At 41.6% G+C, this 72,089-nt stretch overlaps 3 protein-coding genes across 4 annotated transcripts; 2 read left to right on the top strand and 1 right to left on the bottom strand.

Moving 5' to 3' along the window:
- The first annotated feature begins 13,960 nt into the window (after positions 1 to 13,960).
- si:ch211-213d14.1 (uncharacterized protein C11orf53 homolog) lies at positions 13,961 to 32,116 on the top strand. Of its 2 annotated transcripts, XM_030403198.1 has the most exons (5): positions 13,961 to 14,098; positions 15,150 to 15,250; positions 29,661 to 29,700; positions 29,922 to 30,226; positions 31,093 to 32,116. In XM_030403198.1, the coding sequence occupies exons 1-5, from the start codon at positions 14,089 to 14,091 to the stop codon at positions 31,525 to 31,527; spliced, it is 891 nt and encodes a 296-aa protein (XP_030259058.1). In that variant the 5' UTR covers positions 13,961 to 14,088; the 3' UTR covers positions 31,528 to 32,116. The 2 variants fall into 2 exon arrangements, with proteins under 2 accessions (XP_030259058.1, XP_030259065.1); XM_030403205.1 differs by lacking the exons at positions 13,961 to 14,098; positions 15,150 to 15,250 and adding an exon at positions 15,949 to 16,049.
- A 4,863-nt stretch (positions 32,117 to 36,979) lies between these two features.
- On the top strand, positions 36,980 to 41,655 carry linc.pou2af1 (lnc RNA pou2af1). Its single transcript, XM_030440608.1, has 5 exons — positions 36,980 to 37,001; positions 38,843 to 38,943; positions 39,262 to 39,313; positions 40,102 to 40,409; positions 41,061 to 41,655. Exons 1-5 carry the CDS (start codon positions 36,995 to 36,997, stop codon positions 41,409 to 41,411), a joined length of 819 nt encoding a protein of 272 aa, XP_030296468.1. The 5' UTR covers positions 36,980 to 36,994; the 3' UTR covers positions 41,412 to 41,655.
- A 10,788-nt stretch (positions 41,656 to 52,443) lies between these two features.
- Positions 52,444 to 69,671, bottom strand: pou2af1 (POU class 2 homeobox associating factor 1). The gene is made up of 5 exons (XM_030439786.1): positions 69,628 to 69,671; positions 62,783 to 62,910; positions 58,696 to 58,735; positions 58,311 to 58,603; positions 52,444 to 58,095 (listed from the first exon to the last, which is right to left on the bottom strand). The coding sequence occupies exons 1-5, from the start codon at positions 69,641 to 69,643 to the stop codon at positions 57,661 to 57,663; spliced, it is 912 nt and encodes a 303-aa protein (XP_030295646.1). The 5' UTR covers positions 69,644 to 69,671; the 3' UTR covers positions 52,444 to 57,660.
- Between the last annotated feature and the right edge of the window lie 2,418 nt (positions 69,672 to 72,089).

The following is a 72,089-nucleotide window of genomic DNA, read 5'->3' as shown; positions in this document are numbered from 1 at the left end:
TTTGATGAGTTGCGTTGCTTTTGGTATTTTCTTGCGATGGCAGAGTCCGGGAACATGGCAGCAACACATTTATTGAAGTCATCACAGAAGCTAAAAGCTACATTGTTTTTAGCACAGAGCATTGCCATCTTCACCTCCGCATTTAAAGGGGCATGTTCCTGGGCTTCTAGAGCACATTTGTGCCTCAGAGAGTTGTCGTGCTGTCTCACGTCGTGTCGTCCGCCGTGAGCGGCACTAAAATCTGCATTACATACCTTGCAAAGAGCATAGCTCTGTCCAATCCTGCTTTTTTTTTCTTTTCTTTTTTTTTTTAAAAGGGAAGTCAGTCTCCCATTTGTCAAGGTATTTGCACATAGTTTTGAGTTTTTTGGGAGGTGGTGATCTGTTTCCGTCTTCGGCCATTTTAACTTCGCGATTGCGGTTTTTTGAATCTCCCGACTCAAATCCCGAATCTCTGGAATCTTCATGCGTACTTGGGGCGCTACAACTACTGTACTGCCACCTGCTGGGCCAGAGGGGAAACACGGAAGATTTAAGGGAACATATGTAAACGGGAAGACGGCGGGACAGATGATTAAAATAATGGAATTTCCCGGGGAAAACAGGAGGCTTGACAGGTATGATTTAAGTGCAAGTCCCTGTTGAAGATCTGACTGTTAGACAGCTAAATTTCTACATTGTCTTTGTTGCAGGGCTCGACTCCACAGCACTGTCAGTGCAGTAGAAAGGTCATAATTTTCCTTTGGGAACAAAAAAAAGGCTTCTCTTTCAATCAGTTAGGGTGATGATAAGCTCAGGATGCACTGATGGTGTTTCTGCAGAATAGTTTTGGCGGAACTTGTTTTGCACATGGGGAGGGGAGCTCTGGCATTTAAATGGGTAAATCCCTGCAAATAAAAAAGGTATGAGTTGCGTGCTTGTTTAGGCCCGTACCATGAGCGACCAGGTTAGTGCTAGAGTAACTGGCCATTCATCAGCATGTAAGCTCCTAGCTTAGAGGTTTTTGTTCCGCTTAGAAATGCGGAATTTAAAAGCAGTAACAAGCAGATGGCGCAGGGAGATGAAAAGGGCTGACTGAAATATTCAGCAGTGGCAGACTTCTACGAATGCTGTCTATCCAGTGAATCAGAATAGTGCTGGGCAGTTAGTGAACAGGTTTTCACCTGAAAACAAACACCTGGTGCGTCTGAAATTTATGACAGCAAGTCTTTCCATTACAGGCCGCAAAACCAAAACAAAGTGCTAAAAGGCACTAAAAGGCTTCATAGAACTGAGGAAAACTCAGATGGGTGATGTGCTGTAGCATGCACAAGCTTACACCAGGACCTTTTACTATTTCTCTACAAATACAGCAGAGTCATTTTAAAGGTATAATCACTTAAAAATGTTTTACATAGAGGCTTCAAATGGACAAAAAATACATAGAGCTGTCACAGAACTATGGAGCACTCCAGTCCAACAAAGACCTTGTGATCAGCTCATTAGTGAGGCCTCTTCTCTTTTATTCCATGTCTTCTCCGTCTGAGTGGACATTAGTGCAGGTTAACAGATCACGCTTGTCTTTGTGTTCAGGATCCACTCATACACTGGACACTGGGTGGTCTGACAGATAAATGCACACACTATTCATACTACAGTCAGACCTCACGGCACTGTGTGTGTGTGTGTGTGTGTGTGTGTGTGTGCATCAGAACTTCAAAGCTCTACGCCAAGGGTGTGTGATTCCATTCAAGGAGGCTGAAGCTGTCAAAGCTGCTTTGCCACAGAAACTAGGTGAAAGAGGCACACATTCACACATCAAGTGAAAAGGCAATTTATGGTGTGTGAGCGAACAGCGTTACAGCCCTTCTGCCCCTCCGTCTCCCTCCCGCCCTTGTCCTCTTTCTTACACACACACACACACACACACACACCCAACACAATACACACAACCTCTCGCCCTTTAACACATTCCTACAGTACTTATACTCATTCTGCTTGTGTCTTTTTTGCTGGACCTGCAGCGTCTGCTGACGTCTAGCCACACCACATGCCGACCTCTGGGCACGGCAGCACAGTGGCCTGTCTGTGAACTGAGGGCAGCTTCTGTCTGTGAGCTGGTGCCCGGCTGGTACAGTAGAGTGTGATCCAGACTGGAGGAGTCACGGGTTGAATGTAAATGTTTGCATCTGCTCTTAGTCCCCTAATTAGGCCAAATTGGGTGTAGGAAAATGTGATGATCTTGACAGACTACAGGAATCTTCATGAGATGAGCGAAGTGTTCTGACACACATGAGAAATGTATCAAGGGAGGACATGTTCACAATGCTGGTGTTCATGTGTAGAGACCCTGGTGATACTACCAGCAAAGTTTCATGTTGTGTCGAGACTTCTTACTGTTTTAAAAATAGAGATTTGATGCTACTGAAAAAGTGCCCGTAGCACTCCCATTGAAAATGAGTTTGACCCGAAAACCAAACTACAGTAAATCTTAAAAGTGCCTCTTTCGTCGTAATTATGCTTTTATACGAAGGTTCAACTCATATACATTCACAAAAAAAGCCTAGGTTTGCATTTTGGTGAGAGTTTTGCTTTAATAGGCTGAAGTCGAGCCAGATTAGAGGTAAAGGGGCTGCTGCATCTAAAAGCTGCATTTACCGTTGTCAGTTTTGGTCACTAGGGGCAGAAAAACAAGATGACAGACTGACTTATTATAACCTTATCGTGTTGTTATGAGTCGAGAGATGGCACCAAATAAACTAGTCCTTCAAAGCAGCATCATTATCCTATGCAGTTTTGTTTCTCTCCACCTGACAAATGTCAGTCAACTCTCTCACACGTTCACTCTCTTTTTAGCGTTGGCCTCTACCACCGCCTGAGAAAACTATCTGGCTCTTTAGCTGCTAAATGCTCCACTGTGTTAAACCAGCTAGTCACTAACTGTGTTTATCTGCTGCGAGTTGCTGTGCAGGTATTGAACAGTCGGCTTGTCTGAGCTTGTTTACTACCCGAGTAGATTTTTTATTAGGGGTTGGTGACGGCAGTAAGGTCTCACCAACTCCCCTTATACAACCACTGCTCAGGCTCAACCAGTCAGTCGATGTGCAGACCAGAGCCAGAACAGTAGCTGAGAGGCTACAAGTTTCTAGAACTGTTGAGTTGGGCAGAAGCCCTCAGTGGGTGTCACTTTGCCTGTTCATTTCATTCAGTATTATTTAAAAGATACTGTTGACTGAAGCAGTAAAGTTACTTCTTGTCTGCAGAGTTCATAACCAAGTTGAACTATATTCATACTGGCAATGTTAGATCTTACTCCGGAGGGAGAGTACGTGCACACAGCACTCCACTTGCAGAGGTCGTGCATCTGACCAGTGAAGTGGGTGTGACTGTTAGTTTTCAGAACCCTAAGCTGAGGTCAGACTGCTCTTGTTAGCCTGAAGTAACTCCCAACATGGCTGCCAGGACTTGCATAAAAGGACTCTGATTTAATTCAAGACCGACCAGGGCAAATGCTCCAAACCAAAAACTAGAAGAAATTAAATTTGCATAAATCTAGTTTAAAAAGCCATTTTAGTCCAAAATGATACTTAGGAAGTATCATTTTTGGAGTGCAGTTGGCAGTTGGGAAGGGAAGCAGTTGTGCCTTCTGATAAAACTTCTCTTTATCAGACGTGCATTTGCTGAACGAACCGCTCCTCATCCTTGATACCCTCTCTCTAAAACCTTGGTGTTGAAATTTTCAAGGAATGCTGTTAATAAAGCATGAATTATAACCTTGTGTCCCACGTCCAAGTTTGTGTTTGAGTGTGGAATTTTCTCAATGTTGCCACAGGAGGCAATATTAATAACTGCAACTGCAGCGCTCTCCAGCTACAGCAGTAAGTGTTTTCTGCTCTCCAGCCACAGGGGATGATGGGCGTTTATGTCCCATGTGTGGTTAGAGGTTTTGATTTTTGCATGTGAATATAGTGTTTTCAGGTATTTAAAAGGATTTTTTCAGTTTTCAGTGTCAGTTTGGTTAGGGATAAGGGAACAAAACTACCATATTGGGTTTAGGAAAGGACTAAGTTTCGATTAAATAATTACATGGTTTTGAGGATGAAGAATAATTGGTTTGTTTGGTAAAAGTCTTATTAACTTTCCCACCTCCAGTGAAGATGGCTTCCTTTGACTTCCTACAGGATGAATACAGGACCAGCCTTAGCCTTCCACAAAGGTGCGTCCTTTCAGACTGAATGACGTGCATGTTGTCTATGTCATGCTCCAGACTCTTTCTCTTGACGTCTGAAAGTATTGTGCAATGTTTTTGTTATTTCTTGCTTGACCGATGCAGGTGCACTTGGACAGCAGAAGGTTCGAACACACCGGACTTGCGTTTCCTGTCCCGGGTAGCTGCTATGCTTTTGTGATTAAATCGCTTCAGAGTTCAAATCCTTTTCCATGAAATGTTGACAATACTATGCCTCCACATATTGTCACCACAAAGGCTTTCATGGAGGAAATAAAGTATAAACAGGCCGTAGCTCAAAGCAGGGGTGGATGATATCTGCACGTCATACTCGTCTCCAGCATGTAATCTCACCAAATGTAATGGCATGGTGCAGCATTATGAGTATTAGCTCAGCAGGTTGATAAGGAGCATCTGGTCTACCTCATATTTCCATCTCCTGCCTAATGTGTCCTGCTCACTCTCACTCCTGCATTTTAAAAGAGAAATTGTTTATAAAGTGCTGAAGAGAAGGATTAGATTCCCTTCAACCTAATATGTTTCCATGTGCTTGTCCAAGAGCTTGGTACTGTAATATATCAGTACTTTTATGTAAGAGTACACCATCTGTCTTTGGTAGCTGCAGTTCATTGTTTTTTCTTTCATGAGTACATTTCCATTTTACTGTAATGTGACAGGATGTGTTATTGGTTGAGAAGTGCGACTTTAGCTAATCGGGGCTTGCTGACTCGTGTCTGTGGAGTCGGATCAGTGGCTCAATATGTCTGCACTTTTGATAAGACTGACTGGTGGATTCTTCCCCATATTTGGTGAAATCGGCCCTGTAGCTAGAGACGAGTTTAAATAAAAAACGCACGGGTGGAGTATGACGTAGATCTTCATATTCTCCCCAAATGATCGAGCGTGGAAATAATAACACACGCTAAGATCAAGTATTTCTCCAGGGGACGGATTCATGGGAGTTGTCCTCCTTGTGCCAAAGTGATGTGAATATCTGTGCAGGCAGGGCTTGAATAAACATTTATATTACCCCACTCAGCAAAACACATCTTCCAGACTCTCTGAAGAATTTAGAGTATTTCTCTCAAGTGTGACGAGGCACTATAATTTCCAAGAAAGAGCAAGTGGCCAGGGCTCAGAGACATACCAAAAATTTACAAGCTGGAATTTAGGTTTATGAGAATAATCCCTATATGTGCATGATACGCACAGGAACCCAGGAAGAATCCTCTCCAATACAGCTTCCTCCTCTGTCCGAGACAGAATACTCCGTCGTCTGGAAAATTCCCCTCAGCAGTCCAAGAGCATGTCCAGTGATAAGAAACATGTTATTCGTGATGGTGACAGAGAGAAAAACAGTTTGGGATTTGTCTTAAGAGGCTGGAAATCCAAAATGACTTATAAAGTTTACTCACAGTCATGGATATTTCTAATGTGGTTCAGCTTTTCAGGTCCAGACTCTGGACAGACACACATTGAATTGACAGACGCCCTCTGGTCAGGTTCCAGTCCAGACTGTTACCTTCATAGGTGGTCAAGGATTATTGTTATTTTTTTTTTTCTGATAGCATAATAGGAAAAGTAATATTTTTCAATTTGTCAGAAAGAAGTCAGACTTTTGAAGACAGACAGCAGGACTGTTGCTCTTTAACTTAACAACTCATTCTTATGTAACACGTAGCAGTGGAAAAAGAGGGAGGACACTCGTGAAGCATCTCTTTCTAACACGGGACTTGAGAATGTAGACAGTCTTATTCATATGATATGTATTTGTGAAGGTGATATTAATATATCTGAAAAAACCTTATCAGTCCTATCAGTGTTCTTATTCCATTGGAGGACAATGTGCTGAGACTCTTGGTTCATCTAAAAGCAATGTAAAAATGCCCAGTTACAAGTAGAATTTTTCTCAAAGCAGATAATATCAATATTTTCTATTGGTCTCCCTCAGTTACAGCGCGCAGGAGTATTTTAGCTCCTTTCAGCTCATTGTTTTAGTTGTCCTGCCTGAGGGAGTGGTTGTGTGGACAATGAGAGGGCTGGAGCTTGAGAGTGTGTTGGGAGGTCATGTTATCATACAGAGCAAAAGCACAAGTTCACGTGTGTTATTATTGAGCTATTAACGCTGCAATATGTAAGAACTGGCAAGCTGTCAAATTCTCAGAACTCTCAGAACGAATAGGGGGCAGCATATCACCAGAGTAACCACAAACTGCTACTTACTGTTGCTGCCATTAGCTATATAGCTCTGTTAGCCATGCAGCTAGCGGTCTGGACTGGGACTTAGGAGAACTGGTGAAGTGTTGGGGTTTACAACACTGGCACATAAGATGTGGACCCGAGCTTGTTAGCATGTTGACCTCACAATACATCCAACACAATACATAGACGTATTTAATGTTGCAGCATGTCATTGTGGAGCTGGCAGCCTGATTTTCTTACCTTTGGACAGAGCCAGGCTAGTCATGTCCCCCTGTTAATGCTAAGCTAGCTCCAGCTGCACATTTTGTGCACAGGCCGGATATGCAGGGTATGGAGTGTTATCAAAATGGACATTTGATAACTATATTTGCTTCGCAATATCAACTAACTTGTCCTGTCAGTGTTGTGTTGTCTTGTGTCAGCACTGGAGAAAGGCCTGGCTGCATTAGTATTCTGCTATAGGGGGAAAAGAGCTCTGACTTGTTTGTATTTTTATCACAAACATGTCGGGTGGTGCATTGCCAATGCAGTAATCATGACCCTACAATGAAGTGCTGGGGGGATGGGGGACATGTTCTGGTGGAAGATTTGCATGTGTGGAGGTGAGTCCTGCATTGAAATGGCTAAATCCCCACAAAAGAAAAGGTAACAGCTTCTAGATTGTTTGGTTTGCACTGTTAGCGGCCAAGTTAATGTCAGGTCAGGATAACTTGGCATTTTAGGGTGTAGGATGCTAGCTCGGTGGTTGTTGCTGTTGTTGATCTGCCTGAAATAGGCAACGAGGGGCAGGCTTAGACCCAAAATCTAGATCTGGTGTGCAACTTCTGCTGCCCCCAAGTGGCAATGATTGCTGCTACAGCTACTATTGTTGTGTTATCACCAAGTGTGGACCATCATTAGACATATAAATGGTCATACTTGGTGTTTTTATTAGCATCAGAGGCAGTAGGAATATGATAATAATAACACAAGCAGCACAAGCAGCAGCAGCAGCTCCAGTCGTGGCAGCGGTTGTATGAGTAGACGGAGACTGGCTGATGTCCAATTTCCAATAAAAAGCTGAGCCTGATATATCATCCTGACCTGTGCACAGTGTGTTCTTTGTTGACGGTGGAGACTAACAGCAGCACAGGAGATGTGAGATCAGACCCAGCCTGTGATAAATCATGACTCAGCAGTGTAGCACGATAAGCAAAAGCTGTTGGGACAAGCCCAGATGACAGAGAGATGAGAGAAACTGTATTTCTGCTCCTCCTACTTGTCTTCATGTCTATCTATGGAGTGTCCCCGCTAATGTCTTCCATTCCCCTGACAGTCATCTTATTGATTTTATGTTATTGTCCTATGTCTGTGTGTATTTTCAGTCCACGGTTCACCTGCATGTTGCTGCAGTTTCAGACTGTTTACTGTTGTTAGTTGTCTCTTACTGCCCTCTAGTGGATCAACTGCAGAGTGCTTCAGCTGTTATGTCTGAAGGAAACCACTGGAGGTCAGCTTAGACACACACAAGACTACCATTGCCACTCACACATGCTGTGCATTCAGTCCTTACTTTACACTGAAATATATATATATATAACTCTCAACTGTGAATCAAAATGGAAGACTTCCTGTTGGACTGAGGGTATAAGTCCAAGAGGGATTATTGTGCGTCTGGTCATGTTACATATGCATACAGAATGTCGTGCATGTGTGGGGGGGGGCTTCAAGCTTGAAATCGCAGATATCAGTGTTCGTGACTCGTGATGATGCAAACTTTGGTGTGTGTAGGATTTTGTCTCCTACACACGCCAATTAGGGGGTGCGACTGAGCTGTTGTGGTATGAAATTAAAGTACTCATGAGTTTGAACCTACCTGCCAAATTTGGTGAGTCTGTGAACATCCTAAATTCCTCTAAACAGTGAGGGCAAATTCAAATCAGTGCTCACCATTTAAGATGGCCAACTTCCTGTTGGGGCAAAAAAAATCCTCAAAATGAATCCCCGGCTATATTAATGAGAGCTATGGGTCCTGCAGATTTCATGAAGATCAAACAAGGTTTTGGGTCACATGGGGCGCCAAGGAGTCCTCTGGCCACAACCACACCCAATCATGTTGAACCATGAACATTTCACCAGATGTGACGTGTGTGCAGAGTTTGGTGAGTTTTGGGGGGATTGTTTAGGCTGCCAAACATGCGCTTCTTTTCTTTTCTTTTCTTTTCTTTGCTGCTATTCAGGAGTCTTGTTTCCCGGAACTGGAGGATGCAGTGAGCAGGGTTTGTGGAGCGACAGTGGTACCGTTGTCTTCCGGGCCTTGCTGTAGGCCGTAAAGGAGGTCCACGTTGGAGCAATCCGTGGGTGAGTCCAAGTTTTTAGTGACTTGAGACTGCAATGTGGTTTTCTTACGAGCGATAAGGTTCTTTGTTCCATGCATGAGAAACGAGAACAGACAGGCATGATGCGGTGAGGTTTATATAAGCACATGACAGGAAGGGGAGTGAATGAAAACTTGATCTCCATTGATGGCATGTTTGTGCAACATAAAACTACATGGTCTGTGAGGTCAGCACTTTTAAGTGACAGACAGACTAATCAATTGATCATGTCTCTGATCAGCCTATCACCTTCAATCATTAATTTGAAAATGTTAGTGTTGCTCTGTCAATGAAAGGTATTATGAATGTGTGCAGTTGCTGATCTTTGGGAGCCACCGACCACAAAAGGGCGCCGCAGTTGTGGTTAGCATTTAACTCGTGATACACTGTACGGCTTGCTGTCATTTGCCACGAATGTGTGTTGAAATTCAAGATTCTTGTGCTCGTGTTAAGCAAGTTAATCAATCATGTCAACGTGTTGTCTTTCAGCAGCACCAACTGGTGCAAGCAGTCACACTGCGGTGCCGGTTTGTCCACCTGAAGTTTCCTAGGTGACACAACATCAAAACTGTGTCCCCATTAGCAAAACATCAAAATGCTGTGTGCTCTTCATACAATGCTCCAAGTCACACACTGCTGTGTTAAAAAATTAAATACAAAAACTCAGTTCACTTGATTCCAATACCCAGAACTGAACATGAAATCTGAATATTTCATTTTGCTGCTTCAAATCTTTCCCCTGATTTCCGGTTCTCTCAGGTCAGACACCAGCATGACTACAGCGATGAGTCCAGAGTTATATCTCAGTGTGTGCGACCTGGACATGACATCATGGCTGTTTTTTCTGCTCCTCACTTCCTTTTGTTTATTTTTTAAAATCAAACACTAGGTAACCATCCCGTGTCTCTACTTCCCACAGTACAGTCAGCCTTTGTGTTGCCCAGGGTACCAAAGTGTATACAGAAGGCAAATCACCATATGTCAACGGAGGAATTTCCCTGGAAAAAGATGATATAGAGAATGAACCACATATATGATATCATATGGACAAGCTTGACGCTCAGTCACCAGTGTGTCCCATTAACTGGTTTTATTTGAAACAGCAGAGGTTTCACTGACAGAATGACACAGTGTTCAGTGCAGCTCAGTCTGATCTTGTCCTTCCTCTTCTGTCCCAGGTGTCCGTTAAAGAGGAGACCTGTGCGTCCCTCTTATCTCTGAGTCATTAACTGATAAAAACTCCACACAGCTCTCAGCACACATAACATCACCAGGTTACACAAGAACAGGGAGCCACAATACTGCTATTGACCAGGAAGTCAGCTCTCCTAGTCCAGTTCACGGTAAACACAGGCGGGACTCAAAGGTGCCCTGTTGAGTTAGGAACACTGCGGTGGAAGGAAAGAGCCGACAGCCCCGCTGGCTGTTCCAGTGAAATCCCCTTTATTTTCCCTCTAATATGAAAATGAAGTTCGTCTTAATTCACCACAACACAATTCTGAAAAATACATTTTTCTCAAATATTTTGCATTGTATACTTTTAATATACACTTCTCACAATTAGTCAGGGATATTTTAGTGTTTCACATGTTTGTTTATTCTGTAAAATATCAGAATTTTTATTTTGTGTTTTGTGAATATTTTTGGTCCCTAAAAATAATGTTTAGACAATTCATTAGACTTGTATTGCATATCCATACACATGAATATCTGCCCCCATATTCTAATATCCCTGACTAATTATGAGGACAGTATTTTGTTTATTTCTCACAAGATCATACATCATTCTCAGGGATTTGCCTTTTCCTTTAATCGTTTGTGTAGCATTGTGTTTGGAAAGGTGTTAGACAGCCTGATTTATCTCATATTTGTGCATCCATCCATCTCATTCCCCGACCAGCTGAGAAATGTAATCCCTAAAGCGAGTTTTGGCTCAGCCCGAGGGTCTCCTCCCAGTTGGACGTTCCCAGAAAAACCTGCAAAGTGAGTCACCCAGGAAGCGTTGTATTCAGTTGCCCCAAACCACATCAGCTGGATCTCTTTGACATCAAGGAGCAGTGGCTCTACTCCAAGATCCTGAACTCCTGATTATCACCAGGGAAGAATTGCCACCAGTGTGTTGGAGGGGGCTGTGTGATCCTGGGAACTCCTGGCACACTGTGAAATCTGACAAAGTGACTTTACAACTGTGATACAAACAAATGTAATAGTTTAGTTTACTTTGTAATCATGGGGTTAAATCTTGAAATAGGCAACAATCTTAAAGTAAAGTCAGCTTTTGACTGAAGGGTGACCCCATTTGAATCGGCAACAAAAGCGAGGGAGCACCTCACTCGAAACTGGGACACCAGGGTCCCCTCCAGAGTCAGACCTGAGACGGTGGCTAGAGCCTGGTGTTAATCAATGGGGCTCACAAGCCAACATTATGGAGCCTCCTCCCTGTAGGTTTGGCTGTAATGAATGCTGGGTGGAGGGCAAAGTCGGGGACCCGGACATCCTGCCCTCTGGCACCGCAGTTGTGCATCTTGTAGTTGAATCTGAAAATGTGCATGGAAATGATATTGCAGCAGGGTAAACACTACCATTGATATGATGGAGAATTGAAAATGTCCCACTGACTCACTCCAAACTGACATACAGGCTTCACATTTACAGGCTCGTCAACACGTTATTAATGATGCATCCTGGTTCAGATACTGTCGTTCATTCTGTCTGTCCTCAGGATACTCGTACTTTCTCTCGGCAGAGCATTTAATTGTATATCTTTGCCCCAACACTATAATGAGGAGGAGACCCAGGGTTCTGTTTTCAGAAGAAGGCCACATAAAGATACCATTGTGAACACCAGTAGCTCTGGGGAGGGGCCTGCCTTTGGACAGGCTCCAGAGTTTTGTGCTACACCACTGGCGCCATGGTCCCAGTGTTGGGAGTGAAGCAAACATTTGGTAATTCTGTGGCCAGGCTCCCTTGGCTACAGGGTGGGATGAGATGAAAAACAACAGATTTTCATATGTGTGGCTGTGAAAATCATGGCCAATCACAAAAAACACAAACTGTCATCAAATGTTTTTTGCATACTGTTTCCAAACTTATTTTGAAAGTTTGATTCACCAAATATTATATAACCTAAATGAAACAGGAGGAATTCAGATGCTTCCACACATTTGCTCTGTAAGGTACACTAAGGAAATCATCAACATGTATATATCAGGAGCGGAGGATCCTGAGGGAGTTTTAAATCACCAACACTTTTTCATGGGACTGTGGGAACTGCTTTCAACACGCCTGTTGATTTACTGAAGAAGCTGTCCAGAATAATTAACAACATGTTAACACATATAACATATTGTATATTATCTTACAACAGTCTGCTGTTTTTTTGTACAAAATTTAACCAGCAGATCTGCTGCTGCAACATTGCTCCAGTTAGAGAATACAGAATAAAGGCTGTCAGTACAGTTATAGAACTGGTCTCCCGTCTTAGTGTAGATGACAGATCTTCATCTTTATAGTTTGCACCATCAGCACCGAATGTGTTGGTAAGTGAAGCTAGGCTAGACTGGGGGTGAATTCAAACACTGCCCCTTGCATACAGAACTATGATGTTCATAAAACTATACTGTCCTCTCTTGTATTGAAACCATATTGCTTTATTGACCTGTTTTATTCCAAGTCAGACAGGTGCAAGACACCACTATCAGTACTTCCTGTTCGGTAAACCATCAGCTGAGCATGTGGAGGCTCTAAATTCATGGCCACAGATGTAAACATGTAAACAGTCTCTCACAGGTGCTGATGTCCTGAAACCTGTTCTTCAATCAGTCGATGTATTTAAACCTGACAACAGAACAAAATACTTTTTCGGTGCTTCACCTCTGGAGTCCCCGTCACTTGGTCAAATACAAAAGACTGGCAGCTAGCCATATTAAAGATTGTTCAGTCTCGTTTATCGTGAACACTGCCACATATGCACAGCAGCAATGCATTTTCTTTGTCAATCATTAAGTGATTCTAGCCTCTGATGCTCTCAGTGTATTTTCTGCAGAGAAACGAGTCGTATGCATCAGTGGTTCCTGCTCTGCACCTCCAGTCTGTGGCTGCGTTGTGTGACTCTTTAACCTGTATCTGCACGTGGTCATGTTAAAGGTCGCATCATGATGTCAGTGGGCTTTTAAATGGGAGTGTGTTAAACATGCTTTAACATTTAGGCTCTTTGTAAGTATCACACCAAACTGCATGCAAATCCAAGTGGGCATAAACTGTGCCACTGTAATGTTTAGCTAGTTTATCATACTGCTATCACTGCCATTATGAAGTCATATGTGTCAAAAGTATAACCAGGTGCAATCTTTGTAATGTCACTGTCACACTCGGAAACGTATGTAAATGTTCATTGACATTCGTCACATTTAATGAACAAGAGTCACGATCTGAAGACAGAACACTGTGAGGTTCAGCCAGGAAACAATTAAAAAGTCGGATGGGAGCGTCGTGTTAACGCCAGACACAAATTGTTTAGCAGAGCATGCCTCCAGCTATTCTTCCTCTCCTTTAAACACGAGGCTGAGATGACTCATTTGTTTGTAGTTCGCTCAAAGTCTTTTATACAAATTTCAGCACATCAATTTGAGTAGAATATTGCACAATAATGTCCTTTCATGCAAAAATGTCTCTTTTTTTTAAAAAAAAAACCTAAAATAATAGTTTTTTGGCAGGAGGCATCAAAGTCTCTCCTCGACTGTCTGATTCTAGATGCCAACAGTCAAACACAGAGGCAGGAGGATGCTTTGGTGCACTCTGAGGCTGTGCTGCTCGGTAAACGTTTTATTTATTCCAGAGAAGCTGAGGCTCAAACTGAAACAAAAACAGACTCCATCCCACAAACCAGCTTAAAGAAAACTCCTGCAGCTACAAATCAAAATTTGGAAACAGTACATCCTTTTGAATTTGGATGATGAGTGGGGGCTCAGGGAGGAGTGACATGCTGCCTCCCGGCTGCTGTGCCATGCTCCCCATGCCTCCAACCCCTAATCTTGACTGCAGATGCAAATAGTCTCAAAAACGTCCCGACCTAACATTTGCATTTAAACAAATAGATAAAGGTCATTTTGAAAAGCAGCCTCCTCATGACTGCAGTGTGAGGTGGCATGTTCCATGTGTCCCTGCCCTCCTGACAGCATAGTTAAAGCTCCCACCGTGGCACGTCACTCCAGTATGGTGCAGCACACTGGGATCCAGCTACTGTAGGCAAATACAGCAGAGGGAGAACAGAGAGGCCTCTCTGTGCGTGTGAGTGTGCGTGTCAGACAGCTCAGCAGCATCATGGACACAGGTAAGACACAGTCATTCATATACAGGCTGACAGCTGCTCCTGCTCTCTGTATTGTTACTGTCTCTGTTTTCATATCGAATAGAGTTCTCGCTGCAAACATCTCATAAAGGTACAGCTTATTTCTTTGAGGTTGGGCCTGCTTTTAGAGCAATATGCATGGAGCTATATTTAGTGGGATTTTTCTAGTCTGGCTATTTTTTGATGACATGTCTGCCAGTAGAATCAATGTTTTCTTTTGTGGATATTGATTTCTCAAAGGAAATAGTGTGATTTAGTAAAAATATATGAAACAACTGAATAATAAGAAATATATCAACAAGGGCAAAGTAAGATGTCCTCATGTTACTCACACAAATCAGTGTTTAATATCTGAAAGATGCTTTTAATATCCAGTACTCGTCGGTTGACTCATGTTCATTTTTAAGATTCATATTTTAATGCATATTTAATATGGAATTATGCCTGATGATGATGATTTTCTATTGCTGGAGAAGGATCGCATTTTTGAAAAATGTTTTAATCTAATCCAAAGAACATTTCATATTTTCAAGAATCCCATGGGCAGAGCAAAGCAGGGGCTTATCTAAAATATCCATTCAAAAAGCTGAGATCTTTTACATAAAGTTTTTTGCATGCAATTTCCGTTTGCATAATAAAGTTTGCATTTTCATTGAGTTTATGCCTCTGCTTCCCAGGAATGTCCCCAAATCACACCTGCACACATTTGAGATTTGTGAAAAACCGATTCCTCAGAAACATGAGCTTCTTTTGCATGAATTTTCTAATTTGTTTCTAACGGTACGATTCTTAATATGAGCTCCTCCAGCCTTCCTTCACTGCGAGTGTTTGTAGTAAATTGCCTCTTTTTAGCCGTCCATTTGCATTGACCAAACCAAAGGCGATTTCCATGACATTTACACAGCGATCCCAAAGAGTATATGAATGAAACTGTGAAACATTCAAATGAACACACATTTGTGGGGACGGATTAAAATTTGTATGAAGTCAAACTGTTTTCTGGATTCACACACTGTTCGTCTGCTCCGTCTAGAATATTCCAAAAGAGTGTACCAGGGCGTCCGAGTCAAGCACACAGTGAAAGACCTGCTGGCGGAGAAGCGATCCCGACAGACAAATGGACCCAGATACAGTGTAAGCACAATCTCCTCTAAACCGCTCTGCTTTTGTCCCGTCCTGTCTCTCCCCACTTCATTTTTCTCTCAAACCAAACAGCGCAGCCACAGTTGACATTCTGTTGGTGGCACAATTAAGAGGTCGCCTTTCAGAAATCTCCTCTCCTTGTTTACATTTTGACTTGTTTTGTGGACCAACGATCCATGGTTGATCCATTGACCACCTGTACCTCCCCCCCTCTGTCTCCGCTCCCCTCGAGCGCTCGCAAAGCCAATCTGTAAATAGCTGAGCACGGTGTGTGTGGACAGAGGCACAAAGCTGACCTCACAAAAGAACCCTGACAACAATACTCGCAATGGCGTCGGCCATGATCTCCAGAAAAACTCCCCTAGGGTGGAGGTGGGGTGGGAAGGCTGAGGTGGACAGGTAGCATAGAGACAGAAAAAGGGCCAGTGAAGGAGGCTGCCTATGCAAAGTTTGATCCACGCACACCTGCCAGCCGACATTGTCCTCTGCCGTGTACAGGCCACAGACAAGCCTCCCATTGTTGTCTCAGAAACACACACGCCAACACTCTCACACAGTCAGAGAAATCAGGCTCTGCTTTAGACGCCTGCATGCACGAGCAAGACTGGCCTTTCATTTCCCACAAACCGCCTGTCAAAAGCCTTTTACAGGACACCATTCACTGTTTGTTCTCTGTTTAGCATCGGCATGGCCACTCTATAGATATGCAGGCTGCTAACGACTCGCGCAATGACGGGATTGTGTGAGAGACAAAAGAGAAGATATCAGCAGATGCCACAAAGAGAGACAGGTAAAAAAAAAAAACTTTCAACTTGGACCTTTATTCCGAGTTGAATAATTGTAGTGCGTGTGGCAAAGAGCTCACAGCCGCTGGGGGGAGTTCAGAGTGGAAGGACACAGAGAACGGGAACCCTCGGCTGGTCACAGGGTTTTATTTCAACACATTTTGCAGAGGCAGAGCTCCTCTGAAAGATGAAATATACATGCGGTTTAGTTTAGCCAAACAAACAGTCTCAGGGTGCATTTCTATTTTCGTATTTGGAGATCAGGCACAGCTTTTACACCTCCCAGCTGAAAATCGCACTCTTCAGGTACAAAGTGGTGTTAGAGAACAGGTCAGGTCAGAGATAGCTTGGACATCGACCGGCAGGACATAGACATCTTTGACATGTCAACACTGTTATTGCTTCACATTCTGTAGATGATGTTAGTTCATTTATCGAACATTTTAAATTCTGGCAACACGAGTCACCCCTTTAATGGATAAGAGAGGACATGTGCTGTGCCACAGAGCTCTATTGTTCTCCAGAAACTAGAGCTACATGAATTTCTCCTGTACAACGACCAAAACGGTTTCAACTTTGGCAGATAACCTGTTCATAGAGAACCCCGTCTCTTGTACAACCCAATCACCAGAAACAAATGTTAGCCAGGTGAGTTTAAACCGCAGACACGTTCAAACTGAACATTTCTTTGTGTTGGAACTTTATGTTTGTTTAGGTAGAATTTTCTATTTCGCTGATCTGCTTAGGTTTAGGCACAAAACCCACTTGGTTGGGTTAGGCAAACATCAGGGTTCGGCTTCCTTTAACAAGCATGGTTTTTGACACCACAAGAATGGATTTAAACGTCTCCAGGTGACTTAAAAATATCAAGGGGCGTGACTCGACCTCTGATCATCCATTTGGCAGCCTCCTAGGTGACTAATAAGAATAAATGGCTATGTTGATATGACACGTTTGGTACAAACGTCAACCTTGGATGTATCTATAGTTTGCAGATGTGTAACTGCTAACATTATATCCTGCAGAGTGAGTTGCACTTGTACTTGAACTGAAAATGGTTTTCGTGGTAATTTATTTTAACTCAAGCAAAAACAGGGTCTTAACTATATCGTCTAGGTTGTCCTTAACTATAACTTTGCATGGCACTGAAACGAAAGGGCAAAAATGAACGTGTCCACCCAGCTGTCATGTTACCATCACAGCTGACTGGAGCTAGAGCCGATCAATAACTGTCAACCCTTTCCCACTGAACATGAAAGACAGATGTCAGTGGGTGTTTGTGGGTTCCTTGTCCAGTGTGAATGGGGTATGAGGCAAAAATTGATCAACACAAGCTGTGTTCTTTAAATCAGCCTCCACAACAGATCTGTTTCTGGAAAATATGATGTATTATCACAATTTGCATTGTTTGACTGGGGCTTGGGTAGACACTGATGTTGTAAAAACAGAATGCATTGTCCACACCAGACTATAAACCATGACCTCCAACACGTGGAGGCAGCAGTATGTGGAAGAAGGAAGCTGTCTCCTTCTCCTCCATAACAAGCTTTCTACCTGCTGAAGCAAATGTTTTAAAAGTATGGTTCACTTTTATTTGATCAGCCCCTCTTATAGATACAAAATTTAAATTTTAAAATGTAATTTGCAACTACAATGTTAACATTTATATTCTATATTGCCTCAAAATTAGGACTTACTTAGAACAAAACGAGGAATCCAGCATTAAAGCATAACTATGTAACTATGTAAAGAAATATCCCGTTCATACATGCATTACAAATTCAAAGTTGAATGCATTAGTTATAATAGACCCCTTTGCTCACTTCAATACACAGTCACATTTGGTCTGGTGTGACCATCAGCCTATTGTGGCTAATGTCAGTAAATCTGACTCCACTGAGTCAGTTCACTGACTTTATGAGCGATGATGATCCTCTTATGAAGACTGGCCCACTATGTTTTAGCATTAACCATTCTCCTGCCACAGTTTGGCAAAAGTGACAAAGGTCTCACTTTAAGGCAATTTAACTGCTGTGGCTTCCATGACAAATGAATACACATTATAAAAATCATCGCTGATTAATTGTATTATAGGTAGTTAAATTTAGTTAAAAACATTTTATCGTGTGTTAACAGTGAAATAACTATAAACTTCATTTTAATTAACTACAAATGAACCATATATTAATGTGGTTAATGTTGTTACCTACATTTTGAAGTAAATACGTAAGGTACTAGTAAGTATATAATATAATATAATATAATAATTATTATTATTTTCCTATTTCCAGTGGAAGCCATACCTCCATCACACTGGGTTACATGTGGAGGTATCTGTCCTGCAGTTCAGCACCTTTTCAATGCGAGGGTTCCTTGTGTGTCTATAAATGACGCATGAGGTTCTCTAATGAAGCATAAGAGACACACAGTAACTAAAGCCATGCAGGCTATTATGTTAGCTAGTGCCGCCTTTTATCTGTGGGAATAAAAGGCCTTTGATAGTGAAGAGCAAACTCTGACCACAGAGTCGACCTGCTCATGTTGGAACACGGACAGCCGCGGAGAAAATATAAAGATCTTCCATCATCTTCTCCTCTTTTCTCACAACATTTCTATTGAGGTGCTGTGCTCAAACATGAATGAAAATCCCCAGCAAAATAAGGGCGACTTTCTAATAAAATCTCGAAAAATTCAAATACTAGAACATGATAAATACAAAGTAAGTAAAGGAACAGCAGTGAAGCAGTGAGACTCGTTGTTGTAGTATGAAATATCGTGAGGCTATTTTTAAAGCACCAGCATGCAACATGTATTGGAATTACGAGAACATGTGAATGTTTTGCATAGGGAGGAATATCTTCTGGGAAATAATGTGAAATAAATCCATCAACGTAATTCTCCACCACAAACACACACACACACACACACACACTCTCACACTGCCTGATGGTCGGAGCTTGAGCAAGCTGATTTCCATACGCAGCCTTCAGAGATGCACCGAGCCGTACCTGGGCCACATGAGGAAGTCTTGGCACTGGCAAATCACATTCAAATTCTGGCCTCAAAATTTGCTTGCCCCCCAGCCAACACAGGCTTAATATCAACTCTTTCATGTTAGCAATATGCAAAGAAGAGAGCCTATCCTGTCAAACCCTGCCTGTGTGTCCCTGCACTCTGAGTCTGCACGAAGCTCTAACTGCTCCCAGAGCAGAAACAGACAGATGTATCCACGTTGTGAAAAATTAACAATATATCATTTATGTCATTTGACCAATATTAGTAGATGAACTAGCAAACAATAACAGGATCACCGTCAAGTAAGCCGCGAGTAAGGGGAAATAAACTATTTGGTTCTGCACCTGTAAAATCATGCTGTGCAGACGGACTTCGTTCTAATAGAGATCCAAAGTTTTCAAGATCCCCGGTATGAAAACATCTTCAGCTCTGAGTGACATTTTCAACAACTTGATGTTGCATTTCTATCAGGGCTCCTGGAATCTGGACTTGAGTTCACAGTGCTTTTGTAAACTTCATCACATCACATCTTTATTTATTGCAGATTCTGGCACTGATGAGTCCGTGGATGTTGATTGTAGATATTTTGCTTAACCATCATGTTGTGGTGATGATAGAATTTGAGCCTCTTCCAGGAGAGCCACAAAGTCACTCTTCAGCTTTTTGGCTCTGCCTGCACATCTTTTGTTTCCTGTTTTGTATCTAACCCTCTTAATTTTGTTTTATTTGACTTTTAATATTCAAAATTATATTGGCAATATTATGGGAAAATATACAACAGTGCTTCTAATTAATCAAACAATTGAATTTATTGTCATTGTTCAATGGAATGACAATGGAATGGAATGAAAGGAACCCACTGTTTTACAACACAATTGTACAGTTTTTAAATTATGTACTTATTAGTGTAAATCTACCAAGAAATAAAGTTATTTCTTCATTTTTCTGATGGGAAGTCCTGAGCTGGTGTGAACACATCTAAGGTTAATGTCACACTCCTGTTATTAGCTTCAAATATTCTGACAGAAAGTTAGCTTTATGGTTAGCTAGCTAGCTAATGTAGCCAAACAAGCCCGTTGTCACAACAGAGTAAGCTGTTTATTTACTGTCCAGCGTTGCATCTCGCCCCCTCACTAACAAGCGTGAGGTCAATACTGAACAGTGACGTGACTGTTGTCCAGGACAGGGTTATATTAGAGTTATATTGAAGAGGGACAATGATAAATTACCATTTTTGCGCTTTCATCAGTGAGGTATTTCTTACTTCCAGCTGTGAATTAGCTTCTCTCCCCTGTGCTGAATGTCATGAGAGGGCTGACACTGAAAGCTGCCTGTTGCAGGAGCCACAGGGGATTTCCAGCTCTGTCACAGAGAGCCCATGTGGATAATTGTACAATAATAAAACGCAGTTTGTCAGTAGATCAACCAGAATCTAACTGCTGCTCTCTCAATATTTTCAAATATAAAAGACATAATTAGACTTTATTCAATTAACTTTCCTTAGTCTAACATCTGTACTTTGACAGGCACAGATTAGATAGGTTTAATAATTCTATTCTATGAATGCTTTAAAAGGTAGGCACCTTCGAATTATAGACTTTGAATGTATTTAGGCAGTATTTAGAAAGAGAGAGGGAGAGATGTTTTCTAACAGTGAAGATGTGTAAGTCTACCAGAATTTGGCCAATTAGAAAAAATACTTACGAGGAAAAAATCTGCAGTAATTAATTGCGAAATTATCCATAGTATTTTACTGCAATATTCTTTTTTTTTACATTTATATTCAGTGTACTTCTTTCCTTCTTTTACTCCAATATAACTGTTGTTACTAATAACATTTCAGAAGAATAATTTGAATATAAAAAATATATGACAAATATATGAAATACAACACATAGTTGAAGATGAGAACGTTGCCTTGTGACTGGTGTGTAGTTGGGGCTCACTGTCACAAGTTTCCATCAGCTGTGAGCAGTTCCACCAAAGAGATATTTACGCTCTGAACCTCTCACAGGGCTGCATTTAAACAACTGTTTCCATACCTGGTCATGATACTATCACCTGTTACCATGGAACCTGTTTACCTGTGGAATGTTCCGTACAGGTGATTTTGGAGTATTCCAACTCCTTGCCCTGTCCCAGCTTGTTTGAATTAAGTTGCTGCTATAAAATTTCTGGTCAAAATGTATATATAAAAATCTTTTGAGTTTATGAGGTAAAATGTTATTCATATATATATATATATATATATATATATATATATATATATATATATATATATATATGTATATATATATATATATATATATATATACAGTATATATTTTGTCTTTGTACTGTTTTCAAAATGATAAAACTAATCAGAAAATGATCATATTCTGTTTTACATGGCTACAATCCATAATTTTGCATGTTGCATGTTTCAGTTGCAGATGCAGAGTAGCTTGTAGTGATGAACCAACAGAAAAGACTCTGCAGCTCACCTCAGCTTTATAGAGCTTTATTGTGATTCTAAAGCTCATTCTTTAGCCGTTTGACCCAGAATGGATGCTAATGTTGCTTTGTGTGTCCACTGGATGTGTGAATTAGTGACATGTTTGCCATATTAAGGTAAAAGGTGATGATATGTCAATGTTTGTTCACAACTTGTTTCTGCTGCCACCAAGTGGCCAAAAAATCCCTTACTTAATTAACGGTTTGTGCTTTTCCACCCAAATTGGCAGGATCACACAGGATTTATAAATGTGATTCACCTGCTAAAAATTGCCTTTTGACCCCATTCCCACTTCCCACAGGCCACGCATCATCTGTCAAGAATGCACGGGAAACAGTTGCATCACAACCCCCATTACATGACTCGTTTCACTGTCATAATTTGAATCATTTGCTTCAGTTACATTTGGAAAGTCTAGAAGTGCTGCATGATGAAATTATCTTATCCCCCAGCGCTAAACCGCAAGTTTAGGCTCCACATTGAACACTGTGTCCCCTAATAAAATGTCTGCATCCCAAATTTCTTTTTTATTTATGCACAAAGTTCAGGTGTTGATAAGGTGTCATCACTTTGCATGGCAGAATTTAGCATGTTCACCTTGGCCTTCGGTTCAGATAAAAAAAACCTGTGTCTACTGCAGGGTCAGTTGACCCGGGTGTAAATGCAGAGGGTACACAGTCCCACAAGAGCCTGATCTTAACATGTTTAAGTGGGATTTTTAACCAGTGGAAAAGGCGTATAAGTGATGAACAAACCTGTCTGCACTGACGTGAGACAGAGTGGTGTCCTGCAGTAGAGGTATAACAACACGTTTGGCTCGTGTGATCCCATAAAGCAAACCAGTGTCTACCTGCAACCTGTCATTACTGGAAGGAGTGACTTTTTCTTTGTTTTGTTCCAATATTTTTTTGGAGAAGTAAGATGATCCAGTAATCACGAGTGAGAGGCACAGAGGTAGAGCAGACAGAATCCGTGCTGCCTTTAGTCTTTCCTGTCCTGTCCTGCTGAGCTGGTCTAACAACCCCTCAGATGAATGGTCCCACCCTGCGTGGGGCTCGGTTACAGTCTTTGGTTAGAATCATTTCTACTCTCATTTTCATGTGAGGCTTTACGTGGCACAGTGTCACAACTGTCAACACATTTCTAACCACTTCTCTTAATTAGACCACTAAATACTGTGTGTGTGGTTTTTATCACAGCTCTGTCCTGTCATCACCAGACTATCTGTTTCTCTTTGATACATCAACATTTGAGTGCCTTTAACTGGTTTTCCTGATTTCTGTGTTATCCCTTTGTCTTTTATATATTTTGTATTTTTCTTGTCATTTTACCTTTCAATGGCAAGAGGTGTTAGCTGGAAACATTTTCAAAAAATAACAATACACAAAATAACAATAACAGAAATATCATCATTACAGTGCTCTTTCTGCCAATTTGACAAAAAGAATGACACACTCTGGTATATCGGAATACATCTATGGTATACATATTTTTGGATATTTTCAGAAAATACAAACCCTAATATTGTGATATTTCCTTTTCCCCTGTATCCTGACGGGGTTATGTTCAGAGGCTGTAAGGATGTTAGTCATCCTCTCTGGTAGTGCTGCATTAGTTATTACTCTTTCTCTTATATTTTCTCTGTTATACATACTTCTTCCTGGGCATATAGGCTTATTTTCTTGTTATTGCTGATTTGTTGTTTTTTCTTCTGGCTGAAGTCCACACATCTCTGTATGTCCCTATTTATGTCCAGCTTCATAAAAAGACAGCCAAGAATTAAGGAGCGTGGTCACAGATTTTCTTCTCCCATTTCATGTTTATCACAACTGCTTTTCATTGAAATGAAACCACGTGAAAAATCCTGTTGCTTATTGGTGAATGGAGGCTTCCTGAAGGACTTTTAGAGATTGAAAGGAGACCTATTATGCTTTATTTGTTTATTTGTTCCTTTCCTGCAGTGTTATACAGCATGCTGTGCAGGTGAAAGGGGACAGGAGCTAAGACAGTGCGTTTCACACAGGCGTAGAATTGATTGTGGACCGTATGGACGTGTCCATACAAATCTCTAACGATGGCTGAAATGTACACACCAATATTAGAGTTGAAGGGAAAAAATGCGCCTCAGACAGAGGGTTAAATCTTCTCCCACTTTGGCACCTTCTCCCAAATACATCTTTGAGACAGGTCTGCTTTTTGATTGGCTTAGCTCCCTGTAGGCTGTCCAAGTTGTTTCACTTGCAGGCTTTGCCAGTGCTGACAGAGGAGGTCCACACTGTTCTCCTGCAACACATGTCCGAGGATGTCAGGCAAAAGAAAGGTGGAAGATATTAGAAGCTATTTCACCAAACAAAGTGTAAGTCGCCTGAGGAAAATAGTCCCCCCTCATAGGCTACCGCCAATAAATGCAAAACATTGCTATAGCTCAGTGGGTAGAGCTGGTGGACCAGTGATCGGAAGGACGCTGATTCGAATCCCGGCTCCCCTGTGGTGGAACTGAGCTCCATGCTGAAGTATCCTTGAGCCAGATAATGAACCCCAAAATTGCTCTCTGTGTGGCAGCCTCTACCTGCGACGGGCGCAGTTCTAGGCATGGGCGCAGGGGGCCAATGCTCCCCCAAATGTTTCGGCTGCCCCACCAAACTGATGCCGCTTCATTCCGAAAATGAAATTTAAAAAAAAGTATATATAATATTCTAATTTATTCCCATAAATGCTGCTCAGAGTAATCACAGTCTGCGGCTCTTCTGCCAACAGTGCCGGGTCTGTCCCTCTCTTGCGCCGTGCATACAATCAGTAGCAACTTCTCTCGGTTAGCATCACATTAGATACCACGGGCACTCCAGACAGTTGAAGCCACCGGCTTGTTAGTTGTCAGCATGCCGGCTAGTAATAGCATATTCCCATCAGCAGCTGCTGGAGTTTGTCTCTGTCCCGCTCCGCGGCATGGGAAGCCTGACACAAGCAGGCTACGTACCGGTTGTGAAGCGGGTTTCAACTTTCAACCATTGCTCGCCCCTGCTCGAATCCTGTTGGCCCACGAGCCTCCCCCACCCCATCGACAGGATTAAACAACACACGTTAGTGAGAGGGGAACTCCATTACACATAAACTCAGGTTAGCGCTGCCGGCTACTGTTTACTTCCGGAGGCCAGAGCCGCCGACAGCGGCTAATCTGAGGGTGCTGGTGGCATCAAGCAGGGAGAAACAGGGAACCCAGGCAGGCACACACGACTTTCCGAAGCGCGAGAAAGTGGTGCACAATGATATAGCATCAATCAATCTGTCAAGATTTATTTATTTATTTTTATAGCGCTGTTTACAAAATTGCTTTGTCACAGATTATAAAGAAAGTTAAATTTTGCCCCACCAATTTCCCAACCTCCCTTCATATCTACCACGATTAGTGACGGACTGGCAATGTTGAACATTGGCAGTTGCCAGAGGAACCACAAGCTCTTGTTGGCCGGCCGACATAACACTGTCATGCGTTATTCTGGGAACAAATGACTTCTATGTCTCTCCAATTCCTTCACATCTACAAAAATAATACACAGCTGTGTCAAAGTGGAGGTCAGTACTTATATACCACATACAAGTCTCTATATCACAGTCATGGTTACCCTCTACAGTCACAAACTTTTACGTCAGTCTGCATTGTTTTGTAGCGAAATTTCTTATTCAGATGTTCAGAAGCGTGCATGGTTTGAAATAATACAAATCTACCTCAATTTTTTTATTTGATTATTTGTTTGCAAAAGTTAAAAATGAAGCAATGCCTTCTGGGAATTTCAAGAATGTATCAAGTGGACCACGTCTGCATGGTTGTTGGAAGTTCGAGATTGGAAATTGCAAGTTGACTGAGATTAAGCTAGCAAAATTAATCGAGGCATCAAGTGACACAAGGGGGGAGCGGAGAAAAGGAGAAATCTAAGAGAGCACTGTTGGCTAACGGTGAAAAATGCTGCAAACCGTCTGATTTCAGCTAGAAGAGGTAGACATGGATAACGAATGATGGCAAGACTTTTTTACTATGGAACAGCTGGCTCTGATGAGTTGTGCATTGATATGTCCATGTTTTGGTGCAGTTGTTTTCCTCAGCATCACTGGGGCTATCCAAAGTTCTTTCTGCCACTTGCGGAATATTTAGGGTTAGATTCCATTTAATATTAGATAACTTACTATAATTGGGCATGGATAAAGTTGTCCTCCTACAACAGGGGGGTGGAGGTGGGTTTAAAATTTAAAATGCTAATTACATTGTAGCTTCAAATTTAAATGGAATATATGTTAGTAGCCTGACATCAATAATTTGTTGTCCACAGAATTTGTTTTCCTCGTCAATCCAGAAAAATAATTCCTGTAAGAGCTTTGCCGATGGAACCACGGCGAATCTGCAATTCTTACTTCTGGGTTGGCATCATAGACTGGTAGGCATACAAAAAAACTTGGCTCTCAAAACAGTAGCAGTTGGTGACCCATTAACATTTCTTACTGCCCCCCCAGTCAAGGCAGTCAAGAACCGGGCCTGTCCCGCGATGAGCTGACGACTCATCCAGGGTGTGCCCTGGCCTTCGCCCATAGAGTTAACTGGATTCGGCCCCAGTAACCCCCGCGACCCCTTGAAAAAGGGGGATGAAAACGGTATCATCCCAGCTCTAACGTTCTATGGATACTTCATGAGAATTCTTTTTAGGCCATCCCAGCCAAATGGAGGCCAATAATTAGAAAATTAGAGCAATTTCAAATGTGAAAACTGTGTGGTGAGGGCGTACTGGTTGTGACTGTGTGCCAGGCATAATAATTGGCCAAAAAACAGGAGGACTATGCTAGAGGTCTATGAATACGTGTGGAACTTGTAAGTACTTTGGAGTGAGATGATTCTGCGGGCAAGTGTCACGCACACCTTCCCCAGTTGTATGACGATTTGTGTCTCTCTGGGGATGAAAAACAAATCCTATAAACAGGCGTGTCTGAGCATAACAACCGAAGAGGCGGAAGTTCTCCATGGGCACAGGCTGTCTGCGGAGGCTGGTGTCATGCACATACAGCATGATGCCGGCTCTGGCTGACAGCCGGGTACTCAGAGTGCTGTTGACATGCAGTTGATCCCTCCCTTCTGAAAGGTCCTTAATTGTACCAATCAGTTGCAACACACTTTTTTCAATTGTTTGCTGTGAAGACTTGGATGAGAACATATTTTTGAAGACTTTGACAAAATTAGAAAAAAGTATCTATTTCAACATTTTAGACTGACTCAACAGCAATCAATAATCAATATTTAAATTTTTTTTTTGTTTGAATTTTTTTTTTTTTGCTTTCTCCCACATCCTGACTTTGAAATAATGCTGAACCATTGAGGTGAACAGGAGCATAAGTCTTGCTCTATAAGAGCCTGTTGTCTTCACTTTATATGTAATCGGTTCAGAGGGGCGGAGATCTTTTTTTGAGACATCTCTATAAAAGCAAGGAATCTCTGTCTGTCTGTCTGTGTGTGTGTGTGTGTGTGTGTGTGTGTATGTGTGCCTCAAATATCTCTGCGGATCAGGATCAGACTGACCTGAGAGTTTCAGCATGGCTGCTGCGTGTTTCAAGGGTGTGCAACCTTGAATTTGTTTGGACTGCAATGATACCGTTAATAAATTATTTCATAAATGCTTTACGAATTCCACTAGCATTGCTAACCAGAGCCACCACAGTCATGTGCGCACCAGAGCCAATCACTGCAGAGCCCACCGCGACCCCCCATCTTAAGAAACAAGCAGATTTATACCTGCAGCGACACGAGCTGGACCGGGATTTTGCCGGCGGTTCGGTCCTGTTCTGTTCTGTGCATCTAAACTGACTGTTCTGGATTAATGAGACTAAAGGAGTCCGGACCGAGTCTGTTCGGGTCTGAGGAGATCCGGAGACGCGCAGACAACAAAATGGAATCTGTGGATGTTCGTGTGTAGCTAGCTGCTAGCTCACCCACACGGCCCACCTCCCGAGGCGACGGACCGGACCCACCGGCACGTCCAAAACCGGACTTAGGGTAAATAATGTCTGCCACGCTTTTTTGCGAACATTGCCGTCACGTTTGCTTTGTGTCTGGTGCAGGAAGAAACGGTAAAAACGGGCTTTTGTCACGAAAGTGTCCAAGCAGCAAGTTTGGTTGTTGAGGAACAGGAAGTTGTGGGAGGGACCTAGGCGGATGATTGACATGCAACGACGGTCGGTGTAGAGACAGCGATATTGAGAGTTGAGAGATTTGTGACAGTTAGCGTGTTTGGAGTGTGTAGTTAGTGTGTTATGTAGTGTTTGGTGTAGTGTGTTTAGTGAGTAGTGGAGTCGGTTTTTTGTTTAATGAGTCAGAATAATGAGGAGAAGCTGAATGTGGAGCAGGCAGTGCAGCTCTTCATTCAGCTGGAAGGAGCTCAGGCAGACCTGAGCATTGCCTGCATTTAAATGTAAATAGTTACATATAACTTCGTAAATGTTTAAAATGTATGCACATATTTAGCAAATAACAATTTATATTTGCATCATAAGTAATAAAAAATGGTTTGTTAGACATATTTGTGGTTTTCACAGTAAAAAAAATCTAACTTTTATTTTAATGTTTTTGTGTGATTTTAGGTCCATTGTGTTAATACAGTATGTCAAAATGAAAAAATAACTGTACAGTCACACATTGGTGAGGTTGTGCTGAAAATAATGACACCAAGTAAATAGCTTTTAAGATGAAATATAATGGCAAAATCAAAAATAGTCAAAAACAGCCAATTATACCCTGGAATATGGGATTTCACAACAAACCTAAATATCCCTGATGTCCCACCTTCAAACACAGCCTCATTTGGCCATCCATGAAAAAGCTCCTTATGGGCACTGCACTAGTTAGAAAAAATGAAGCATCTGGAGGGAGAAGGCGGCCGAGATCTTCCGGCCCTGAAATTAGAGCCTGTAGGCAAGTACATGTGGCAGGTAGACATAACGTTGTTACGTTGTGTTGTTTAATAGTGGTGTCAGTGAGTCCGTGTTTTGTCATTTCCCAATTCCGCATGTACGGTAGGCACATTTGGCACTAAGAGCACATGGGATGACCCCCCTTTTTTCACGGGCGGGAACCGTCATCCGCCATGGCCCAGCGGTTAAAGTCTATGTGTAAGTTCGCATGTTCTCAGTGCGCATGCGCATAACCGTTGAGAAACAGTGGATGTAGGTTCGCATCTTGCATGGACGAGTGTCTTTCTGACCACAAGCTGTGCAGTGCCCGCGCTGTAACTATAGAAAGACTCCGCTGAAGGGCTGTTTCTAACACCGTTGTATGAATAACCTGAAGCTGGAATAATGAGCAGAATGATTCCTCTGAGGAGACTCAGGTGGTCGTTTGCAGTGCAGTCCTGTAAATAACTTTGGTGAGTTATTTGGTTCTTCTTCAGACTGAGGGCGAGCACAGAGCTGCAGGCTGGACAGGACCAGACCACTGATGTGTTCTGAGCATTACAACGTGTACACCTGTTCTGCACATTGTGCAGGTTTTATTTCCAGAAGTTGGATTATACTATGAAAATATAGTAACACCTTATAATAAACATCATTAATAAATTATACATTTATTTTCATTGTTTGTCAACAGTAAAATAAAGATCAACAAAAGTTTAGCTATAAATGTAACATTTATTAATGATGCTTATTACAAAGCGAAAATATTATCATTTAATGATAAGTATTGTATCAACATCTTGTATCAATATGTAAATGTATGGGTACTGTATGTTCATAAATTGTACCTATAGAACAAAAAAAAGTAGGTGATGGAAATTGTTAGTCAGCGACTACAAGCTGAGAAATTCTACTAAATCCTGACATAAAAGTCTAATCTGCACAACAGCTGGATGCTCCTCTGTCCCACTTGTTCTCAAAACGGAGACTAAGAAGAGACACAAACAGCAGGATTCATGTGAAGGGCCAAGCAGAGTGCTTCAAGTGAATCTGACTGAAGCAACAGTGAAAACAGAATGTGACATGTGTGAAAGAAATGATCCATCCGCTCCTTATGTTACTCACCTTCACTTACAATGAACATGTTGTCCTGACTCATCCCAGTGTTTCTCTGCCACAGGGAGGATCCACCACTCCGCCCTCGTTTGTCCAGATGCCAGGTGAGAGTCAAACACTCTTTCCTGCTGCATGATAAATCTGTCAGTGCACACTGCACACAGCCAGCACTCTCATTATCACTTGTTAATACTGAGACATCAGTTAGCTCTTTCAATCATCTACAACAGAGCTGCTTACTGCTGCTGCCACGCCACCGTGAAGAGGAGCCTGTGGTTGGTCTTGTGATTGTTGTGGTCTTAAAGCTTCATCTTGTTGCCTGCAGGGTCTCACATGCTGCCCAGCTACTACAGCATGAGGCGTCCCTTCATCTCAGACTCGGACTTCTGCCCGTCCACCAAGCAGTTCTCCCCTGACGTCTATTCGTCCACACTGGGTGGTAAGCCTCTGGGCTGCGAGCCCTCCACCATGACCAGCTACTCCTCCCTCATCGACAGCTACTACCCAGAGACCTTTGGTGATTACCGCAGCGCCGCCGCCTTCTCCAGCTCTGGAGGTTCCTTCCTGCCTTCATCGGCCCTCTCCTCCCTGCTGCCTCCTTTCGGTGGAGAGTCCTCACACCTGTTTCTGGTAGGATGGGATTAAGTTAAAATAAAATCAAAACTGATGCTGTTTAAATGGGTTTTAGGTGGAATAGTGTTTCACTGTCTGATGATTATAATTCACCACATCCCCGGGTAGAGAGGTCATTTAGAACAAAGTCCTACATGTCAGGAACTTCAGGATACATGTTTTACCTTAACCCATGACGGGTTAAGGTAAAACTAGCAGCCAGTGCAGAGGGTCACTCGCTCTCTCTCTCTTAAATTAAAGTTTGAAATCCTGACCATATGTTAACGCCGAAACAGGTTAGAATGACAGTTATCATCCCACCTGTTCCAACCAGCCAGCAGGCATCTCTTCATGATGAGTCCACTGTCCTTGTTTTTAGAAAAATTAATTCCAAAGTTTATCTGAAGCTAAAATAAAGATTGAGTTGATCAACAGTGAAACACAAGCGGGAAGTTCTGCGCTAGACTTTGGAAGATATCCACTGTCAAACTAAATGACAGAATACATGTTGGCAACTGTGTTCCTGCAAACCACACATATGTTGAAAATGTATCATGTATCATGTTTCCTTTACAGTATTGTCACTGCAAACAATCATCTGCTCACCTCTCCTGTTTTAGGTATTTAAACCCGGACAAACGAAATCAAATCTAGATAGCAACAAGGGTAATTAAGAAAATAACACGTTATTGTGATCATGAATTTTTAATCATAATCAGCATTTTTGCCCTTTCTCTAGGCATTCTGGGAAATGTAGGAAATCAGAAGATAGAAATGACATCACATGTTTATTTCTGATGTGAACAGAATACGTGTGCTTCCTTCAGTCAGTAGAGGACATGTATGCGTGATTGATCCTCTCCTGTCTTGTCTTCCTGCCTCAGAGAGACTCATGGGAGCAGACGGTTCCAGAGTCAGTATCGCAGGTGGATGCTCTGTGTCCTGATGGCCTGGCCTCCGTCAGCGTCCCTCCCTCCATGCCCAGCCCGGAGCCCCCAGGAAGCCCCTCCCAGTACCGCTCGCCCAGCCGCGGCTCCTCAATGGGCCCCGTCTCCAGCAGCCAACCCTACACCCTGCACTCCCTGGAAGACGCCCACTACCACCCCTTAACCACCAGCAGCTCCTACCAGTTGCCCGCCACCTCCTTCCCCTGCCCTCCATACATGAGCAGCTCCGTCAGCGACCTGGTGTCCAAGATGGTGACAGAGGAGGCGGCCGACGGCCACGCCAGCCTCACCTCCAACACCGAGGCTCACTGCTGGGCCAAAGAGGACGGCGTGAGCTCCTGGTCACCGTACGAGATCAGGAGGGCCTACTGACTGGAGGAGGGACCTGAGGCTCGGACGGTGGAGGTTTCACAGACAATTTACCCAGTGAGCTCAGCAAGCACTCCACAGTAAAGTCACTCAGTCAAACAGCTGTGAGGTGATTTGTTGAAAGGACAATGCATTTACACAAAGAGGATTCAATTTTATATATGTTGGTAGGAGTGAGGGAGCAAGCCTACGTTGACCAAGGTGTCCATATTACAGCCTGATCTGGTGGGAAATTCCTACATGTTTTTTCTTTTTTTTTGTTATGTGGGTCTTTTGTTTTTATTCTTATGGCAAAAAGTGATCAGTGTGGACACATCACAAGACTTAAAGCTGAAGATTTCAACAATGTGCTGAAGTTAATCAAATAGAGCAGTCACTTTCACAGTGTATGTATACTGTGTATGATATGAGGCCTCGTGCTTGTTGTAAAAAACTATGTGAATACTATGATGACGTGCAAATTAACAGGGAACTTGCTCCTCTGAGAGGTGACTGGACAGTGGTCGGTGGGTGCAGGGTGAGATTGTGGAGTAGCCTGAGGTGTGCACTACATCTGTTCACATATTTGTGTTTGGGTCAAAATAAACAAACATGTAGCATTTAAAAATGGTGTGAGGCTGGTCTTTAGGCTGAGTCCAGGTCGTGTGAGACAGGTGTGTGTTGTCATGATTTAATGTGTGCTAAACTAACAGCCGCTCATCAAAAGTGCTCTTGAACGGTTGCTGCGACACAATGGCTCTGATCGATCTGACATCATCGGGGTGGGTGTGGTCCGTCTTTACAGGAAATCTGTACAGTGCAAACAAACGTTAAGTTCAGAGGCTCAGAACATTATATCTCTAATTGATAAGGCTGGGAGTGGAATTTAAATCAGGTAACGACTTGTTGTTCAAAGTTCTGCCTGTCCACCAGTAACCCTTGAATGAAACATGTAAGGGAATTCTGGACAGCATTGTTCAGGTACAGTGGAACACCATTCTATACTATCTTTATGATATAAAACTGTAATGTAATGTAAGTATGTAAACTAAAATAATCCCCTTTTATTAGCCAGCCCAGTCACCAGGTTATAATGTTAGCAAACCACACATACGTCCAAGGTTGACACTTGGTTGACACCAAATGTGTATCACATTCACATTACATGATTGTTAGCCACAGCAAGAGGTGCAGTGTATGATGATGGTGTTATTACAACCAACACAGCTGTTCAAGTCACAACACTGTGACATTATTTAGGACATCTGTTATTGTGGCTGCAAAAGCGACTCTTTTCACTGGGAAGGAGGTCCATCTCCATCCATAATCGTGGCAGCCAGAGCAGGTATTTTAAGTCAAACCATGATGTTTTGCACACCCAAACCAAGTGGTTTTTTATCTTAAATCCAACCAGAGCATAAGCATGGTGTTGTGACGAGAGAGAAATAGAAAAGAAGGTAGGAACAGTTGGAAGTTATCTGTGGTTTTGCAGAAATGTACTTGGCTAACATTTATTCTGGGTTGTGTCAGCATGCCTGAAGTCACACACCACATCCATTTCCTGCTGCGAGCCCCACCCCTGGTCCCAGCATCGTAGTCTATAACCCTCAGTCTTAGAGTTACAGACTCTCAGGGTCAGATCAACTCATACCTGGTCAACAGTGCTGTCTTTGAGTTGCTGTGGCCAACTCATTTTAAGCTAAGTTGAAGGCGGTGGCATCATGTGAAACTAAACAAGCTCAGGTGACAGTTGGTAGCAACCATATCAAGTTATCTTCATGGGAAAAGGGCTAAATAACACTCCAGAGTTAGGTCATGCTCACACATATGTGAATGCAAATCACCTGCTGGTGCTGTGTGTTGGCAGGACAGAATGTGAGGCACACAGAACTGACTACGACTGTGACAGAAAGCTCACCAGGGATGAACTCTACACCAGTCCAAGATGCCCATTTGCTTCGCTACCTGATATGAATGGTGTTTTCCCCCCTTTGCATGCATAGAAAGGAAGTGAACGGGAGGCGAATGATGACTTTGCTTACATGTGAAGGTGACATTGGGCAACAGTTTGGCGAGGCAAAAACTAGCATGGTTATTTTCAAAGAGGTCCCACTGGCCTCAAGATATCTGAGTGAAAATGGACTCCATAAGTGTCTCCCTTTTACAGACTCTTTATGCTAACTCCACGCTGTGTAAATGTGTTGTTTTCGTCTATTCTAAACGTGGCGGATTTAAATGTTTGTGCCCACTGGAGCCGCTGCATAGTCTTTGAATTGCATTGTCTCAGTTAGCCCAACTGTATTCATGTGCGATTGTAGTGAGGGTAGCCTGAGTAAGCTGGAGCACTTTAACACTCTGGGCTGTGCTTGAGAATTTATGAAAACCACGCAGAGAAGTTATCAGTTAGAAGTTCATAACTAAGAGTCACAGATGAATGATTGAATTGTTCCAACTTCTCCCGTAGGACGAAAGCAAACTTTACCAAACCTACTGATTCTGAAGAGACCTGTACATCGTCTGAGCATTGACATTTGCAGGGTCACTGTGTGTTATATGAACAAATATTATAAGAACACCTCCCTTACCAAAATACAATTTCTTCATTTACATGCTGTCAGATATCATGGCATTTGGAGCATCAACCTGTGGTGTTGATGAGGGAGGTAGAGCAGACAACAAAGCTTCAGGACATGAAATCCTTTTTAAAGGACATATATATAGGCTATGACTTGGTACAACATGGCCGAGGTGTGTATAATTAAGTCAACAATAAAATGATTAGAGCCTCAAAGTCTGATGCTAGTGCTCCCTGCAGGGGGTCCACAACGCTTCACTTTCAGCATAATAACACTTTGTGAATGGGTTATAACACACTATTTCTTTCTTTATTGTGTCGGGAAATTCATGTAAGGATTTATTTTGTGTTAAATAATGCAAATAATAATGTAAACAACTCTGACTTGGCTGCAAAAAAACGAGTAAATCTGCCTGAAGACAAAAGACGTAGAGCAAACAGTAAGACCTAAAGGCTCCCGTCAAACTCTTTTAACAATGTCTGGTGAAGTGAGTCAACATGTTCAGTACTTTTCACTAAAGTGAGGTGCAGTGTGTTGTGTCAGTTACACATCGGTTTTCATGGGTTAAAGGTTGATGATACAAATCAATATAAAAGTGTGTGTTAAGCATTCATCAGAATCAGAATTCCTTTATTAGTCCTGCAAACAGGGAAAATGTGTGTGTCACAGCAGCCAAACAACAGTTCAGTTGAACTACAAACAGTGATAAGGGTAAATGGAAATAGAAATAGACTTGTATATACATTAATAAATATAACTATAAACAGTGTAATTATAAACAGTGTAATTAATGGTGCAACATGTATGAATTTTAGTTGAAAACATTAAAAAAAATACTAAATTGATCAACAGAACGTGAACAACATGCTGACATTATGACATCTGTGTAAGGTATGGACTTAAGTTAGCATGCTAACCAGCTAGCCCCAGCCCACCCTGCTCTAAAGCTCCTAACCTTTTTTTTTTTAAACTTTTTTTAAATTCATTTTTATGAGAATACCTCAGTTCACCCCATTGGATGCCATGTGGTAAATATAGGGTTGAATTATACAACATAGTTTTAAGTGAGAAACTCATCCCAGTGCTGCTCTTTTGAAAGAATTCCATGAATTCTGCCTTGAAATCAGCCGAGGTGAACTGATTGAAAAGGCTTTATACTGTACATATGGATATATTTGTGTGTGTGTGTGTGTGTGCGTGCGTGTGTCTACAACACATCACATCCCAAAAAATGAATATGAAATGTAACAAACAAGCAATAACTTAATTATGGGCAACAGTGGTTGGTACACACAAAGTGAGGGCGGGACAGCTGGGAGGCAGTTGTGACTTCTGACCACTAGGTGGAGCCCTCGCACCGCTGCTGCAGCAGAGGAAGAGGCGCTGCAGCGCCGCAGCACGACGGAGAAAATCTATGAATGGACTGAGACGCCAGAGGACAGGGACGAAGAAGTCTTATGTCTGTGAAGAAGTGGAGAGGGAACTTTATGAGAAGTGCTTGAGATGACAAAAGGAGGATTTTTTAAATAAATTAAATAAACAAATATATCAAACACAAACATATGACACTAAACTCTAACCTTAAATGTTCTTTGTGAATTAATTATTTATTATATCATTCCGAGCACTACCACTGCAGCACTTAACAATAATCATATGGCTGCAGTCAAAATGATTACAACAGCCGTGATCATTGCATTAATAATCATATTTAATGACTAATGTTCAATGAGCAGTTTGAGAGTTGCTCCAGGTGTTTACAGCTGGCTCAACGGGACACACTTCACTCAACATGTCTACATTTTGCTGTTACTTTTAATAATGTAGTTACTCATGACGTGCTGTGACCGCTCTCTGCAAAGAGTTCGGTGTTTATCGCAGCAGTGTTGCTCAGGCTGCCGTGGAGATGCTGCTGCTGCTGCGTGGTGGCACCAGACAGCCAGCACAGTTCTGAATGCAACTTTCTATAAATCATGTTCAACACTAATAACACTGCGTTTTGACCTGAGTCACCTGAGGATCCATTTGGATGGAAGCGGTTTGGAGATAAATGAAGAAGTTACATCTAAATAAGAGAAGAGGCTGTCAAACTGTTGAGAACTGTCAAGATTTTCATTATTCTGGATTAAATGTAGCCTCTGTTTTCGGTCATTAAGAATAAATATCATGAAATACTAAACGCGCTCAGTGCTGCTGGGTGTTCACCTGCAGCCCTCGGCAGGTGAGTGCGCTCTGAGCACTTGCTAGTGTGAGCTGGAGGCCTGCGATGGCAAAGATGGCTGCTGCCCTTTGCCACGCCCACTTCTGTCTCACTATTTTATGTTTTTTCCTGAAATAAAGCTTAAAAATATGTTTGGATACATTGTCTGCATGTAGAGTGGCCGCAGTACACGCGTGGCCGCTGATGTAAAGTGGATTTCGGTGTTTAAGTTGCGCACAAGAAGCACCCAATGCTGTAGTGCTTAATGAGGGGGTGTGATGCTCAGATATTGCAAAAGGAGGATAAAATTAATAAAAGTATGATTTCTTTTCGGTCAAAGTGTGAAATTATGTTATATTACATTAAAGTGGAGCTTATACAATGTCCATATGTAGTGATTTTTATTGAAAAATCGATATAATTCAGTTGCCTCTGAATATTCAAATTGAAAGTAACGCGCAATCAAATCATTGTCAAATCATTGAGTTCTAGGGGTTTTAAATAGTAGGCATGGAGGGAGAAAATCTCAAACTAATATGTCCCCAGCTATATTACAATATTGTTGTATGCTGTGACTCTGCTGTAAGACTTTTGTGTCGAGATTTTTGGAGACTTTTGAACAAATTTCGTTCTTGGCCATTTTGCTTAGGCAGAAAAGGACGTTGTGGAGTCCCACAGGTCTTCTCCAGGGAGCCTCTCTTCATCTCTGCCCATCATGTCTGGTGAGTTTCACATTGGATTTTCATCTGGAAAATGATTTTGTTGCATTTGTATCCTGTTTGAGAGAAAAGAGAGAAAAAAAATTGGAAATGTTTAGTGACAAAATTGTAAACACACACAGGAGCCACGTGCAGAATGAGGAGGATTTTCCTCAAGCTGTGCATTTTATAACAAATTGAAATAATGTGTGAGCTGACCAACAGTCAAATTAAACTTCAGGGGATAAATCGTTGTACTTTATGCCACCTGTCTTCAAGTGGAAGTGTGGATCAGGAGTCGGTTTAGTCTTAAACGGCTTCATCGACATGTAGGGATTAATCATATGTTTCATTTCTATCACGTCTCTCTGTTAACACACGGACATATAGATTATAACCTGCATTTTACTGCGAAGGATTAATAACTACAAAGCGACATTTCAGTCGGAGCCTCTGTGCCCGGGCTGCTTGTGCGTAACAGGACGTTAGGAGTAACCGTGTTAGAGTGGGATGTGTCTGCTGAGTGATTTTGGCCCACTATTTGCCACATTTAAGACAAATCATGAAGTAGCATTTAGCCGTATGAATATTTATCAGATGAGGTTTCGCAGCCCATGCTTCTTCACCTTATCAAATCGCATTTTTCCAAACAGCTCGCCACTCCTGAGTGCATTAAATTACGCCTTTAGGCTTAAATTACGTGCAACTCTGCGAGGCGTTCTTTTCCGCGGCTTCTCAATCAGGCTGCAGCTATAGGAATAAAACACGGCCAGTGATTGTATACGCGCTATAGCGTTCCTTTTAGTTGAATTATAAGCTGTTCTCCTTGTTTTCAATGTATCAACAGTCTGATGGAGCTGAAGCCTGAGTTAATTTTACTAACATGATCGGACACGGGTAACACGGCGCTGAAATGCGTAAAGCGTGAACAGTTTGTCAGGAATAGTTGTGGCACTGCTTTCATCGGAACACACTGCACCGAGGTGTCAATTCTTCGACACAACTGTAGCTCAAACGAACAACTTCTGCGCGATTACTAAGAAAAGTCTTAAATTGAGGTTACCGACCGATTTACAGACTCTTGTCTGTTCTTTGTTCGTGCGTTTTTCAGCGGGTCGCCCCGAGCACTTTGATCCAACTGTAGCAAACACTCTAACACGTCTTCCAACCTCTGGAATCACACAGGCTCACATTTTCACCACTCTTCCTATCGTTAGTGCATCTGCGATCAGAAATATATACTCACATTAACGCATTTCGTGCCGCTTTCCTTTGTTCCTGGTCTGGGCGGGGGTAGCTGAGCAGCGCGGATCACACACACGGTGCAGTGAAAGAAGCTGCTGACGGCGCAATAGGATGTGCCGAGCCGTGTGGTGCCGTAAAGAGGGAGCCCTATCCGGGTGCACCGGAGGCTCCGGTGCCGGGACATGGAGGAGAAAATAGCCGGAGCCGCAGCGCGCACTGACAGCTAAAAATGCGCTTTACGCACCGCCGATTCGGACAAATACTTTACACTTTAAAGAATTATAGCTTACATAGTTTAAATACAGTGACTTTTTATTAGATCACGATATATGTGTGTTACAGACATTTCTACCACAATAAAGTACATTCAATATGACCACATGATCATCTCACGGAGAGATAGTAGTTTTGGGGAGACATATATCATGTTTTTGTTTTGTTTTGTTTTTGTTTTTTTTGTATTTGAGGGAGAAAAGCACATTGTGGAGTGAAACTGAAGGAGGGGGAGGCGGGGGTTAGGAGGAGCAGTGTGGCGTGGACACGATCCAGTGTGTGCTATTGTCTGCTCCATGGAGGTGTTTGATAAACATGAGTGACATGCTGTTCTCTGCCTGCTGCAGATAAGCCGAGGGTGTACCAGGGCGTCCGAGTGAAGACCACAGTCAAGGAGCTGCTGCAGAGGCACAGAGCCCGGGAGGCCAGCAGTAAAAAAGTGAAAACGGTAACTTTCCCTCCCTCATGGTCCATACCAGACCTCCTCACTGTCACCCTGCCTTTCCCGCTGTCGCACAGAGCAGAAGAGGGGAAAACACTCACACAGTAAAGTCATAAACTGCCTCTGTAAATGGCTGACTACCCTTCCAGTAAAAAACACCCAAAGCCATAACGCACGCGAGCGCACGCGTACGCGCACAAACACACACACATTTGCAAGGAGAACATGGCAAATATCGGAAGAAGAAAAAAAATGTTTCTTTCAAGTTCATGTCCAAATGTTGTGAATATCTTATAATCCCGCCTTCCTTCCTCCTGTGGACAGATATCCCAGGCTTGCTTGGAGCTTCAGGATCTTTACGCCTCTACTTTTCCAAGTAAGTCTCCCTACACATCAGCAGCGTCCAAGTCCAGTGTCTACTGTTGAATAAAACATCTGAAGCTTTAGATCTGCTGCAGCATTTGAATCCCACCTGACCTAAAGCATTCACAGCTACACTGACACCTACAAAAACACTCCACAGTGAATCAAAATGCAGCCATTCAACACTAACGACAACTGAAGCTGACATGTTGTTGCTGGAATCATCTAAAAGAATCAAAGTCAGAGCATACTGCAGTCCTTGATGACAGCAACGACCTGACCTGAACCCCGCAAACCAGGACCAAATACTCACATGGAAGTCAGTCCTGACTGACCAGCTGGTCAGAAAAGTATATCTAGTCAACTATTGACAGCTCCATTCCAAAAGTGCAGGGTCCGCTCTTATAAACTAAGGCTAGGCTACATTCAAATGTGTTGGCTGATGATGGTGTCATGACATCACTCTCAACTTATAGGCTTATTTAAATATCTTCCTGCGGTCTGTTAACATGCACAGTCACTGACCTGCAGCTTTTTAAATGCGCACTTAAAGATACATTTCAACTTACACGTAGTTCATAATTCTCCATGTCGACGCATCAGGCCTGGAAAATATTAACAACGTTTCATATGAAACTCAACAGAAGTCCTGAGCTGACGTGTGTGCACACTCTGCTGCTCAGCCGACATGTACATGAATGTATAGCTATATATGTATATCTTGCAGTCTTGTGCCGCGAGTTTCTACTTGATTGACTTTTTGAATCAGTTTAATGGAACTGTTGTCTCGGGTTCCGTCAGGCTGTGTGGACCCTCCTACTGCCATTCCTCCTGCGGACGCGAGCAGCTGTGGCTCGCGAGCCCAGCACCTGCGCTTCGCCTCGCTGCCCTGCCCGGACGGCTCGTGCAACATCCCGGCGCAGGAGAGCAGCTATCACGACGTCCAGCCGCAGTTCGGGGACGTGATGTTGCCGAGCAACGGATACAACGGCAGCAGCAACAACAGCAGCGTCGGCGGCGGCGGCTACAGCGCCTCCCTGCCTCCACCTGCCGCCCTGCCGCTGCCCCTGTGCCATGGACTCTCCTCTGATGCGGACTACTATGGGATGGTAAGGTTTCTGACCACACTCCGAACACTGAAACTGACCGAATTCCTCTCAACACTGACAGCGTTTGCAGAAGTGTGCACCTCAGCTCCCTTAGAGCTGAAATATAGTAGAAAGATGACCCGTCATCATCTACAGGGTCTTTTTGTGTATTCGCCGTGATAATCTATCATTCCATGATTATTGCTTTGATTTGTTTTAATTTAAAGGCGAACATCTGTTGGTGTATTTCTTAAAAATGTACGTTTGATCATCAGTACTTATGCTGAATAGAAGAAACTTGTAAATGCATGAAATTATGGTCCCACAGGAATAACTGTTTTTTATCACCTCAGACAACCTTAAATTGTGTGTTTTTTTTAGTAGAGGTTTGGTCCAGGTGTTTTACCTGAGCATACATCTGTGTAGAGGCTGGAATTCAGCCTGCAGCAGTATATCTGTGTAGCTTTTTTTTTAATTTTACATTTGGAGCAGCTTTTACTTATGAGGAGCCTAAATAGAATAAAATATGACAAAAGAACACTGTTGTTTCAGTAGCTTTAATAAAGGAATAATAAGCCTTATTCATTCACATTGTAAAACTCAAACGAGGATCACAGTGATGTCCACCAGCTCCTGCTCAACATAATCCTCACCATGTCTTCCTCTCACCAGGCTCCCTGCTCCTCACCGGAGTCACTGAAGTTCTGCAACCAAGTGGATCACAACAGCTACTCGCCACAGGACTCTTTTTCCTCGTCCTCGTCCTCCTGCTACGACTCACCCACCAGGATGCAGTCCAGCTACCACAGCTTCCCCTCAGAGCACTTCCACTATCAGCACTGCAACCTCCAGGACTGTTACTGCCTGCCCCACTGTTGGCCGGGCCAGCAGGAGAGCTTCTCTGCCCCCGAATACGCACCTTACTATAACCCCACAGACTATCCGTACGCCTGTCCCGTGGAAGAGAACTATTTCAAAAGGGATTTGCAGATGGGCTCCGAAATGTGTTACAACATACTATGATGAGACCCTCAGCAGTAATGTGTTGATTTCTGTCTGTAAATATATTTTCAAGTGAGGCAGTTGTCCCACTTTGCATCTCAGTGTGTACTCTGACCTGCTCTTATTTTTGGTGGAGTGAAAATGATGAATGCTGAATGGACTAAAAAAGGCCGATATTTTTGTATCAATTACTTTTTGTTACCGCTTAGATTTATTTTCTTACACGTAAGTTGTTGCTGAACTTAATAAAAACTTGTTAAACTCACCAGTTGGCTCAAATTAATTTGTCTTGATTGGCCGATGAAGCTTTCCCACTGACAAACGTATGGTGTCAGTGGGAGTGTCCGTTAGTTTTCCAAAAATTCAGTCATTACCTCCTCACCTTCATGCTGCTGTAAAAGTGAGTTAAGTGAACAGGGTTGCAGCATTCCCCTAAACAACTGAAGTAGCTGGGCACTACCACAGTATGTCAAAAATATATCAAAAAGCTCCATACGGCTCGCCTGAAAACCCTACATCAAGGGCGTAGGTAACTCAATTTAATTCAGGATCTCAATTTGGGGCTTCTGGAGACTTGGATGACAGCAGACGAGCTGTATGGAGCCATTTGATGTTTTTTTGGTTGTTTTTTTTCCGTGGACAGTGAAACTTTCCATCACCATGGAGGGGAGGAGATGATGAGTAAGTTTTATTAGTTGGCTAATGAAACTCAAAAGTTGAACTTTTAGTTTTGGTTGAGATCCTCAGTATCGGGGGCCAGCTGGTTCACAGTTTGCTTCCTTGAACAAGCCGCTACAGTTCTTCACAATGTTGCTCAACTTCTCCATTAACACCAATCACCAGAAACCGCAGAAATGTGGGAGGAGAATGAAAATAAACAAGGCAGGCTGATAACATGTTGGGGCTGAATTGGGCAGTAATGCCGCACTTTGCGCTGAACTGAAGGAATCCTGAAAGATTTGAGGGGAGGTTCACTAAAACCTCAGGCAACAAAAAGTGCACGAAGAACAGGTTTTTATAAGGATGTTACATTTAAATCAAGCTGACGTGATAAACAGAGTAACGCTACATATGCATCATATATAGTTTTGGGTTACAAAAAGTTACATAACATAATCACAGAGCAGCACATGACATACAATACTTGAGAAATACCTCAAGGAAAGCTGTAGTACTTGTCAACTTATGTAGTGACTACATCTGTCTTCATCTTTAAAGACGTGGTTGTCAGCTGCCTCAAGTGTGAAACTTGACCTTCAGTAAGTGTTTCTCTTATTGGGTTAATTGTTATATCATCAAAAGCTGTTACAGGAGTACAAATATACATATAAAGCAACCATATTGCTCTCTGGAATGACCATGACAACAATTGAGGATGCTGAGGAGGTCTCATCTTCAGTCGTCTGGCAGTTTAAAGACATTTTATTATTACATACACAGTACATAGTACATAATACATAGTAAATGTTGAGTTTTTCAGTAGTAATAGAAGTAATAGTAGGAAATAGTGCAAAGTTGGATTCTGACGAAAGGTTGATTCTGACTAATTATGCATATGTTTTTGCACTTAATAAATAAATGAATAGTATCACATATACAGTTGAAAGGCTTTGAAACAAGACTTGGATAATAATATAAGGTTGGGAGGTAAAATTCCCGGAAAATGTATTAAAAAAAGTCAATAATCTAAATAATCAACCTTATGGATTACTACTGCATCAGCATAAAGTCTTTTTGGCACCAAAGGAAGCTGCATGTAATATGAAAAATGCCTCAGAGGCTAAATTGCATCGTGGGTAATGCAGACACCAGGTTTTTAATCACAGTAACATCACTGGAGGTTCCTCAGATCTTCCTATGGAGCCTTTTATCACATATGCAGTAGTACTCCCCAAGACCTGTAAACACACTTTATTGTTGAACATTGGTGGAGTTGCCCTTTAACTTGGGTGAAGCATGATTAAAAGGAGACATATAATGGTTCTTATTTTTTATCCTTTCCTTCAATGATTTATAAATGTTATTGTGTACCAACAGAAGCTCGTCTCTCACACAAAAAATGCAACTGAATGCCTCATCAGTAGCTCCTCCTTTAATTCTGTGACTTTGTGACATCCAACACATCACCATGTCACACATTTGCATAAGTTATGCCTAGCAGCTAGCTTGCCATATCAGAATTTATTTTGGCACAGCTGCTCTGTTGTTGTTTGCAGTGCTGGCTCAGGCTAGTTTGAGCTGACCAATCACAGCCAACTGGATTTTCAGAAGAGAAGGCCTTAAAGAGACAAGGTGAACACAGCGCTGAAGTACTGACAGTATGAGACAACTGAAGTGTTTTTTGAGCACTAAAGCATGTGAACATGTTGACCCAAAAAGAAATCATGAACCTGAAATGAGAAGAATATGTCTCCTTTATACCCTTTTGGCTGACAGACAAATACATAAGCATCACAGAGAGACACTGACTTATTCAAGTGTTCTAGCTTTGACTGTGAGAGAAATAGATTAATTATAAAGGGCAGTATGGAATTCACACACTGCCAAATTAAACATTTATTTACTATTAATATCAATAAGAATATCAGAGTTTTTATCAGATGTGCCAGTCGTAGGTGTATTCTTTTGCTTACCTGTCATTTTCATCTTTATTGTATTATATTTGCACATGACACGGTGACAAGAGTCTGTGTCCCCTTACATCATGTATTCTCATGAGAAGTCATCATGGAATATAGAGACACCTCAAACAAAGTTTAAAAGAAAAAAAAGATGTTATAAAATCAAGATGAGTCTATCAGGACAGTCTGAGAATTTATTGAGAGCACAGACTCACACTAATGTGAATTACCACAGTATGTGACCTTATTAATGAAGATTTGTACAGAATTACTCCTCCAGGTATGAATGAATCTATTCAAGGGTCTTATTGTTGAATCCATTCTTACCATAGCAACACAGTGTGTGTGTGTGTGTGTGTGTGTGTGTGTGTGTGTACACTTTCTATGATGATGTTCATGTTTATAATGTCTATAACTAACTATCAAGTATGTGTAACATTACAATAGTGATAACTGTGTTTAAGATAATAATAACATATAAGATCCACAAGAATGTTAATACAATATTATCCATGCAGAAATAGTTCAAATTAAGCATTGATAGTTGAGCTTATAAGTCATTTATGATGTCTCATGATTATTGTTATAAAGCATTCTGAATATTTGACTGCTTATAACTATTGGCACACTATAACACATTATAAGTGTGTTTATAGACATCAGCATCACAGTGAGTTAGGATTATTCTTATAAAGCATTCTGAATATTTGACTGCTTATAACTATTGGCACACTATAACACATTATAAGTGTGTTTATAGACATCAGCATCACAGTGAGTTAGGATTATTCTTATAAAGCATTCTGAATATTTAGTGCTTGGAACTATAATTATACAGCTCTATAAGTGCATTACAACGTACTATTAAAGCTGATGTTCTTAATGCATTATAATGCGTTATAGATATGGGCCTCATAGAATGTGTTGCCAAAGCATAATTCTGTACTGATATTAGGAGATAAAGAAATTCCAATATAGACATAATGGCTGATATGCTTTTTTTCTCCACATCAGTTCCACAAATGTGTTTAAGAAACACTTGACAAACATTTGTAATGAAGGCAGGATATTTTCAGTAAACTTTATTGTTCAAAATGATGGCACCAAAACACTTCCCCATGAATGTAATAATTATAAATCATCCTGAGCATCTTTTTCTTCATTACATTCTCTTTAAAAAAAAAGTGATTGATTGATTGACGAGGAATGGGGATAAAATTCAAGTGAGTTTCACCGAGTGCTGCAGAGCCCCAGGTCAAACCGGCTATACTGCTTGGTACTAATAGCAGCTCCAGAGACAAACTAGTCTGGAAATAAAGGGCTAGTTTGTCGAGCCCCCCCTCCCCAGCTGAGGAGGCAGCCTCCTGGCTCCTGCCACAGGAGACACCACACCTATCTTTTTTGTGTAAGGCACATATAAAATCACTTCACAGGCCTGTTATTCACCGCATGTTGAGGCATGACTCATAATCAGTGAGATAAAAAGCAGAATCATTTGAAATGGAGAGTGAAATGAATACTGTGTGTGTATTACTATCTGAAGCTTTTTTCACTGCATCCTCATTTGTCCCAGAATTTTCTCACCCATACATTGTACCAGGCAGCACTCATGCTGTTGTTTTTAATGTCACTGAATCGTAGAAAGTGATATCTCCTGATGCTTATCTAAGCTGAATCTGAAACATGTCAGTTTAAACCTGATGGAGTGAAGCTCTATGTGGTTCCATACTTAACTAAAGCTTCTTATAACATGTTTCTCCCCTTTGAGCCTAAATGTAAGAGCTGGAATCCCCTGCAAGGCACACAGAGGTGTCTAATGTAAGTGAAAGGGTAGGGGAATGTGGCGCTGACCAATCAGCAGCTTGAATCAAGATGTGATCAAGATGTAATCCACCCCGACCTGATCTGTCTGCTGCTCCTCACTTTCACATAAACAACACCAAGATTCCCCGATTACCCCCAGGGTCACTGCAGCCGCATTGTTAAGACTTGAGTGGAGAAAAAATAAACAGCCCGTGGCATGTAGTACAGCGCAACGTTCCCCTTTAATTCAATCAAGCCTAATCCACGATCAAACTCCAAAGCCCTGTGTCACACTACATTTTAAATCTCAGCCACAAAATAAGATCGCCAGATCTAAAATCCACTTCAAATTATAGATACCAGTTCATCAAGATCCATGCCATACATCAAAAAAATTAACACCGAACTTGCAATGTAACAGAGAGTGTGAAAGAATTGTAAAGTAACGTCCTCTGTGTTTTGCACAGTCATTTAACCACGTGTGTTCTGATTGTTTAATTCTGTTTTGTCTAATTGCCTGAGCATTTTTTCGCCATGATATGATAACAAATGCTGAGAAAATGTCAAAAAAAGAAGATGTTTGACAGAACAAGACCATATTGTCTTTCCTCACTTCATAGGTAGAAAATCTGGTCTTCCATTTGGGGCATATCATCACAGTTTGTAAAGAGTTTAAGTGGTACTTACAGTGGTAGTTGGTGTTGCATTGAGAAACTGTGGGGGGCGCCAAATCGCACAAAATGACAATCTTTAACATAAATATGGCAAATTTGGGTACTATGAAAAGTGTTTTACATTATCATTATTATCATTATTGTTATTATTATTATTATTATTATTATTATTATTATTATTATTATTATTATTATTATCATCAAATAACATTACAACCTCTGAGTCTGAGTTTGTGCCAAGTTTTGGCTTTACAGCCATGACCATAAATAATAATACATCAAGTGAGAAGTAGGCTCATTTTCTCATAAGCTTACATACAGTCAGATTTCTTTTTCCCATTCTGGCCATTGGAAAATATGCGGGATTTCGGACACTTCCACACCTGCTTCAGTATTCAGACCCAGGAGCCTCATCCACTATTTTTTTAGAGGCCGTCCACACGAAAACGCTCTTTTACGAAAACGCACATGTATTGCATCGTTTTGGCCGACCGTCCACACGGATCCTGAAAATGCAGCGCCTGAAAACGCACTTTTTTGAAAACGAGTCTCAGGGTGGAGAAATCCGAAAACGCAGCCCTCCCGTTTTCATGTGGATAGTGAATCCGCATACTTTCCAAAACGATGACGCCATCGCCCCACCCCTCGACCTCTTGCCTCTGACCTCTGAACCCAGCGATGTCCCACAACAACAACAACAACAATGGCGGCCTGCATGCTCGTGTTCGTGCTGCAGAAGATGTTGAGCCTTTCTTGCAACTTCCTCTCCTTGTAGTTGAGTGTGAGTCGCAGCAGCAGTTTGACCTCATTAACGGTCCACACTAACGATTCTGGTTTCCTTGCACTAGCCATTTCCATCTTCTTCTTGTTGTGTTCGGTTTCTCCGTCTACTGTCTGTTTGTTTACAGCGCACAAGCTTAATGCTCATGCTCCGTGTCTTCTTCTCCGTTTTTGGTGAATCTCAAGCACCACCTAGAGGCCTGGAATATGAACTACAGCATTTTCGGTTGTTTTCAGTGGATCCGTGTGGACGCATTCTTGAAACGATGCCGAGGAAAACGGAGAAAAAAAGATCTTTTTTGTACATGTGGACAAGCCCATAGTATCTATGCTACCAACACTCGTCTCCACTGTCATGAAAAGGAATGATTTACTTGTGTCGTAGAAAGTTAGCCAATTGAAGAATTCAGTGTGACTGCATGACACGCTGGGCCCAGACCACTTAATCGGTGGCAAGAAATGAAACCAGCCTGCATTTCCGAGGCACTCATTTTCATACAGTTCCTTGCACAGTCCAACACAAAGCCCATACATTTACTGCTGATGGTTGGCTCAGGGTCAAATGATCTCAATTTTACTGCTTCTGAAGAAAAATACCACATCAAAGTTGACTCAGAGGTACCTTTCAATGTGCACTGTGTTCTCAAAACCAGCTCTTATCTTGGCATATTTTACTTGGGAACTTCGATGTGGGCATTTTTTTAATATCATGAATCATTATCAGAAAGATAAAGAAGCAGAACAACTATGTGAAATATGTTTTCATTGGTGTCTTGTATCATTCAAATGCCAAGTTGAATAAAGTTATGAAAACTGTAGCGTGATTAAGTTCTTCCTGTAAGTGCCAGATGTGTATTGGGCCCTTGGTACCGGACCCTCTGTGCCAAAGATATTCAGATTATTGGACAGGCTTCCAGGGTATTTAACCCATGGCCAAGTCTGAACAAAACAAAAAACAGAAAATCTAAAGAAACCGTCCTGACCGCACTTCACACCTAGCTCTCTTTCCTGAAACATTGTGTCAAAGTTAAGCACTAAGGGATTAGCATATCTAATGTGTGTGTGTGGGTGTGTGTGTGTGTGTGTGTGTGATCCTGTTGGCAAACTCCTGACATTCTACTGCTAAACCAGCACTTGTGGAAATCCCCCTGCAGAGGCTTGGCAAGACCTGATCAACGCCCACAGTCAGGCCTCAGCAGAGCTCCAGTCAGCTTTAATTTGCTGGGATTGACGTTTCAGCATGCCGATGAAGACAACTGCGAACTTGTCAAAATGGCATGAAAGCACACGATAGTGCTTCAAAAAAAAAGTTCTGGCTTCATAAAGCAGAGAAATATAAAAAAAAAGGTCAAGAATGAACTTTGAACTTGTCACCGGCGCAAGTCCTAAAAGAGCTATGGATGAGGTCATCATCACAATAGATCAACCTTGAATCTATCTCCATGACAACGGAGGAACTCCATTTGATGATGCAGACTATTTAAAGCTATATTTTACTATCTGTGGGTCAAAAGAGGGCCAATGTTTCTCTTTAAAGAATCTTGCCAACATGACAACACAGTAACGCAGTTCTCAGACTGTCCACCCTTCTGTGTGAAGCACATTTTTCTCTGGAGATCTGTGACGTGTGAAAAGATTTGACTTTCAACAAAAAATGTGTGTGTGTGGGTGGCATGGCTTTGCTGAGCGATATGTGGGGACGGCCGGACACAGTGGCACGAGGCAGAGCTGTGTCTCTGATGCCCGGAGGTCTCCAGCTCTGTAGAGAGTCAGACCTTCTGGAGGGATAAACGGTGGGTAGAGGCAACCAACACATCTGTAACGAGCTGATTAATTACAGAGAGATGTCAATGCCTCGCCATTCATTTAGGACGGTCCAGGCCGAACGAGCACAGCGATGTCTGCCCATTGAAGTGTGAGACATGACAATTTTGAAAATGTGTGGCAGTCACACTAAATGTATCCTTTTTCTTTTTGAACATATTGTATAGTAGAGAGGGTGAGGGTGAGATTGTGGCTCATGACAAAGCTCTCAGTACAACCAGCTGAGCCCCATCAGGCTCCTACTGTGCACGTGTCACCTCAGAGCACAATACACAATAGCAGTGTGATTAGGGACAGCACACATGCTCCCAATCAGACTGGGTGTTGTCCATGCTGTACACTTCCATGAGACTCCTTTGAAGTTTTATGATTACATTTACTGAATCGGTTCCTTTGTTTCTAGACACAGGGCTGCTCTTGTCCTTGTTAATGTTTAAGCAACACGATCAATTATCTCCTATTCAATCCCAAAAATGAGTGCCAGCCGACAGCTATCCTCCAACATCATTTCACAACATTTCTCATCTTAGCGCAGCACTCAACTCTGGCACCGGGAGTGAAATGTTATCAGGGCTGGAGAAGGTGAATGGCGAACAGGGTAAATAACATCACTGTATTTCACAATTACTGACAAGTGAGCCTTTCACCTGCGTGCAGTCATATCACAGGGTGTTTCTTTATTCAGTAAATCAGGGGCTGTTTACATTCATTCACGTTTTCTACAGAAAACCCCAACACACACCCAGCGAGACTGGTGGCTCACACACTGCTCTGTGACAGGAATGTCTTATTTACCCATCAAACAGAAGGTAAATGGAGGGTGAACACACCTGATGTGTGATAGAACTGTTTCTCTTTGTGAAGCAGCTCAGTCAACATTATTAAAATCATAGTTTTCATTGCTGCAAAAAGAAAAATGATGAAGGGATTCTGTTCAGTTAGAATCGGCTCCTCTGTTCCTCTGATGAAGTGATTCTTATGTTTCTGGTTTATTTACTTACTTACCTTACTTACATCATAAGGAACCAGACATGTTATTGCAATTTACATAAAGTAATCTAAATAACATCATCTTAATAGAACCACTCTTACTATATATTTCTTGATATATATACACACACACACATATACTGTATGTGGTATGTGACACCATGTCAGAATAACATACAACATACAGGCTCCTTTGGAGGTACTCCCATTATTTGTGGCCTGCTATCTTGATCTGTGGCATCTTGGACTGTTTAGGGATATCCTTCATGTAAAGTGCTCTTCAGGGCAGGCCTTGGCATGACTGCTGTGGCTCCAGTGCCACTCCTGCTGTGGAAGTTGTGCCTCCTTCGAAAGGCTGTTATGGTCACAGATGATAACCCAAGATAAATCACATGGGTGTGTGGCAAAAGCAATGACAGCAGACGAGGAAAGAAATAAAGGAATTTCACTGTGTAATTTTGCCCGTTGGTGTATTTATGATTCAACAGTACTTATTACATGTTGATGAAGGCTCTCAGTCATCCGGGTCATGGTAAACCTAAGTGCTGTATCTCAGGCATTTGGACTGGCAACAAGTGAAACAAGTCCAGTTGACTGTGATACAGCACTTATAAATGCTTATGACAGGAAAGCGTCATTTTAGACTGACAACCAATACCATAAACTTTCATCATTAGTAAGCTGGACTGTCAATGTTTTATTTTATCATTGCATTTGGGTCATCAAAGTTAAACAAACCTGACAATATTATTGTACATGCAGCACATTATATCATATTTGATTAGATTTGATTAGATTCACTAAAAGCCAGTTTGGCAGTTTACATTCAGCTGCTGCCACTCAGCTTATAAAAGGACCGACATGTGTTGCTCACTCAGTTCTCTAAGTGAAAAACAGTGTTTGATATGATTTGATAAAACAGGAGTTAACATATTAACAGACCACTTCGCGGAAAAATATGCCTGAATAGATGTGACTCAGTGTTTTTCTCCTGAGTCACTACCATAAACATCATCTCTATGGCATTATTATTAAATGTAATGTCTTATCGTCATTTTGATCAACGTAACTTTGTTTGGGATGGAAGCATGTCCTGCTAAAACAAAACATTAACCTCCATGATGAGAGCCTCCACAAAGTTTTGTTCCAAATGATGTGCTGGGCTGCTTTAACCACACGGTGCAGGTCTTTGTGTTCAGCAGCCGTGCAGCTGGCAGACCACACTGTTGCACAGTTGGTCAAGACGCTCTCGATGGTACTCTTGTAAAAGAGGACTGACAGTTTCTGTGGGAGCTGGGCCCGTTTCAGCTTCCTGTGGAAAAACAGCCTCTGTTGGTTTTATGGTACATCTATGGTTTACAACTAATGGCTTTATTAATGATGAGTTAATCATTTTCTAAAACTTTAGTGTTTCGTTTTGAAGTTCCTTTGACTCTTTTGGACTGTTTGACAATACATTTATCAACAACCTAATAAAAGGCATGTGTACCTGCAGACTTTATGAAATCATTCATGGATTAAATCCTCTTTATAAATGACCTATTAACATTTGTACTGTAGATGCAGACTTGACAGCTTCAGAGAAAATGAAAAACAGTTCATACATTTTTTTTTTTTTTTAGAACAGCGTTATTTCTGAGTAGGATAAACATGTGCCAACAGCAACCCAAAGTGGATCACTTTAATCTTCTTATAGAGAAACTGATCTATAAAGGATAAGGAAATACTTTTTTTGAACAAGAAATCATTATAAAGCGTGGATTATTGTAAAGTGGTACTAAGATACAAGTGTGTAATAGCAGTGACTGAGCAACAATAGAATGCGTTTAAAAGACCTCCATCAGTACAAGCTGTGGAATTTGACAGCTTTATGACTCCCTGGGGGGCAACCTTTCCTTGATAAGCTCTAGTAAGTGCTCCATGTGTCCCGCCTCCTGTGCTGCCGAGGGTGCTGCACAGGCATGTCTCTGCAATGCCTCTTGGCCCAAAGATGCAGCTCTTTAAAGGGCCTCTGTGATCAACACTTTGGGCTCTCGTCAGTAATCCCATTGACTTTGCCTTTGAGATACAATAAACTGTTGGGCTGGTGTGCTGAAGGGCAGAGAAAACCCCAACTGAGCACCCACTGGCATTTCTAAGCAAAATGTCACACGTGACATTACCTTTCAATGCTGTTTATGTTCCTGAAGCACCCTCAGGACATGTGAACATAAGCTGTGTCAGCAAATCAGCAGAAGACCAGTTGCCCCTTCTGTGATCCGCAGGGGAGCTGAAGTACACATTCTGCAATGAAGCGGCATAAGACTCCAATAACATGTTGGATGAGTCATCCGATAAATCATTTGCCAAGAAGCGGAGAAATCAAATGGATGATGAGGGTTACATTTGAAAACGTTTTTATTTCATGTTGAGTTACAGTTACATTCAAGCCGATAAAAAAAAAAAAAATGAACTGAAGAAAGCTGAACTCTTGAAATTTATGAAATACATTCATACTTTTACATGAGAATTATGCAGTATATAACATTTCAGCTGCACTACTGTCATTTTGATGGATTGTCTCGTTACTGTCCCTGTTGATTCCTGTTGGAGTGTTGTCTATACTCTCAGCATTTGTTTTCACAGTTTTTAATCCTGCATGAGAAAACAGAGCCAAAGACAACTTCTCTTCACATGTTCCCATCACATAAGCGTGCTGGTCACATTTTCTCCACCGTGATACTATCTCAGGTGCCTTCGGGTGTGGGTTTTGACGGATGAGTTGAAACCCCTTTCACAATGTCAGTTTCCCCTGGGGGAAAACCCCTGAGACTCAGAGGCCTTCACTGCCAAGATCATGCCCGAGCACTGGGCCAAAGTTCCTCGTCCTAAAGTACAGCATTACGCGGGTTGATGCACTCTGTTGCAAGTCAGAAAATTAAAATAAAACCAGCTTGCATATTTCTGCTTGAACAACAGCCCAAATAAGGTCAATTTAGGCAGAGGCACTTCCTTAAGTTTAAAACAGCACCAAGCAGGTGAGCATACTGACAGCTCCAAATGGCAGAAGTATACCTGCAGCTGAAAGATTTGAACTTTATTTTAAGTTGATTTGTTTCATTTTGTCTGTTGTAACGTATCTTTATCACCCAGTGATTTGTGATACACTCTCCCCTCTTTATTAAACATTCCTGCTTTGTCCCTCTCCACCAGGTATGCACTGCTGTACATCTGAATTCAAATGTCATGTGCTGAGCAGTATATATTTTTTAAGAAAATGTAATGTATTGCACAACACTTTTTTTTTACTTTGCCTTGGCTGGAGAAATACTGTAGTGGCCATATATGATGTCTGATATTGATGATTATTGATCAGAGCTTCAGAGGCCTCTCTGTATGAAACTCAGGAGTGATTTATACTGTCAGACCAGCCCATCCTCTCTACCAACTCACTGGATATAGCAACCTGATCAGTGGCCCTGCACCTCTAAGTATAAAGCTGTAGTCATCCCTGTAGTGCAGTCGTATAAATAGCAAGAAAAGTCCAAGTCAGAGGATGGACGTGGTGGTTGTATGTGTCACATGCTGGACTGTCATCCAGAAGAGGGGGTTTGAGTCCTGTGTGTGACCAATAGTCAACACTGATTTTATGTTACTGTTACATAAGTATTGTAACCTACAGAAATGACGTGATGTGGTGATGTGATAGTAGGGTAATTATTCTATTACAAAGCAAGATCTTTTCCTTAACCTAATCAAGTAATGTCTGTGCCTAACCTCACCAAACCCTGTTCATTCACAAGGTTATTAACAGTCCAAAAGTCAAAATATATTCTAAGTTTGTCAGCAAGCCTTATCTTGAAAGTCTAACCCGATGTTGATTTATCATTGCTAAGCTCATACAAAACTGGTGCTATAGGGCCAGGTAGAGCGTCACAGTCTGAAGCTTAAGGCCACTGACCAAGCCGCTGTATTTCATGAGCTGGTAGAGAGAATGTGCTGGGTACTATGAGTTCATTTGGATATCAAGATCTCGCTCAAAGGCGTTTTTTGGCACTTGATAAGAGCGCTCAAGCCCCCATAATTCATCTCAGCACACCTAAAATTGATAATTATTTTTATTTTTATATTCTTTCTCAATGGATGGCTGAAAGCTACGAATCTTTCTCTGCAAAACAGTAAGGTTCAGGTTAGAGGGAGGTTTGAAAATTACTTGACTCTGTTGACCACAGCAACCCAATATTCAATTAGATAAATGGATATGGATTGTCCCCCTTCTTCCTATATTTTATAACATGATAAATGAGGCGACGCCTGCGAGCTAGTTCAGGCAGTCAACTCGAGCTGCACTGCCATCATACACACGTGACATGCTTCACTCTCCAGACCATCTTACAAACACACCCTCTCTATTGGGCGGGCTATTTACGCTGCAAAATGTCCCTTCTCTCCCTCTGGCTTGTCCAGGCCGCTGCACAAGTATCGCTGCTTGCTCCTTCAGCCCCACCACCACCCCAGCATCCGCCTGCAGGCTCTGTCTAGGGGGGATATATTTAATCATCACTCCCCAATATGTCATGTAAACATATCTGCAGGGAGTGATGAGGTCAGAGCCTAGACGCCAAACTCTATCTTTGTTCTGCTTTGTAATAAACATTTCAAACGTGAGCTGTCTGACTGAAATACTCTTGAGGTTATCTCTTCCAGAGAAGAAGAGCAGAGGAGAGAGAGACAGAGAGCAAGAACCAGGTGACAAGAAGTCAAAACCACATAGTATACCACATAGTACTATTTATGATTTCACATTTCTGAGAAGATACAGGCCGCAGTCATCAAATGTGGATTATCCCCAAACTCCTCTGACATTTACTTGCATCAAACATATTCTGTTTATGCGATATGTCTGTATGTGATTGTCTGTGGGAGGGAGGGAGGGAGGGAGAGAGGACGGTGGAGAGAAAGAGCATAGGAAGAACCAGATCAGAAAGGTGACAGACAGTAAGATTGTTATAGAGCCATATAAGTGACTGTTTGGCTGAAGAGAAAAAAAAACCTTTCAACCCTAATTTTCCATATGGGAGCTGAGAACCGCCCTGAGCTCACCTGATGCAGTCTGACTTTGAAGTTAGTTTGAAGACTTTTCATGTGCTCACTGGCCCTGGCTGAACTTTTCAGATTGTTGTTCCTTACAGAATGTTTACAGAAAACCTCCTCCTTCCATTTAAAAACACTGGAACAGCTGTTTTTAAACAGAGGATGTGTCCTTTGACATCACTTATCACCCATCTACAATGCAGTACTGAGTTCTCTCTCCAGACAGCTTAACAACCGTTCACACCTGGGCTCACCTCGCCCTCGCAACCTACATGAATGCCGGTTGGGTCAACGACCCACAAGTGTCCCTAACAACTCTGAAACCCAGCTCACACATGTCCTTAATGACTCTGTAAGGACACTCCCACACAGAGTCTGAAAGCCAGCCAACTCCCCTCCAGTTAGTTAGAACTGAAGAAGACTCTTGGATGAGGGATGAAATGTTTTCAGGAAACTGAAACACGTCCAGTTGCCTACGGTACAGCACCTAGAATTAACATGAGCTGGATGAATGAGAAGCTTCATCAACATCCTCCAGGCTTTTGTTAACTGACAGTGTTATTGACAGGATATCTAACTAAGGTAAACACACGAAGGCTACAGGGAGAGGGACAGCACTTAATGGTAACTGTGTCTCTGAAAACTCTGACAGAACTGCCACAGACAAATACAACAACAATGACAGCATCTTTTCCTGGTGTTAAATGACAGATTTTGCTGCAAAAAGGAATCAGCTTCGGACATGAATTTAAATCAAATATGGGTCAAGAAATTCATCAGTAGTTTAAAATGTTAATAACAGTGTGAAAACATCCAAAGGACCTGTTAGTTAGAGCAGCAGAACTGTTTTACATACATTAGCATGAAATAATACTAAAACTACATTCTGCATTCTACATTCTGAGAAAGTATTCTGGCTGTTATTGCAGGAAAAGTGTAAAAAGAGAAGTGTAACTACGAAAATTAAAGTCAATTCTGGATTTGTGATAACTTTAGTCTTATTTTACCAGTTTTGGCCATCACTTCTTATCTATTATAATAACAATGTACTGACTCAGTGAACTGTCAAGATGGCAGCATTTAGCCTCATGTATTTAGCATTCGGTGTATAAACGAATATGAGCCGATGTAAGTGTTTATTAATGTATTTTATAACAACTAACTCCTCAATAAGTGACAGCTAATGTACAGATAATAACACAATATAGTACAATACAGGTGCAATAGCATCAAAAGATTATAATTGTTGACTGTACATTAATATAGAGTAAAAATTATCCTTACATCATTTTACATTTTTCTTTTGGACAGATTTCTGTGATAGGGTCCCTACACAAGATCAGGTCTTAAAGCTGGGCTTGATAAGATTATAACCAGCAACAGGAAGCTCAGTTTTGTCGTATCCAATTAAAATCCCTCCATCCTGGACTCTCTACAGAGCCACTGCTCTAAAACACATGAGCACACTCTAACTACACCGCCACCACCTGCCCTGTGATTGGTCAATACCGAGATGTGCGTGAGCAGTTAGTTTGCTACGTTCACAACAACCCCTTTTAGCTTTTTTGGTGTAATAAATAAACAACTCTGTTTCATGCCACAAAAAAGCCATCCCAAACGTACCTTAGTCCAAAAAGGCTCTGCCACAGTTACTGCTCTCCGCTGTGGCTGTGTGCTTTGCCCTAACATTACTGGGTTAGCCACTAAATGCATCTGTTGTTGCCACAACAGCAGCGTTGTTTCTCTGTTCTTCAGCTCAGGAGCTGTGTGCTTCGTGCTAACTGGGTAACTGCTGAACAACAGGCTCAGAGCATTGCTGCCATCAGTAACTGTGTCCCGCTCCCTCATGTCTCACTCATGTAAGAAAACACACAACACTAACACTATCATGATGAATGTCAATAACAAACATGTCTGCTGTTAGCATCAAGAAAATTTGGCTGCACTTTCCCTTTTATTCTTTTGCGACTAGCCTGCTTAGATTTAGCAATTTATCCATGCTGAGCCAGCGGGCAGAGTGCATGCAGGTAGGCAGGTACTAGGTAGACAAGCACTGTCCAGGCATTTCATCCAATCTAAATGAAATGACTCAATGGCCTTATTAGAGGTCTGTGACAGCCACAGGCACACAATCTGTCTAACGGATTGCTATCAGGATGTTAAAAGATTTTCCAACCCTAAATCTAAGCTTTAAAATTCAGTTTTCCTTGTGCTTGTCCTGATCAGTGTAATAAGTGTTGCAAAGTCATTGTCAAAGAGACGACCAGAGGGCCCTTGAGGCCCCTGACTGCATGGGATTTACAGGAAGTTGTCCACTTTACCTGGTTAGTATTCCTGCTTTGATCTCAGTGATTACAGTGAGTTCAGCGCTATCACAATCTGTAGAAATTATGGCCACAGCTGAAAAATAAAGACCTAAATTGAGATGAAATTATCTCGGAAAAACAAACGTACTTCTCTTTGCAGAGAGAACAAACACACACGCACACACACACACACATATTTTCAGACATTTGAAATGAAGAGTGAGCTGCTGTATGAGTCTTTGTCCTGCTCGCTGCCATCATCCTTTTGAGCCTCTAGAAGCTTATCAAGGAGACTCGGCGATTCCGCCTCTACCCCTGGATCTTCATCCAGAGACTGGCCTTGTGGTCCAGGGTCAAGCTGGTGGTCTGAGCGCTGCGGGAGGTCTAGTATCTGTGGGTGAGGATCTACTCCCTGGGCCTCCAGCTGAGGAATCATGGTGGTCAAAGACATGGACAATGGCATATGGACCAGAGGCGACCCGGGCAGGGCTGCAGAGCTGGGGGCAAACTGGACCCCTGGGCTGGGCATGGTAGATATGGTGGTGAGGGGCTGGGCCCAGGGAAGGTAGGTCAGCCCTGAATCTGGGAGCTCCATCTGAGGGATGGAGGCTGGTGTGGGGCCCATAGGTATGGTCTGAAACAACAACAAATATGAAATATGTTGCTCACAAGGGACCCTTGTTGACATGGTTTCTGCCTACACAATGCAAACAACACACTTATCAGGAGTCATCAGGAGAAACTATGGCTGATGTGGTGAGGAAAAATCAGCTTTTCTCTAAAATCATTTTCCCAGTACATACGCTCTCGTAAGACTTTTGAGTAAAAGCCTTGCCTGGCAAAACTCACCCCAAAGTTCGTGAGCAGCGGTGCGTGCGTGTACGTCAGCATGGTGTAGCTGGGACACAGAGTCTGCATGTACACATCAGCAGTGAGGGTGGGGGTGGCTGAGTAGGCCAGAGTCTGAGCTGGACGGTCCTGCTGGTTGTAGTCACATGAAGACCAGGGTGTCACAGCATGCTGAAGCCCAGCGCTGGTTGCAGGGGCTGCAGCCTTCCATCCCACACACTGCAGCCCTGCATCACTGACTGCAGTCGACGACTCGGGTGGGGAGCCACCAGCAACATCAGAGCCGAAGATGCCTGAATTTCAAAGAGATGGGAAGAGATACTTACAGGAATCAATCCGGGAAAACGTGTCTGGTAACCGTCATATGTCAGGAATGAACACGTACCTTGTGTATATGATGACTGGTTGTTATGTGCGACCACATCCTAAAACAAAACACAGAACAACAATCAAAAAAGTGAGTTGAGCATGTCAATAATTTGCAGTGGAACCATATGCTGCTCGCTCGTCAAACTGTACTGTTGATATATAAATATGTGGTATTTACACTTGTACTGATAAGTTAAGTCCAGGTGTGCACAGCAGCTGAGTGTGTGTGTGTGTGTGTGTGTGTGTGTGTGTGTGTGTTAGTAAGTGTTTTAACATACAGGTATGGTCTTGAACAGGTCTTGTGCCCAATCAGCTTTATCAAGTTGATTCATGTGTGACTTAAGCAGGATTTTGTAAGGTTTTTCAAATCTGAAAAATAGGATTACCCTAAATTCAAATACAACACAACTTGATCCGTTTTTAAGAGTCGGTTAAGGTTTGTAATTCTGTCTTCTTTGTCTTGGGGTAGAGCTGGCTTAAATGGTCTGACTCATGAATTTATTGCCATTGAGATTTCAGTGGAAATGGATCTTCTTAAATACACATCAGTGATCCACAACAATTGATGTTAGATCAGCACATACATGTCTCCTACAAACCAAAATTTGCTGAAACCTCCAAGCTGCAAGTTAATAATTGATCAGATTGCGTAAGTGGATATCATATTCCCAGATGGCACAACGGCCACACTTGTCCTACAGCAGCAGGAGTTGTTCAAGGAGAAAGGGTGTAGTCCGGCTACACCCATGGAAGTAGATAAGAACAACTTTTACTCCACTTAAAGAAAACAAAGTATAAAAGTCATATCAAGTTCAAGATTAAATCGATCGAGTCCATCTTAATACAATGCTCATACTGAATTATTGCTCATTTAGTTGTTTCTTCAGTGCTTCCTGTGGGGTGGAATCCATTCTTAAAACTGAACTTTTCACCTAAGTAGTTCACCTTGTAGTTCACAAATCTTTTTGGAGCGTCACAGCAAAACAGCACTGCAGCATTCTACTGCACAAGTGACGGGACATGAAAACATAAAATAGGTCCCCACAGCTTGTCTGGCAAAATGTATGTCTCCAGCAGCCTGTGATGCGTGATGCAGCCCGTGCACCCACTTCAGGTGGGGTGCATGCTAACAGCTTGGGCTTAGCAGCTACAGTAAAGATTTCAGATTTAAATCAGTTTGGGATATTCCAAATTGTACTTATGTAAATGTACATATTAGCAACACTTACTGAATGTATCAAAGGAACTCATTATGCAGAAAGGCTTTATCACTAACTAATGCATATGGGAGCATGTTAATGTTGTAGTTTATCAATGTAGAGCCAATTTTAGATTTCTATACTACTGTAATCCCTGCAGTTTAAACAACTCTTAATCCCTGGAGTGATAAGTACCTAATGCTAGCACAGTATTTCCATCTGAAATGCAGTGGAGGAGAAACAGAAAGTAGCTTAAAATGGACATACTCAAGTAAAGTATATGTTTCACCACTGTTCAATGCACAGGACCACATTTCTCTACATGTGTATCCACGTGCGAAGACGTGTGTTTGCTCTGTCTTTCCTATAAGGGTGAGTGTGTAATAAACTGTGATACAGTACAATACTGTAATGAGAAGAGAGTAAGAGGGAATGAGAGAGGCAGCAGGGACGTTACTGACAACTGGTGTCAGTGTTGCTCGACATGAGCAGCGGTGAGAAGACTGCATCCTGCTGCCTGCAGTCAGCCAGCAGGGCATGTGCTGTCAGATACCTGAGGCACTGAGGAGCTGGTTAGTGTTACAGCTTTGGCAGCAGGTGGAGAGTCACTGCGCACCATCATTACACCGAGACATTACCTCAGTCAAGAGCTGGGGGTGCTAGGACTTTTCTATAAGTATGGAGAGTGAAAGAACTGTGGAACAGTAATGGCTGCAGCTGCACACATCAGAAGCTGCTCCCTGCTGCACCCCGCCGGAGGCTGGGGCTGGCTCCAGTTCTGATAACATCAATGAACAGCATACCAATTGTTGTTAAGTCATTGATGAGTCCTGGTTGTGTTATTTATCTGAGTGCACTTCCTCATGGTCCTGTGTCAAATACAAATATCTCAAACCAAAGCTCTCTGTTTGAACAATGATCCTGCTGCCTTCACGTCAGGCTCTGCAGATCAGCAAACTAAAGCCCTCCTTCTGATTTTAAGAGGGAAACTGTCGGACAGTAAACGGACAGTTCAACCCAAATAGTGGTATGGCAGTTCTGTTGTCACCCAGTTTCTGGGCAACCAACGCGAAAACCCCCAATAAACTGCTTTTCATCCTCAGATTATATAGGTCAACTGTGAAAGCAGCTTATTACAACTCATATTCATACTTCTTTTTAGGCGGCGACCTCTAGTAAGTTGTAAGTAAGTAAATTGTATAGAGAGCAACAAGTCAGCACAGGGAGGAGATGGTTGGGGCAAACGTAGAACTTTTAACGAGGAGGCCACTGTCCAGTGTGAAAGGGAGAGTCACTTGTGTTCCATAAACTTACATTGTGAAGTTAATATGTAACATAGTTATTTAACCCAATTCATTAGATTCTCCTAAACCTGATCTCTATTCGAGAAGCTCCAGAAGCTACTGGAGACCTCACACTCAAGAAACTCATTTTCTAAAGATGGGCTAATAGTTATCGCTCCATGTGTTGTCTCACTGTAACAGACAAGGAAAAGACTTCATCTTGCTAATGCGACGTTACCACCAGCTCTCTGAGAGGCTCGGTGTGCTAACATTGAACATGATCCGAGGCAGCATTCCTTTTAGTGAAACTAATGTACTGCTAATAAACACTGTACATTGTGTATTGTTAGCAGCGGAGGGAAATATGTACTACAGTTGGTTCTAATCAGGGGTGTGGTGCTATATATTGGATTATATTTTATAATTCATTTTCTGCCAAGTTTGTTTTGCTAGAGGCCACTACATTCAGAGGTGAAAAGTACACAAGAGAAGTGAAATCGGCTCAAAGAAAATGGAGTACGCTGAGGTCAAAGAAGCCACAAATGATTTCCAAAATGAGTTTTAAAAGCATTTTTTGTAGTAACATGTGCATCTTTACAATGGTACATTACATTGTGCAAAATAACAAGTACACTCTCTTATCAAAGGATGTGTGTCTCAGTGTGTGTGTGCGTGTGTATGTGTGTGTGTGTGTGTGTGTGTGTGTGATAAATAGCAAGAGGGAGGGCTCTTTGGCAAGACTGCAGCTTATTTTGCATAGGGCCCTGTGCCCAGCCCTGGAGCCATGCAGGGAATGGCTGTAACCGTCATGGAAAAACACCTGGATTATATAAGGACAAAATCCCCCCTTCGCTCTGGGATAGGCCCTGGGTCCTGACTGCTTACATCCTGATGGCTCCACAGCTCTTGAACATGTGATCTATAATTTGTTCAATTATCAGGTTGTAAAAAATTGCTCCCCCGAGAACAACGTTGAGCCGCCTTGTTTCAGCCTCTGCTCGACAGGGTTCACTTTTAGAAACAATGCAGAGAGCATCTGCAGGTTCAGCCACGTGCGTCTGTTTTGATCTGTGCCGTATCCTAAAGCATAGAGATCACTGACGCTCATTCATCAACATGGCTGTTCTGATGAGTGAAGAACACTTCACCTGAAAAATGGGGACAAAATGCTCTCACAAATGCAGCGTGTTTCTTAGGTGTTATTCAGTTGTGCATTTAAAAGAAAACTGGCTAAATCATTATTTCATCGACTCCACATTTTACTATGTTTTCAGTAGTTTTCAAGTGCAGGTTTGAAATGTTTGATTTGTCCAACAGCCCATAATCCTGAGCAATCGTTGCACCATACTGTAACAGCAAATCCTCTGCTTTTTATTTGTTTAATGACTAATGATGCTGGGATGAAGGCACGGGGGTGAAGAATGTGGCAGCCGTGTTTGCACATGGTGATTTTCTTTGGAAAGGGTGGAGAGCCAAACCTGAGGGAAACCTTGTTCTGTTGTGTAGAAACTGTGTCAGAATGCAAATGCATTCCTCAGAATCATTTTAATATATGTTACTGCAAGAAAAATGTTATATCGTCCAACATGCATGTTAATGTCGCATATCATGGTGTCCTCACCACAGTAGGGGGCGCTGTCTTGGCGCTGTGAAGCTCCAGACTTCTCTTCCTCCTCAGCAGCTCTTTGACTGGGTCTCTGACCCGAACACCTTGGTATGGTTTGGGTCTGGTTAGTGCTGATGGTGGCGCTAGAGAGGCCGGAAGCAGACAGAGAGAGACAGATACACGTGACTTCATTTCCCTTCATCTGTCTCGAGTGGGGTCACTAAGGTGCGTGTGCTCTGACTGTCAACAGAGACACAGAGAAGAGTTTGAAATTGACAGGACCGTAAAAAGAACTCATTGTATTTGTCTTTGGAATAGTATAATAAGATCTGACATGAGAAGAGTCAGATATTCAGAGTATACAAGTGTCTCACATGGCCACACAGTAGGTATGTGACCATATGTTGACATCATAATGAGTTAAAATACAGTAGCTTTATGTCACAATAGATGTACTTTGAACCCATGACGTCGACTGCTGATTATTTGTCCACTGCATTTTAAAAAACAAGTCCCCAGCTACTTCAGTTGTATAGGAGAATGCTTGCAACGCTCTTCTGTTGTGTACCAAACTGTACTCACTCATAGATACCAGCAACCTAAATACAGCCGATGTTTTTCATCCAGATCCATGCACTATTGAAAATCCTACCCTAACTCATGATGTTAAAGACAGTGACAAAGCATTTGCTGGATCTGTTCCTTTATCCTCCTTGCCTCCAAAAGTTAATGAGGTCTGTTCTGTGCCCAGACTCATCCTCCATACTAGTTTGGTGAGAATCAGTTTGGTAGTTTTGGTGGAATGCTGCTGACAAGCCAACCAAACAAATGAGCAAAGAACAAACAAAGAGCAAACAGCCACGGGGAAAACATAACTTCTTTGGCAGAGGTACTTAAATATATTAGGGGTGAGAAGCTAATTATATAAGATATAAAATCATGTCGATAACGCTTAACTGAAATGTTATTTTTCTCAGTGTTTAATGTATACATTTGATATTTGATATATATATATATATATATATATATATATATATATATATATATATATATATATATATATATATATATATAGCTAGAGTTCATGTTTGTGCATTTTACTGCCTTATCATGACTTTTCTTGAAATGCATTACAATATTTTATTAAGGCCTATAGCAACTCTGCATGTGTTATAATGAGTATGTATATATGTAATGAATTATGGATATGAGTGTTAATTCTAAAATTGGTAGGTAATGTTACACCTCCGTTACAGGTCAGTTAATTTCATGGTTAGCAAGTTATTATCAAGTTACATCTTTCAAATTTCTCTGAAGTACCGGACAGCTATTGAAATTTACCACAACATGATATAATTATGATTGTACTTTTGTCAAATAAGCAGTGAATAAATAGCGGCTTCTTCCTTTAAGATATTTATCGGTGCGGTTAAAGTTTTAGGCAAACTGCTTTCTGCTCAACCTCCAATGATCATTGCTATTTTAGTTAAAATGAGTTGTTGCAGCTTCGTTTCAATTGATTTTCTGTTCAGCTTCTGCAGGTCAATAAATTGAAGCACATTTTTTACACTCTTGCCAATTTCTCTCACATCAGCAGGTTGGTCCAACTTTGGAACGATTTTCCTAAAGGTCCATTTTCTGTCTTTCCTTGATAAATTGTATATTACCAACAACTTCATAATCAGGAATCAAGTAAAAGAGTTTGAAAGTGAAAGAGAGATAGAGTCAGATTGTTGATTTGGCGAGAATGTAACTGGTGAAAAAGATACCTCGGTTTACGGACGTGCAGGCGTCAAGACAGAAATTAGTCAGAAAACAGCTGGAGGTAATCTGGAAATTTATGAACTACTACTACAACTATTTGCTGAAAATAGTAAAGTATTATTATTTAATATTTGTGTGGTAGTTTCAAAGAATTGAAGGAAAACTTATTTTCATTTGAATATACCACACTTCAGGATTAAAGGTCTCCCAATGCATTCCTATTTTTACAACCAATGACTTCCTGCAAGTCTAGGCATGAGGTGAAATCTGACCTAATAGACAGGGCCTCTGCGGAAGAACCTCAAAGTAACAGTACTGTACATGTTTAACTGCAGAAAATGCCATCAGCCAGTACAGCCCGGGGACGGAGAGTCATTGAGGGTAATGGCATGTTTCTCCCACAGCAGCTCAGCAGTGTGCTGATGGACACCTGTCTGCAGGTGGAGGCTGAACTATGTACACACACCACAACAGCTCTCATGGTTCCAAATCAACAAAAGGCTGCAGGTCTAGTTAATCAGTTTTATTTTTTAAGGGAAGTATTTGTGGAACCATGCTGTCTACTGTCTACAGGTGCAGGTTTAATCATTAGTCTTTTATGGGCAGAATGAATCCTTAAGTAACTTCTAAAGGACTTCTTAGACCCTTGTGGATGTTCAAAACAAAGCAACACGGGTCAGACATCAAAACATCTGGTTAGAAGGCCTTTTGGACATCTGTTTACATGCAAAACAGGAAAAATAGTTTTAATAGTTTGTGGCAAAGAAAAGTAGAAAAGTAAATATCTTGGTGTCTATCCAAGAACCGTTTGGATGTCTACAGACATCTAAAGTAGGTTCAACATCTGAACCAGTCTTATTGCCATAATGGTAAACTAAGATATGTTTTTTTTTAACAAACAGTCATGTGAAATCAATGTTAATTTATACAAATAATTAAATTAAGGTGAAAATGGCAATCATGAAATAAAATGGCTATTTGATATCATGTTATTATTTCAAAGTTGAGGTTTGCAAAGGGCAGAGTTTTGGGGAAATTTCCAGAAAATTTCCTAAGGAATTTGGCATATTTATCCAGTTTCAATAAAAAACATCTAATTTATACAACCCCAATTTGAAAAAAAAAAAGAAAAAGAAAGTTGGGACACTGTAAAACAATAATGAAGTCCTTGATAAATAGCAGCTATGATGCCTAGATGAGGGCTTGACAATTGTTTCTATTGTTTTCTTTTTGACTCTATTGACGGTGATATGACGTGGTTTCTTTCTTGTGACAAATGTACTTCATTGTAAGTCGCTTTGGACAAAAGCATCTGCTAAATGCCCAAAATGTAAATGAAAATGTAAATGAAATAGAGAGTGATTTGGCTCAATCACTCACAAACAAGCACACTGCCTCTACTTGAATCAGTTTTATTGAATACCATGTTTTGCTCTTCCAACCATAGTCAACCTGTTATTCAATAAAGCTGATAAATGAAAGACAAGATGGGCCTCAGATAAGCACTGAGGACACAGAGAAATTAAGGCATTACCATTAATGTAACACATTCTAACAACTAGCTTGATAGTTCACAACACAAATGGGATCTGAAATGTTTTTGTTCCTTGCCACTGACTACTATACGCATGTTTTCCACATTAGGTCCTATAGGGCACACAGGAAGAGACAGTACTTCTCAATAAACGAACAAGTTAGCTATGATCAAGATTTCTAAAGCCCCAAATGTACAATGACATGCTCTACTTTCAGTTTCTTTTCTTCTGCATAAATTATCTTATCCCATCTTTGCTGCGACCGAGTGACACAGCTATAGTCTTATGGGGTCTTTTCTGGTCATAAATCTATTAGTAAGTATTGGATGGGTAATCAAATTAAGTGGAACATAAGTATAATTGTTTTGGGTTTTTTTCAGATCCACAGTATGTCGAGATTTTTTGGTTAACTCTTGTTCTGACGTACAAATATTTTGTACTAGGTCTTATTCAGAGTATCTTGATTCCAACATAAACATGTCATCTGAGTTTCTCAAAAGGATTAAAAACCTGCACGCTGCTGAAGGCCTTTTACTGTATATCACTCACATAAAGTCTCATTGACAACAAGCCACTGTTGTGGGATTTGACTTTAATTGCAGACTTGAGCAGTTCCTAGTAGCTGTCTGCTCTGACGTTGAAATGAAAATTATCCTCTTGTCTAATGCCACACACATCAATCCTAAAGTGACAAATTATATGAGAGTTATGAGGGTCAGAAGTTTAGTAGTTAGACAGTTCTCTGCTTACAAGCCATGTGCACCTAACTATGAGCCCCGATGGCACTTTAGTTTCTCTGAAGCTGAGCTGCAAAGCTGAAAGATATTTTTTATAAAGAAATACATATTTTGTCGTCCAAATAGCAAGTCAGACTGGAGGGGATGTGACATGGTGTTTGGTAGGATCAATGCTGGGAAATCCGTAACCTAAGAGGGGCACTATGTAGTTTATATAGTCTGAGATCAAGCTGTTCTCAGAGGAAAAAATCTTAGTTTGAAGCTAGAAATATAAACAAAGTAAAATAGTATAAATTGTCCTTTAAGGCCAGTTTGTTTTACTCAGTTTGTTCAACCATGAAAACAAAGAGAGTTTGATTTTTAAGTTTGTTTAGGCAGAAAAAAATCCACCGATGAAGATCTGTCCCTTCTCATTAAAGGGTTTTGACCAAAATCACAGAGTGCTCCTTTAAAAAAATCTGCTGCCATACCAGCAGACTACACAGCAGCTTCACTCCTCTGGCTGTGAGACTCCTCAACTCATCCTCAACACTCCAATTCACTCCATAAAATTGTTTTGTTTTATATTTTTATGTAGCGTAACGGAACTTTACTTTTTTGTTTGGCATCCTGGTTTGTAATATGGGTAATACTTTAACCTCGAACCTTCAACTAGTTATTGTCCGAAGGTGTCTTAACAGCAGTCCAGATTCCTATCTGCAGCTGATTGATTTGTCTCTCCCGGTCAGACAGGTTAATTGGTCCTCTCCAGACAAACAAGACGCGTTGTCAATGTGCCCTGTGTAGACAAGTCCATGATGCTTAACAGAAACACAGACTGGAAACACAACTGACACTCTATTGAGCCTCCAGTTAGTCTTGCCATGCCTCTTAACCTCTCTGCTCTCACAATAGTATTCACCATAATGGCAGTACATTATTTGCACAGATTTCTTTGCAAAAGTTGTAAAACAACAGGTGTCAATGATTGCAGACCAATAAGTGTATGAAATAAGTCTCCACTTCACTGCCACCTTACACTAGTGAGCCAGAGTCTGCGCTCATACACAGTGGAGAAATTCTATAGTGAAATCTGTATCATGAACAGGGTTCACAAATGTAGGTGGCTAATAAAATGCTCGTACTACTGTAGGAGGTAAGCTAGTTAGCCGACATGCTGATAAAGTGAGGCAGAAATGAGTCCTAAAAGCTGACAATAAGTAATCCAAAGTCAATGAGTCAATAATCTTAAATCCAATGCAAAAATCCTACTGACCTTTTGTGGAGGGAGCCATGACTATGATACATTCCAGCCAACAAAAATACATCATCCCTGCTGCTCTGTATGAACTCTGGTGAACATCAATAGTTTTGACTCAGTCCGCTCCCAAAAATCTACTCAAACTTTGTAAACTGTGTATTCGTAAGATTACAAGATATTTCTTTTTGGACAGTGTACACCAACATTTTTAATGTGATCAAATACTGATTGTAGATGTACTGTACAGAGGGGCTGGCGTGCCGTCTTAGACACGGCCTTTGCAGAGAAATGAGAGTAACTGTAGTGTTGCATGAGGTTGGGAAGAGAAGTTGTCACACAGCAAACAGTAACAAGGTTTCCAGACAAAGGAGTGTGAGGGGTGCTTATCACAGTAAGTGATTTACAACAGTGCAGTTCAGCCGTTGTGCCTTTAAATAAAATCTGTTTAATCGTTTGTCAGGTTACACAGATGGAGCCTGGAGCTGAGAAAATGTATTAATTCTCAAGATGACTTTTTTTTTTATTCCATAACTCTGGAATTGATTTCCAATATCACAAAGATAGTATGTTACAAAGACTGTACTGGAAGTATTGGATGTAATATTTGTTTATATCTATTTTAAAGGTCTTTTATTGTGAAATTATTTGCCTGATATGCAGGAGGCCTTGTGCCAAAAACACACAAAATAAATGGCTTGAATGCAAACTTCGAATACATGCAACAGTATGGATCTTTGAACAAAAACTGAACAGGAGATGTTGTTGTCTTGTATTTCTTTCTGTTTAAACAATCACACATGAACACGCACACACGACAAACACTGTGGCACATGCACAGACTCAACCAACAAAAAAGAGGAAGCCCCGCAGCTGTGTTGTAGTTTACTGCGGTGGAGGCCTGCCACCATTTTGCATATCAAGATATCAAGCCCATTGGCAACACACCGCCAACTTCCAAAAGACCACCTTCCTCTTTCCAAAAGCATCTGACACAACAAGCTTACTACATGCTATTCTCCTCTTTTGTTCAAAGTTTTCCTAAAATCCCCAAAACCTGAATTTATAAGTTAGTTTTCATCCATTAGTGTGGGTTTTACATTTTTAATAAGCAGACAGTCATAGTAATTATGAAAGATTAATTACAGTTGGTCCAAAACAAAGAATTCAGAAAATTCTGATAAGTTCAGCTAAATCAAATCTCCCAACGACACACCCGAGTTACAATATTCAATCAATTATTCTAAATTGAAATGGCTAAAAAGGAGCAATTACACTTCACAAAGTTTTTTTTATGTATTGCAAGGCTACTGTTATAAATTGCATTACTTTATATTCAAAATGTATTTACACACATTGTGTTCGTATTATTGTGTTTACCTCCTCTAAGCGACAAGAAAATGCAATGTAGAAGAAGACGACTATTTCAACACTTGAGTATTTATCTCAAAGTGTCGGTTACTCTTTCACACATTTCAAGCAGATCTAAAATTACTATTCAAATCAATATAATATATATAGATAACACAGGACAATGTGCATGAAATGAGGATAGCATCATGTAATTGAAATAGTAAGTGTACTTACATTTGTCCCAGTGCATACTGCTTATCTGGAATATATCATGTAGTTTAACTGAAGAAAATCAGTGGCGGGTTGACTGACGGGCTTTATAGCAAGCTGAATATGGCCAAGAACCCCCCTGGGATGTCCCGGCTTCTCTCACCACAGATCTCTCTCATGCATCTACTCTCTGTGTTGATGCTATTGAATCATAACTACGAGAGATGAAACATTTTAGAAAGAGAAGCAAAAAGACCCCCATTGATTCCAAAATTACACAGAAATGATTGTGAATGAACATTAAGAATGACATGTGTACATTCAAATGCATCACAGACAAATAAGGCACATCTATTAAAACACTATTGATGCAAATAATGTGTGTCAGACATCTCAGCCCTCCCTCTCAAACCAAAGTTCCACAGAACTTCAGTTCGTCTGAAAGAATTTAGACATTAGACTTTGTGACTAATACATGCATTCATAAATAACAGAATGCAATCTGGTACATTTAACTGTACTTAAATCAGTAATTCCTGCAAAACTATTTCAGATTCAAAGGAATATATCAACAAGTTGAGAACAAAACACAGAGATTGATAGTGATCTTTTAATCTAAGAGCCAATGAGCTTAAGTACAGAGCTGGAGTCAAGACATGCTTAGCCTAGCTTAGCATTAAGACTGGAAGCAGGGGGAAACAGCTAGCCTGTCTTTGTCAAAAGTTAAAATTACCCATGAAGAAAACTCCAGAAGAGGGCATTCATTGAACATGCAAATGTTTTTTGGTGAATTTTAAACTTAACATATCTGTTTGCAACAAGTGTTAATGATGCTCTCACATTGTTTTACAACACTGATTTGATCTTTTTAAATTGAATTTTGAATTATTGCAGAAGTTTATGTTGCAAAACACCTTCTGCTCAACAAGATGATCAAATGATCACTATTCTTGTGATTTTTTAAGCATTAATGCAATCATCAGAAGTAACAATCAAACATTTGGACAAGACAAGACTATTTCTATAAAAGTTTAATCTTAAAACTACAGATACTTCCTGAACACTTTCTGCAACCCACCCCACACCCATGGCACTCCTCTACGTAAGTGCTCAGCACCGAAACCCTCCAGGGCTGTGTGCTCAGCCCCCTCCTGTTCACACTGTACATCCATGACTGCACTTCCAGACATCAAGAGAACTCTATTGTAAAGTATGAGGACGAAACCACCATAATCGGCACCTCAATTCACCCTCCACATACCACCATACAAAATACTTGGTTTGGGTTGTTTTTTTTGTTTTGTTTCCTTTGATGTAGATGAAAACGACTCAAACTCAATTTTGTTTTGCAACCCTGATGTTGTCAAAGCATAAACAAATGTGACCTTGAAGCCTGAGTCTTGTTTGTGAGTTTAAAAGTGAAAATGGGGGAGGTGCAGGGGGTAGTATGAGCCACAGGAAAGCTGGGGTGGACCTGTCAATTCTTTTAGAAAACATCAGCCAGGTCCCGATGTCTGTCAAGCAGTGACCCTCCCTCCTCCTCTAACCCCGTGATTTTCCTCATGCTGGTCCAGACCTGCTTCACACCATCCTGCTGCAGCTGCTGCTCCAGGTTGTGCCTTTCCTCCCCCGTTACCTTCCCTGAAAGCATTGTATTTATGATTAACAGGGCTACTTAGGTTACAGGTAACCCAAGGTTTAGGGAAAGACTGAATTTCTCTGCCGGGTACATTATTATTGACAGAGAATTTGATGTAATCAGTGCCTCAATCTGGAAGTCTTTTAATATCCTCCCCATATGACTTACAGAAAACATCCCAGTCTGTTAAGACCAGGCAGCACAGCCCACACCAAAACAAATGATTCCACACTAGAGAGTGATAAAGCACGTAAAACTACTTAAAAACGTAGTATAAAGCATACAATCTACACCCTACTGCACAGAGCTGCACGGTCCACTGACACCATGATAGAGAGTACTAAAAGGTACAAGGTCGATTTATTGTCATTTGGAAATCAATTTAAGTACTTAAAAAATGAAAACAATGTGTGTGTCCTTTGTGCTACATCTATTTTAGCAAAAGGCATTTTGGGTATGAGTTGAGGAGACTCACAGCCTGAGGAGTGAAGCTGCTGTGTAGTCTGGTGGTACGGCAGCAGATACTTCTGTATCTGTTGTCAGATGGCAGCAGGGTGAACATACTGTGGCTGGGTGGGTGTGTTGTCTTTTAGTATCTTTGGGCTCTGTGCAGACATCTCACTTGACTGATGTGACTGATGTGACTGATGCGCAGTAGTGATGTTGTGGTGGCTTTAATCACCCCCTGTAGAGCCCTCCTGTCCTGTGATGCTGGGTGGTTGAAACTGTGTACCACTACTACGAAAGACTGCACCGCGATCTCATGACTTCAACGTCATCACAACTAAACTTCCTGTCACACTGTACTACACACTGCAAAAATCCATACAAGTTATAAAGTTAGAGT

The sequence above is a fragment of the Sparus aurata genome, chromosome 2 (assembly GCF_900880675.1).
Source record: "Sparus aurata chromosome 2, fSpaAur1.1, whole genome shotgun sequence".
Classification (NCBI taxonomy): domain Eukaryota; kingdom Metazoa; phylum Chordata; class Actinopteri; order Spariformes; family Sparidae; genus Sparus; species Sparus aurata.
The sequence above is the reverse complement of the archived record's forward strand: the minus strand, read 5'-3'. Positions and strand labels throughout refer to the sequence as shown.

Coding starts and splice junctions, on each gene's coding strand:
- si:ch211-213d14.1 (XM_030403198.1), top strand. Junction 29,701..29,921: donor CTCGTTTGTCCAGATGCCAG/GTGAGAGTCAAA, acceptor TGTTGCCTGCAG/GGTCTCACATGCTGCCCAGC. Junction 30,227..31,092: donor AGTCCTCACACCTGTTTCTG/GTAGGATGGGAT, acceptor TTCCTGCCTCAG/AGAGACTCATGGGAGCAGAC.
- linc.pou2af1 (XM_030440608.1), top strand. Junction 39,314..40,101: donor TTACGCCTCTACTTTTCCAA/GTAAGTCTCCCT, acceptor GGGTTCCGTCAG/GCTGTGTGGACCCTCCTACT. Junction 40,410..41,060: donor ATGCGGACTACTATGGGATG/GTAAGGTTTCTG, acceptor TCCTCTCACCAG/GCTCCCTGCTCCTCACCGGA.
- pou2af1 (XM_030439786.1), bottom strand. Junction 58,736..62,782: donor AGACAGCGCCCCCTACTGTG/GTGAGGACACCA, acceptor GTTTTGTTTTAG/GATGTGGTCGCACATAACAA. Junction 58,604..58,695: donor CCAGTCATCATATACACAAG/GTACGTGTTCAT, acceptor TTTGAAATTCAG/GCATCTTCGGCTCTGATGTT.